This window comes from Platichthys flesus, chromosome 20 (assembly GCF_949316205.1).
Source record: "Platichthys flesus chromosome 20, fPlaFle2.1, whole genome shotgun sequence".
NCBI lineage: Eukaryota > Metazoa > Chordata > Actinopteri > Pleuronectiformes > Pleuronectidae > Platichthys > Platichthys flesus.
In genome coordinates this window covers 9572344-9642861 of record NC_084964.1, presented here as the reverse complement: position 1 = coordinate 9642861, position 70518 = coordinate 9572344, and the positions used below count along the sequence as shown (strand labels likewise).

General features: G+C 43.4%; 6 protein-coding genes and 1 non-coding gene across 10 annotated transcripts in view; 4 read left to right on the top strand and 3 right to left on the bottom strand.

Annotated features, from left to right (window-relative positions):
• Window positions 1–26660: 26660 nt before the first annotated feature.
• On the top strand, window positions 26661–35580 carry fscn2b (fascin actin-bundling protein 2b, retinal). 3 transcript variants are annotated; one of them, XM_062378580.1, is made up of 6 exons: window positions 26661–26753; window positions 26834–27560; window positions 34254–34410; window positions 34856–34977; window positions 35097–35264; window positions 35375–35580. In XM_062378580.1, the coding sequence occupies exons 1-6, from the start codon at window positions 26661–26663 to the stop codon at window positions 35578–35580; spliced, it is 1473 nt and encodes a 490-aa protein (XP_062234564.1). The 3 variants fall into 3 exon arrangements, with proteins under 3 accessions (XP_062234564.1, XP_062234563.1, XP_062234562.1); XM_062378579.1 differs by having other exon boundaries at window positions 35097–35269; window positions 35371–35580; XM_062378578.1 differs by having other exon boundaries at window positions 34856–34983; window positions 35061–35264.
• A 2135-nt stretch (window positions 35581–37715) lies between these two features.
• Window positions 37716–37809, top strand: trnai-uau (transfer RNA isoleucine (anticodon UAU)). The gene is made up of 2 exons: window positions 37716–37753; window positions 37774–37809. It is a non-coding gene; the product is annotated as a tRNA-Ile (tRNA).
• Window positions 37810–38148: 339 nt separating this feature from the next.
• faap100 (FA core complex associated protein 100) lies at window positions 38149–44250 on the bottom strand. The gene is made up of 8 exons (XM_062413628.1): window positions 43937–44250; window positions 43366–43484; window positions 42412–43283; window positions 41879–42035; window positions 40854–41769; window positions 40639–40761; window positions 39938–40024; window positions 38149–39653 (listed from the first exon to the last, which is right to left on the bottom strand). The coding sequence occupies exons 1-8, from the start codon at window positions 44090–44092 to the stop codon at window positions 39522–39524; spliced, it is 2562 nt and encodes an 853-aa protein (XP_062269612.1). The 5' UTR covers window positions 44093–44250; the 3' UTR covers window positions 38149–39521.
• A 257-nt stretch (window positions 44251–44507) lies between these two features.
• Window positions 44508–47628, top strand: birc5a (baculoviral IAP repeat containing 5a). Its single transcript, XM_062414364.1, has 4 exons — window positions 44508–44733; window positions 46203–46312; window positions 47070–47187; window positions 47419–47628. Exons 1-4 carry the CDS (start codon window positions 44626–44628, stop codon window positions 47509–47511), a joined length of 429 nt encoding a protein of 142 aa, XP_062270348.1. The 5' UTR covers window positions 44508–44625; the 3' UTR covers window positions 47512–47628.
• A 567-nt stretch (window positions 47629–48195) lies between these two features.
• tmem235b (transmembrane protein 235b) lies at window positions 48196–54622 on the top strand. The gene is made up of 4 exons (XM_062378461.1): window positions 48196–48624; window positions 48720–48800; window positions 49003–49140; window positions 53539–54622. The coding sequence occupies exons 1-4, from the start codon at window positions 48447–48449 to the stop codon at window positions 53766–53768; spliced, it is 627 nt and encodes a 208-aa protein (XP_062234445.1). The 5' UTR covers window positions 48196–48446; the 3' UTR covers window positions 53769–54622.
• A 592-nt stretch (window positions 54623–55214) lies between these two features.
• LOC133975677 (uncharacterized protein C16orf52 homolog B-like) lies at window positions 55215–61895 on the bottom strand. The gene is made up of 3 exons (XM_062413638.1): window positions 61194–61895; window positions 57240–57452; window positions 55215–56498 (listed from the first exon to the last, which is right to left on the bottom strand). The coding sequence occupies exons 1-3, from the start codon at window positions 61297–61299 to the stop codon at window positions 56314–56316; spliced, it is 504 nt and encodes a 167-aa protein (XP_062269622.1). The 5' UTR covers window positions 61300–61895; the 3' UTR covers window positions 55215–56313.
• An 8142-nt stretch (window positions 61896–70037) lies between these two features.
• The window catches only part of LOC133931566 (cytochrome b-c1 complex subunit 2, mitochondrial), a 5264-nt gene continuing 4783 nt past the window's right edge, over window positions 70038–70518 (bottom strand). For both annotated transcript variants that reach the window (XM_062378471.1, XM_062378470.1), the window contains exon 14: window positions 70038–70380. In XM_062378471.1, the coding sequence (XP_062234455.1) occupies window positions 70297–70380 (84 nt within the window). In that variant the 3' untranslated portion in view covers window positions 70038–70296. The remainder of the gene's footprint in view (window positions 70381–70518) is intronic.

The window sequence follows — 70518 nt, the reverse complement described above, 5'->3', positions numbered from 1 at the left end:
ATTCTATGAGATGGTTAATAAATCATATGTAACTGGTATGCTATGAAGGCTAGATTAGAAAAACCATGTTCTTCACTGTTGAAGTGCAATCATATCAAACTGATTACAATGACATGAGTCATTAAATATTTGCATTTTGTAAACATCAGACACCCATAAAACTATTAATTGCTGATACTCATTTTCATCATGCATTCAATCAATTATTCATCACTCACAGTTATCATCACACTTGTGTCGCACACCGCTACCTGACGAAGGCATGAGATGAAAAATAAAGAGATCATAAAGCTATTACAATTAATCCACGGGGCGGCGTGGTTGTGTGTAGCAAATTTCATGCCAATCCATCCGATAGATGCTGAGTAATTTCACAGAAAATTTCAAATGTCAGCCTCGTTGTTTCCCTACAGGAAAAGTCCTGAGGATACACCCTCCAGGGACCATGAACATCTGTACAATCTGTACAACTTTTGTGCTGTTACATCGAGATTTTGGGATATTGCATTGTCGTGTGAAATTTTGACCTGTTGATGAAGTCAGGGGATCATCATGTCAGCTAGGTTCAGCCTCTGGGGACACTCACTAGTTGTTGAGATATTTCAACCTGGACCAAAATGGTGAACTAACCCCCTTACTGACTCATTGACATCTGAATATTTTCTGTTATATGACCTGCATCCTTTGACAACATTTTCCCTTAGTGACAACTATGCATGGTCTCCCACATGTTATCTCTGTAGTGTATGAAGAGCAGTGTTAGGTTATTACATTTTTTGGGAAAATGCCAGTCGGGGGTTTCAGAGTGAAAGATGTTGACACTGCTATCTGAAGCTGAACTGACAAATTATCCATCAAAACGACAGCTGTTACGTGATCTTTCACCTTTTTTCTTTTTTTGCTCATCTAGAAAAACAAAATGTCCCTTATCTATAAAATCCTCCGGCAGTAACGCAACTGGCTGTTTCCATTGAGCCTCTGTTTTCGTTGCTCAATCACCCAACGACATGCAAAAACACATGATGGTGTAACGCTCGTTCATTTGTCACGTTGAGATCTGGCGCAGGGAATGATGACTCCGAGACGAAGCGGAGCGGAACACTTGTGCAACGGCTGTCTCCAACGTGAAGCGAGGGTGAACGAGGGGGGTGCCCTAAAGGTGATGTGGTAGGTGAAAGACAAAGGAATAGATGAGGAGTGGATGACCTTCCCAAAGAGATACAGTGGAGGTGAGATAGTTGGACATGGCGGACGTTATAGAAAGGTTGTGCAACAACTCCCCTCATCTGGGAATTTCATCACTCTGCGATTGTGCAAACATAACCATCTGTCTCTATCTTTCACTCTTGGACAAATCACAATAGAGACTGATTATTGCTCTTGCACACAAAGTAACAGCGCCGTTGCCAGTTGGGACTATGAGGTCACCAGCGTGAGGGTTTTAACAGGCTCCCGCTCCCCCACAGGAAGTGTTGAAAATCGGATCACAGATGGGAGACGTTGGACGTAATCAGGGAAAAGTCGGGAAAACATCATCCTTATACGACCACTCTCACACCCACCACCCAGTGACCGTCCACCCACACCGCAGGATCCCTAATAAATAAGGCTAACTCCACACTTCACTTTTATTGTGCGCACCGGTTATGTATATCTCGTTCTCTATGTGTGTGTGTTTGTGTGTTTGTGTGTGACCTCCCCGTCCTTCGGCATGTGGAACATTTTGCTCTGCTGTTTTTACAAGCCAGGCGTTAAGCTGTCCATCAAATGCCATGAAAATGCCCTGGATCCTTTTCCTCCTATCGCAGACGCACACTTACACACACACACCCCACTTGCACGCACACACACATCGATCCCCCAGAAACCACAGTCACAGTAGTGGTAGCTGCTCCTCTGCCAAGCTGTTAAACACACTGAAACCATCCTCTCCGCTTCTTTACAGCCTCTCCTCTGCATGAGCCCTCTCTTTTTACATCCGTCCATCCGTCCATCCTCCCTTCCACCCATCACTCTCAATATCGCTCCGTAAATATCCTCTCTGCTTAGATACAGGCCGTGGTAAAAGGCCAGCAACTGCTGACCGGATGGGCAGTGATACAGCCAGGCCTCCTCTGGCCTCGGCGCCTCTGATCGGCTTGTCGGGAGATTTGCTTGTAAATGTAAAACACAACTTGACATATACTATGGATCTCTTTCACGACGTTTTTTTTTTTACAGTCAATAGAGAGGGTGCAGAGGTTGCGTGTGCATTTGAGTGAGTGTGTTTCTCTTTTTATTCAGGCAAGTCAATAAATCAAGTGGAAATTATCTTTATCAAATATTGAATAAACATTGCAGGAAGCGTGTGAGTTGAACCTGAATCACTGCCATGGAAAACCTGTTTAGTTGTGAATTAATCCTCACCTGAAGGCTGCATTGTGTCTCAGATTAACTACCACAAAGCCATTTTGGTCATGTTGTTGCAAGGCGCTTTCACCCATCTGGGTGTTGAGTGTCTGTGTCCCATGATGACCTACAGTAAATACTGCTAAGAGGTTTTATCGATCTGGAAAGAAAGCTCTCTTTTTTTTCTTTTTTTTTTCTTCTCCTTAATTTAAGATTAGTCATTTAGCTTTTAATTGACAGTGAACAGTCCCGGGATATTAAACTTGGACAGATGTGGTTAATGGGGGTGTGGCTTTGTCCTAGGCCACCATAATGCTCAGAATAAACACATTTTTGACATAATAGACAGATCTTGAGAAAATAATACATTTTGTTGTGGTATTTCAACAAAAATAATTACTCAGATTGTCTTCAAAACATGTTAAAGCTTTTCCGTATTTAATATACAATATTCACAATGATGCTGAATTGTTTCTAACAAAACCTTGTGCAGATGCATCAGTTCTAATGCTGTACGTTTCCCCCAGAAGATACAGGGAGAACAAATTTAAAGAATTACTCAAATTAATTCATATCAAATTCAAGTAGCGTAATGCTAAACTTAAGCTAGGATGTCACTCAGTAGAGCGCATACCTCCACCAAGGCCCAACCGACGCCTTAGATTCATTCCGCACCAAATTACAAACACTCATAACTATAAGGCTCCTGAAGGGTGTCTGTATTTTTTCAGAAGTTATTCTCTAAGAAATCCATGAAAATGTGGAAAAACGTCCTATTTCACCGTGTAAGAGAAAGCGAAAATACAGATCTGCACCTAAACTGATACAGTTCTTTCTTGTAATTTTTGCGAAATTCCTGCTTAAAACCAATGGTAGTGATTGTGTTACAGTAGCAAGAGTTTATGTTGTTTTGTCCATTTGTGGTGCCTTTGCTTAGTGAACCCTACAAACAGACAATTATATTTTAAAAAGTCTGTAAAGAGCCTTACTCTAATCAAATTACTAATTATGATGAATAAAGAATCTGGACATCTCAAATGCTTTGGTGTCATTATTATCAACATATCTCACTAGTATTTCCTGGATGTTGCATTTTCAAAAAATATGAACTGATCCGTATCAAACAAAGAAATCATATTGTAACTTCATGGGAGATGGCATCTTCCTTGTTTACTTCAACAGGAAAATGCTAATTTCAATAAATACTGTATATCGAGTTTTCCCAGCAGTTTCAAGAAGAAAAAAAATCAGTATTGGTCTTAGCCTTCACTCTGTCTATACCCCCAGTGTATCTATACATCTGTGTGCATGAGAGTGAGAGTATACCTGGGGAGAGAACACTACAGAGAACCTTTGACAAATAAAAGGTAGGAGACAAAGGGGAGAGCTAAAAGGAGGAAAAGCATCACAGGGACCATGGTGAAGAGAAAAAACATCAATACTGTGTGCATTTAGAGGAAGTGAGTGAGAAAGGGAGAGAAAGACAGAGCCATGGGAGAGAGGCCGGGAGCTCCGCTGAGAGAGAGAAAGGGGCTCGAGAATCAAGAGGGGAAGTCTAAATGAGATTATCTGAAAGAAGTCGAAGACAATGAGAGAAGCATTCAGAGAAATAGACAAAAGGGGGAGAGTGGAAGGCTTTCTACAAACTGAGCAGGAAAAATCCAGCCCTGTCAGTGCCACGAATTCTGCTCAAACACATCTTCAGTTTTGCTTTCAGCGCGGACATATAGACTTCTAGTCTACATTAACGTGTGAACATATAAGAGTTGACATCATTATTTTTACCTGTGTGTACACTTGTTGTATCCAAGGTGATGGGCGCTTAAAGACTAACAAGGAAATAGACTTGTGGAAAATAAAAAAAACAAGGTAGAAAACATAATAAATCAATAAAATCAAACAGATGCAAAGTGGCAGCGGAAATGTAAACGTTAAATGACACATTTAAGCTCCTCTTTACGTTTCTTGTTATCAACAAATCAATGCTTATTTAATCTTTTACACCATCTTCTCGACATTGTTCATTTACTTTTATGGATTTTGGACAGCTGTCATTGTTTCAGTTAGTTGAGGCACAATTGGTTGGGTTTGGGATAGTGAGTAAGATTGAAGGACCGTCACTGTCAAGGTTATGATAATGTGGTTGTTGTTGTGGAACGGTCATGCATGAAAGAAATTGTTTTCCAGCGGCAGTCTCCTCTGCGAAAGTCCCGTGTCAACCCCCACCCTCTTCTCCACCCGGCGTAAACGATAGCTGCGTCTCAATTCATTTGACGGCCGATTGCGGCGCGGCAGTGCAACTGGGCCGTCCCACTTTGAAGTCTCCTTTTAAACGCAGTCAACGAATGCATCCTTCCGTTCCCGAGCAACAAAGGATCCAATAGGTGGATCGTTCTCGGGGCAACCTATCGCAGGATTGATGGTGCAAACCGGTGACTTAGCCAGCGAGCTAGCTAACTGGGTGGTTGAGCTGCAGCAAACATTACAAATGCAAAAGCGGAACAAGCTTCTGATTGCAACAGTAAATTGGTTCAGTATTCACGGTGTCGGAGGTGTACGATGGAGACAATTCGATTCCCATTTAAAACCAGCACACACATGCCCAGTGTATGTTAATTGTGATGTAATATGTGTTTTCAGGTGTTAAGGGACTAAGATTAAGATGCATTTATTAGTCCCAAACATGCAAAGCCACACTCATGCAGGTAGGGAAATTGAACCTCTGCATTTGACCCATCTGGTGCAGGACACACAGAGCAGTGACCGACCATGTACGGCTCTCGGGTAGCAGATGTTGGGGGAGTAAGGTGCCTTGCTCAGGGGCACTAGACAGGGTAGGGAGACCCTTGGATTTTTGGGCAGATCAATCCAGGTTCGTCTTTTGTTGTCTCTCCGTGGAGTCGAACCAGCGAAGAACCAGAGACCTTCTCTGCCCATAGTCCAAGTTTCTGCCACTAGACCACCGCCTCTCCTAGTCAGACCACTGCCTCTCCTTATATTTTAATGGACAGAGATTAAGCACATATGGAGCTAAAGCGCTCATCTGGACTGATCGTATTAGAGGGGATGTTGCTGTATGCTAATAGCATAATTGGTGGAATTGACCAGGTCATAACAAAATCCGATGATGACGTAACCTTCTCAAGAGAATGTAGGTAAAACGTAAACCACCAATAATCACTCACGTCACAAGTGAATCTTCAATTCAGCTCACTCTTATGCAGCCACCTAAAATGATGCCCGCGTTTTTGGTCAGGTCACATCAACAGACAGCCAGCAACATAATTGCACCTCATTAGTCGTACAGATCGGCGCCTTCCCCGCCCGCTCCATTTTCTTCGCTCCGGACAACCCCATAGGACAACTGCCACTCAGAGGAAAGTCATTAACCAATCACAGCGAGGCATTTGTCACTAAGGGAAAAATAATGATAATCGTAATCCTCGGGATCTCCCAGATAATTCATTTATTTCATTTAAAATCCAAATTACAGGGCTCAACTGCAGCAGAGGCCAGAGTGGCACTCAGAGCCGAGCGTCAGAGGGATGAGCGACGTGCCGTGTCTTCATTAACTGTGCGAAAGGGAACTAAAGACTCTGCACGCAATTAATGCAACATCACAGCGCTAACGTTTATCACTCAACCCCATAGGCCCACACACACACACACACGCACACACACACACACACACACACACACACACACACACACACACACACACACACACACACACACAACAGTGCAGTGCTCATTATTTCAGTGCAGGTCCGCTCTCTGTGGTCTAGGTGATGTGATGGGGGCTGTGTGAGCAACCTCCCAGTTGTCTTACACATACACACACACACACACACACACACACACACACACACATCTAGCTTAACCTGCTATAGGGGATCAGGATGAGGGAAACCTCTGATTCACTGACTTTTATCTCAGGTACATACTGACACACACACACACACACACTGTCTGTCTCTCTCTCTTACCCACATACACACGGTGGAGTCATATCTTGATTAGGCAGCTTAGGTGGTCTCGGGGAAATACACTCATCTCGGTCTGTCTCTCTGCCTCCCCTCCTCTGGCATGTTGTTATCTCCAGGGTCCAAATGTTTGGAGATATCTTCACACACACCTGATGGCAAACAACCTCAGTTGTCTCCCCGGCCTGTCCTTCTTCTAACAGTCTCCTGCAGCCTTGACCGGACACACAGGGTCGGCCCCCAACATGCTATTTAGCCTTGTTTATCAGAATGGAGAAACAGAAAGGTAAAGGTAAAGGCAAAGGTAAAGGTAAAGCTGGTGATCTCAGAACCTTTCTCTGGAAAATTGCATTCCGGACCGGTTGAAGAACTCCATTTACATTTAGTTAAAAATTGACAACATATCTTATTGTAGCCTAGAAACACACCGGAAAATAGATAGAGGACATGAATGTGAATCAGCGGAGAGACACTAATCACATAGTGATAATATGATGAAACTATATTTTATTGGAGTTATCTTTCTAGACACACACATACAGACACCTATAGTAGAACATGCGTTTTCAATCCCCTGATCATGAAGTGCACGCTAAAAAATGTCCTCCCCGTATATTCCTCATGTTATTCTTTTAATTTAACATTTCAGTCGAGTTTGTTTTGATTTTATTTTAAGTCAAATCTATATATTGTTGTTACTTTCTGTAAGTACCTCATGGTAAAATGTTCTCTCTGTATTGAATGAAAGATGTGTCATTCTGTTTTGGACAGAAAACTGAACGCATGGCACCTCTGTTCTCCTTTCCTATGTATCCATATTCAAAACTGAATTGACTTATTCCACAGGAGCTAATAAGCTGGAAGTGTTTCATTTTAGCAGTGATGAAATTATTGGTGAACCTCACACAAAGACAGAACATCTTACACTTCTCCTTGTACTCTCACTCAGTCTGCTTTCTCCCTCTTTAAACATATCAAAGACAAAGACGTTGCAAATTCAGGTGCTCAAATTTGTGTTCTGTTCAACATATAAATGATGATCCTACAACGATAAAAACACCCAGATACAGGACAAAGGGAACAGTGAGGCTCAGGGACGCAATCCGGAACCCGGCCAATCCCCTGAGAAAAATAATCCAGCCGAAGCCCAACCCAGCAGGCATTGTGGTTTTTGTCTAAGATGTTTCTTAGATTACAGGCACGTAAACCATAAGAAATTAGCCCAGCAAACCTAACCGGACCCAAACTCAAATATCGTTTAAAGATGTTTGTACAAGCAAGACCACACTCGGCCGGATCCAACATGTCGCTCCTTCTTCAATAGAACTGATAACAAAGCGAGTTACAAATCAGCTTGTCTGCATAGTTCGCAAAACAGTCTGAACTTTTTTGGTTCAACTGACTGACTTAGAGAGAACGGTGTTTGTGAAGGGAGTGGTCTTCGCATGATTAAAGACAATGCTCTCCTCACACTGAATTTTAAAGATCATCAGTAAACAGAGAAGTCTGCATTGTCTTGTGAAGTTGCCGTCCCCTCCAGTTGCAAGTCATCCACAGGTAAAATTTGTTTAGGTAGTCAAATTCAGGGGCGTTGCAGCAGGGCAGGCCAAGCAGGAAGTTGCCTGGGGCCTTGAGCTGAAAGGGAGTTCATGAGATAGGCTGATTACGTTAATCCATTAAGTGAAAACCCCTTTTAAATTTAACAGCCAGTAACTTAAGCAAATTCTTCCTCGTAGTTCTGCTGGCAGGTAGATATAGGTAAACACCAACAGTAGTTATATGCCTGAGACCCTAACTGGTCGGTTGGGAGGCCTCTTCGATGGGAGGTGGGGCGACTTCGGGGGCGCAGAGGCTATTCCAGTCAAGAACTACAAGTCCTAAAGATAGATGAGTTTTTTTCAGTTCCTGATTTTACTGAGTTTTTTATATATTTTCTTTTATTCTTAGTGCTCTATTAAGCCCCTGCTTAGTTTATGTGTGTGTCTGTGTGTGGGTGTGTGCTTGAGGGATGTTTTCATGTGAAGCACTTTGGGTTACATTTTCTTTGTGTGAAAAGTGAATTTTAATAAACTGTAATGGGTTCAAGACTAAAACGTCCAAATGTATGTGTATGATGTGTCTGGGATGGTTTGCACTTAAACTTGAATTGTCTTCTATTATTTATATGTGTGCCAAGTTTGCAATTTGTTCAAAACTTAAAGAATTATTTAAGGACGTACTTTGTTATCATGTGTGATCCCCCAGGATCCCTTTTCCTAGGTCCTTAGACGTGCCCCTGGTCACACTCGTCTCGTCTTTGTCCCATCGACATTGTCCTGTTGAATTTCAGCAGAAATGAGATGATGATCTTCTTTGTTTAGTATTGAAATGGATCATTGTTTTAACAACACAATGTACATGTTATAGCCCTACATTTATTGATGAATTTACAACATTCATATACCTCAAGACTATTTCCCACTCACTATTTTGTTTTCTTATATATCCGCTTGAAAAGTAGTTTGAGATCTTGTATGTATATTTCCAGGGTCAAGTATTCAGTAGAACAGTTCTAACTGGTTTGCTATCTATTCCTATTTATCACATAATTAGGTAATTACAGAGCACAATAACAAGAATATGTTGTTTACAGGTATACAGAGGACACCGTCAGTATTCAACAGTATTCAAGGCTACATGTAAGCTGATATACAGCTTGTATAGTTTCACGGGACACAGGAATTAACCTTGAACATCCAATCGTAATCCTCACTGCAGGGTACAGAGTCATACACACATGTAAGTAAACCGGGGTGAGGACATTCTTGCAGTAACAGGACTATATGATGAGTGACATGAGCACTCACACACACACACACACACAACTTGGACATATTGTCTCTTTGTGTATCCATCACACACACACACACATATCTGATCTGGTTGAATGGGCTCTGTTCTTCACGTAATGACTTTGCTATGTGGTTTTTATTTTTCTAACTCCCACAAACTTGACTTGTGCTCCGCTAACTAGTGCATGCATGGGTGTGTGTGTGTGTGTGTGTGTGTGTGTGACGAAACATTAACAGGGTTCACACTCGTATTCACAATAAGCGATGATGTGGCGTGGTGTGTGACTGTAGCCAAAGCGATTGCAAACATGTTTCAAAATGAGTTTGAGGAGGAGCCGCTCAATTTTTCAACTGACTGGCCGTTGAAAGCCTGAGCTGCCTGTGTAAATACATGAAGGCGCGCAAACACACTCACATGTATCTGCAGGCTCAAATGTACAGATATGCAAAGACACACACACACACATGCACACATAGCAAAATATGAAAATAAATCATGCTACTTCATCCTCGATCTTTTGCTTGCTGGTCTAGCTCACACGCTCAAACAATGAGATGAAGACACACACACAGACACACACACAGGGGGAGGTATATCATACATTCTGGGTCTACAGTGCTGAGGCGTTCAGTAATTGAAAACAGGGCTGAATAATCTGAGAGAATGACAGCCCTGAAAGATTATGTGAACTCAAACATTAACACAATTAAGTGTGTGAGCACTGGAGTATGTCGCAGCCTTAGACACTGTCTTAATAGTCCCCCAGCACAAAGACAGAGGAATGTGTGTGTGTGTGTGTAAGAGAGAGTGCATGCATGACAACCCATATCCCCATGGTGCGATGAGGAAAGACCAGAAGCAAAGCAGTAGCTTTGTTCAAAGTGCCAAATGTTGCAAAACAAAGCAATATGCTGCTAGTTTAATTTGTCAAGTTTGATTACGAAACCAGGAAATTCAAGCAGACGTCCCCTGATCCCCGCGAAAGAGAAAAACAGAGTGATAACATATAGTCTATTTATTTATTTTTATATAGCAGTGATCTGGTTTATAAAGACAAACGCTTTATCAGACAGTGAGCAAATGATTCAATTGTCTCCCACCTTGGCAACAGCGGTCGGGATGGCGTGGCGACGGCCCAGTTCTGATTTATCTGGCGAGCCGCGCTCAGGTGCTGTTTTGTTAACAGGATTGCAGCCATTTATAACTGTGTTTCATTACTGTACTAAGAGCCGATAAGATGATCGCTCACGCACACAAACACACACACACACACATTTACACACATCGAGGCGCTAATTCAATCTGCTGACAGGGAAACATGGCAAACAACATCCATTATGGCCTAAAGCTAATTGGTAATGGGTGGTGGAGGTGGAGGGCTGGGTAACAGGAGCTTGGGCTTGGTTGGGGATTTCAAGAATGAGATGGACCTCTGGAGAATATTTCCTCTAATTTATACCGTTTGCAATTATTCACCACATCTATCTGCACCGCTCTCGCTTTGCACCCCGAAACGGGACGGGTCCTTTCCATGAGCCCAAGAAGAATCTTTCCTTCTCTCCTTCACTGTCCTTCCCTTCTCTATCCACTTTTTCTTCTCACCATAAGGCAACGAAGGAATGACAATACCTGCCATTAAAGCAGAGGCATCCATCTGACCAGCAGCAAACAGTAAGCCCAAGACAAAGATGGCATCTCAGCCCCAGGTGGCATCACACCACTGGTGACATTTAATAATTCCCTCTCTCCCACTAACCCTCCTCCCACCTGACTCACTATTACAATTAGATATAAATTGTCTCCTACAGAGAAACAGGTACGCAGTGACAAGGAGGTGATGAATTACCATCATTCATGCAAAGACAAGATCTTTTAGGAATCCTAGTTTTAGGCTCTGTTTATTTACTTCCCCCATTGCACCACATCAGCATCAGATCGATGGCGGATGAATGGCTGGCGAGGCAGGCGGACCGTCAGACAGATGGGAGTTGCGGGGAGAAATAAATAATGCCACTGGAGGTGTTCGAGGAGAGAGAGAGAGAGAGAGAGAGAGAGAGAGAGAGAGAGAGAGAGAGAGAGAGAGAGAGAGAGAGAGAGAGAGAGAGAGAGAGAGAGAGAGAGAGAGAGAGAGAGAGAGAGAGAGAGAGAGAGAGAGAGAGAGAGAGAGAGAGAGATTTATAATAAAGACAGAGAAGAGGTAAAGGGAGAAGAAAGGATTTGAATGCCCAGGGAGGAGGGACAGATGAAAAGATTGTGGCGAGTGGAGACAGAAGAGGCACGGAGCGATGGATGAGCAGATTTAGAGGGCAGGAGATGAGAGGAGAGATAAAAGCATGGAGGAAGAGAAGGAGGGAGGGAGCGGGCTGCTGCGGTGTACAATGTTTACATGCACCGAAACGTCGTTGAACATGTCTGCCATGTGTCATTATATGTCATTAACTGGCGCTACTGAACATGTACACAAGGCGGATGGTGACACTTGCAGGTACATGATAAAATAATGTTATTTGTTTAAGAAGCTGGATACATGTTGACATCCTAATCCTGTTCTGTGTGTGTGTGTCTATTTGTTTGTACCAAAAGGAACAGACCTGTACACCTCACTACATAAAATCATCGATAAATAAATTGTACAAATTCTCACACATTGTTTGCGTGTGCTTATTTGCCGCACCAAAATCTCACAAAAAAGTTTGCCGTGAGCAGTTGAACACATAATTATTAAAACACACATGAACACACACACAGAGAAAAGGGAGGAGCAAGGAAACTGAACCGAAGAGCTCTTAAACCCGCAGGTTTCATTGTGTTTATAGGTCATACAAATGGTAATTTTCATAAAAACCAAACTTAATAAAAAGATGCAAGGCCTTACTGCTCCCCAAAATTGAAGCCCAAGTGTCTTGATCGCCCCCTAGTGGCTTGTTACATTAAAGGTCACAACCTAAACCTCCTCCATGTAAAGCCATCTCCGTCGGTGTCTTCTATGTGTCTGGCATAATTTTTTCATCCAGAGATTTTTGTGTTCATTTAAGTTTTTCCCTTTTGCGTCCGTCGCGTCTCAGAAATGTCATCACTTGCTTGCGGTGAATCCTGCAGAGGACGTCCTGCTGAGTTTGTACATGAGCTCATTCAGACATTACCTGGAGTTTTCACTGGCCAGAGGAAATCAGGAGATAGTCCAGAGCCTCTCACTCGTGTGTCACATAAACCCCCTCCGGAGAATGTCCAGAGATTATCCGGAGTACAGTTTATATCTGAAAGCAGCTAAACAAACTGACCAAACAACAGACAGACAGGGGTGGAAACATAACTTCCTTGGTGGAGGTGAAAATGGCTAAAAGCATGGATGAGCTCGACAAAGCTGAACAAGCTGTTGAAAGTCAACTTTGGTGACATCATTTAAAACAGTTTGAAACCCATTACTGATCTCAGCCTTCATGTCAGCTAAAAGGGACATCGGTGGTACAGAATTAAACTAAACAGCACTTCAGTCAGATTATCAGCTCTAGCCTAGACTAGGATGATTTATCACAGAGTGTCAGGGCTGGGAAAACTAAATGTGACCTGGCTGTGGCTCATGTTGCCGCCAGATTTGGGGTCAGGGACTTTGGCTGATTCGGACTGAAAATCAGTCGCAGTTAGTGGCACTTTGGTCCAGATTCATCAAGTGAACCTGAGCCAACTCTGTCGTGACATTCATCACCTGCAGACACAAGTCTGGCAACCCAGCGCTCCAGATTTAGCCCGCAGCTGGGAAAAAGCCATTTTGGCTACCTCGCTGATAGAATAAATCGAGTAAAAAAAACAGAAATGTTTTCACGAGTAAATGCCTGAAACGAATGTGAGGTTTAAAAAACATTCCACCTTTATGAAACACCATTAAGCAATTATCATTTGATCACTTTAGGCAAGTAAAGATAGGTAAGTCGTTACACTCATGCAGATGATTATCCTCTGGAGGCCTTCTTACCCACAGCTAACATACATGCCCAGACAGAGGGTCCATCACGAGACAGGACTTGAATATGCTGCTGTGATCTGCGAGCCACATATTTTAAATTTAAAAATAGATAAATGAAATATTGATGAGTCTGCATTGTCACGTTCTACTAACTTTTCCATGTTAAACATCCCTATATAGAGAACAACAATAAGAATATTCTAAATAGTTATTGTGTGGAAGGAAAGTCATGACACTGTCTCTACCTGGTAATTTCAAGTAATCTACTAATTCATCTAAATCTAGTCATTTCTACCGCTACAATATTTCTGCTCACGTCTTCTCAATTGAATCTACTTTGCAGCTCACACAGGATCCTTTTTAGTGTCTTCTCACGTGCAATGTTGAACACCACATTGAAAGTAACTGACCTGGCATTATTTTTCTATATTTTGAATTAATTTGTAGTAAAAGAAAAACCTAATGTTAATGCCTGTTTGACTGAAGGAAAGAAGGGAACTCAATTTAGATAGATAACAAGATAAACACAAATTTAATTACACGTTTAACACCAAAGTAAAGTGAGCGGCTTTTGATTGAAAGATGTTAATCAGAGACATGAACATTAAACTTTTAATTGTCCAATGTTGTTTTATGGTCTAAAACTCCTTTAACTGGTTTGGAATGAAACCAGCAGCAGGATGACAGAAGCTTAGTAACTCTACTATCCAACTGTTTTAACCGGCTCCTCATTTTGTAGAATTCTCATCTAATCCAGACAGTGTGTGTTTTAAGTTTGGACATTTTTGTATCGACAAAGCCTCCGATTCCCTGAGACGCCACACAAATGAACTTCTTCACTTTCCATTTCTTTGGCCGTACCCATGCTGACGTCATCATCTTTCACCATGGAGAAATGATGCAAAAAAATGGCCTCACATTCTTTGAAAATGGCTGTTTAAAAGCTCCCATGTCACCTATAAGGGAAACATGAAGACAGTTGATTAGATCATCTTGCTCCTGTCCGTCGCTCGGGGCACCAGGTTTTTTGTGGCCCGTGCTCTAACTGCATCTTTGTGTGCCGGCCTCGATAATAAGCTGATTGTGAATGGCAGGCCTGGATACCAGCTTTGTGACACTCGCACTGCACAGTGTGGGTTGACACTGTGACACAGGCGGGTTGAGGGGTTGATTAAAATCTGTGGTCAATTTTGACACTGTATTTCCTCTGTTTAGCAGTTTTCCTGTTCCAGTCGATATTTGTCAGTCTCTGTGGCTGAGCTTTGATCTGAAACCACTTCAACTCTTTGCCCTTTCATCCATTAAATCGATGCATGAAAGAATTGTGTTGCTGTCGTATGTGTTGCACAAGTAGCTACTAATAAAAACCACCAACCAACAATCAACTCATTTTTTTGTTTATGATTGACTTATTTTTAAAATAATAATAAAAAAGGAATAAAGACTTATCTATGTTTGTCTACTAGAGGGTAGCATAGAATCAAGAGTTTCCGACAATTACAATCCTGGCAATGGTGAAGGAGTTACTTGCGATAATGAACTTGTGAAGATAGAGGCGAAAGCAGCGGTGGTCCTACTAATGAACTCACAAAGTCTTTCCTCAAAAAGTTAAATCTCTTCCTCGTATCTTAGCATCGACTTGCTTGAACTATTGGCTACACTGCCCCCATACGATTTCCGGTGGTACTGCTCCATTTCGTCTGTTTTACCTGTGTCCGTAAGCTTTCAGAAGACGTCCACGAATTCGGACGAAAGCATGCAGGTATATAAACAGAGGCCTTTCCTTTTCTGTACACTCTGTATAAATAAGCCTTTACATTATTTTTTTCTCATTCAAAAGAAATTAACTTAACCCTTAAATAAAACATAAAACAATAGTATTTAACACGGTTATCAGAATATCTTTTTATGGCTGTCACTGCATTTGAGTGTAAAGTTTAAACCAGTAAGGAGTCATGGTTGAGAGCAGTGAGATTATAGATTGTACTAGATGGTTAGATCCCTGTGTGTCCCTGAAGCTGATCATGGATCGTGGTCGTGGATACTGAACCGTGATGGTAGATCGTGAGCATGGATTGTGGAGGCAGTTGTTCGTGGTGGTGGATCCTGATGGTGGAGGCAGCTGATCCTGGTTTGTGGTGCTGGATCCTGATGGTGAGCTGATCGTGGATTAGGATTACAACAAGACTCCTCCATATATTGTTCATTGCTGCTCCCTTCATCCCTATCCGACATTTTCTTATTTATAAATACTTTAATTATTGACAAGCTGTTTCTTCTAATCAATGTTGTGAACACTGTTATTTTGTTGATGTTTTCAGTCACACGCAGCATCTCTTGCACCTCTGTCCGTCCTGGGAGAGGATTCCTCACATGTGGCTCTCTCTGAGGTTTCTATTTTTTCCCCCTGTTAATAGGTTGTTTTTTTTTTGGTAATTTTTCCTCACTCCTTTTTAGGGTTAAGTACAGAGGGTGTCACACCTTGTAAAGCCACAAATTTTGATTTGTGAATATGGTCTAGACAAATAATATTTGATTGATGGATTGATTGACTTCAGGTTCATTCACACATCCGGTACTTCAGTAACTGTAATCCAATCACTGATTTTAATTCTGGCCCTGTGGAGTGCAATGATGCAGGGCTGGCAGGCGGGCGGGCCGCGGAGGATGTGCAAACAGCTTCCTGTCTTTTACATGGTCGAACCCCAGAGTGATTTTCAATTAATTACTGTGTCAGTGTCCCGCATTAACCCACTGGCCAGAAAACAAAGGTTCCTTCGGAAAACAAACCAAACCAAGAATAAACCGTTGAATTAATTTATTCTTGAGGCGGTGGCAGAGTCAGGCCCGTGAAAACAGAACCAAACACCAGCCGTTATTCAGAGCAGGAGCAAAGCCATCTGGTCTGAGTTTAGATTTCTATGTGCATGTAATTTGTGCTTTAGTTGTTTCGAGGACTGTGTAAACACATTTTAATACACTGGGGGGGTGGATGAACATCAGGACGGAGACAAGAGATGTGTTACTGTTCACTTGTGGGTCTCTCTCGCCTCGTGTTTCCCTTGCCTCGCTCTCCCCTGTCTCGGATACTTTTGTTATATTGATGGATACCGCACACTCAGCAATATTTCAAGGCAAAAAAAAGGCTTTCATGGCAAACCAAACAGGCTTGGAGCTGCTTAGGCTGGTGTTGACAAATGGAGAGGGAGCATTAGGTACAGTCAGAAATGGCAACGTGAATCCCCTGAAGAATAGAAAGAAAAAAAATCAGACTTTTTGGTTAGACCATAACCATAAGGCTAAAAATGAGACACACACACAATCACACACGCGGGCCTAGAGGGAATAATGGTTAGCAACCTGAAAAATGCCCTGATCACAAAAGGCCTCCGACAGTAATAAATGAAAAAGTTGAGCCACATGTATTAATCCATGCTGCTGCTTCTGTGGGTTTGTGTATGTTTGTATACATGTGTGCATGTGTATCCCTCTTTTTTGTGTATTTGCTGCTGTTGTCTGTAATTTTTTTTTGCGCGTGTGCCTGACCAACAGAGAGAAACAGTTGTAGGAGCTGTGAGAGCACTGTAGCATGAGCAAGGGAGAGTTAGTAGCACACTGCCAAAGCGAATTCTCAAGCTGCACTAATTTTATATGGGGAACACTGTTTATGTGTGAGTTTTGTGAAGTTGTCTGACAATACCAACACACGAGTGATGACACCTCCTGAATCAATGTGCTCAATAGAAGATTTGGGCATTGATCCTTCCTCTAAATACTTAAAACAGCTCCTCTGTGTCCAGCCGTTCTCAGGCATGAATTCCGGAAAACGTCCCAAAAAAATCCAAGCATCGACACCAGCGTCGGCCCCTCATCACCAAAAGCTCTTGGACATCTTTGTCTTTCTAAGTTGACTTCCTCATCAGCGTCTTCCACGTGTCGGCCTCGTTTGGTTGTGCTTCCGTCACAATTTGGAATCGTCATCAACGTGCCATCTCGCTCGCAGGGACTTTTCTGGCCATTTTCCTGCTGTATTGTCAGATGGGCTCACTCTGACATTTTACCAGGGGGCTGGCAGAAAAAGTTCCAGAAAATGTCCTGATACTGATATTTTACGTTTACAGCCCCTTACGGAAAACTTCTGATAAATGTCCGCTGCTCAGTGCGTGTCTGAAAGCAGCTTTTGTCTGCCTGACAGGGACTCTTCATGGCTAAAGTAAAACAGATGTGTGTCTATCAGCAACAAAGAAAGAAGTAGCCTGATGTTATAGAGCCACAAAAAAATCGGTGTAAAAATAAATCATTGGAGCACTCCTTTAATATAAATTACTTAAAGGCCAAATCCAGCTTCTTATATTAATCCATCCTGGAGGTGATTTGTGAGGGGCTTAATTTCCAGGTGTCAACTACATGGCCTTACTCCTTTTTAATGTTGAGCTTCTACTTCTTCCTCAACTCTTACTTTTGTCGTGTCCATCTCTTTCTAAACTGTTTACATTTTCTCTCGCTCTTTGTCTCTAAACTGTGTATTTTTAGTCGGCATTTGACTCACCTTGTTCTTCCCCTCGTTCTCCTTACCGTCGCTCTTTCTCCCTCGCTCTCGCGCTCTCTCTCCAAACTGTGTATATTTGGGTCTGTCTGTGGGGAGTCAGGGGTCATTATTAATCTTGCTTGCTCTCCTAGCTTCAGGCATAACAGCAGGGCAGGATCTGTGTGTGTGTGTGTGTGTGTGTGTGTGTGTGTGTGTGTGTGTGTGTGAGTGAGAGTGTGTGTGTATAAATGAGGGGGTAAGGAGTGGTTGCGAATGAGTCAGTTACGCTGTTCGAGTAAAGGTGTGGGAGAACATGTTTTTGTGAGTGCACCGTCTGTAAGCCGTTTAGGTGTGTGTGTGTGTGGTGTGTGTGTGTGTGTGTGTGTGTGTGTGTTTGTGTGTGTGTGTTTGTGTGTGTGTGTGTGTGTGTGTGTGTGTGTGTGAAGAAGAGGGAAAGTGCATTTTGCCATGATGGATCATGAGAGACCCACATTCTTAATGCACACTCGCACAAGACAGACACCCATGAGAAATGAAGGGGAGAGAGAGGGGGTGAGTGAGCAAAGGAGAGGGGGAGGGAGTGAGAGTGGGAGAGAGGTGATGAGGAAACGGAGGGAGAGAGAGTGACAGAGAAAGGAGAGGCAGAGAGCAGGGAGAGACCCTGTTCCTCCTGAACTCATTAACCGTTGTCCTCTCCGCCCTCCCTCCTGCACTCCCACAATGCCGAGCAGCGGCGTGCATCAATAACGCTGGTGACAGCACGAGAGGGACGGGTCAGACAAGCAACCGCCATCTCCCTGGCAACCACCACTATGGCCACCATCGCCACGACAACAATTGGCGAGCACACGCGGGGGGCTCCCCCCTTCCCCGCTGGCCCAGCTCCCCTCCTGCAGCCGCCACACAGCGAGGGCCGCCGCGCCTGCTGCTGCCGGATCAGAAGCAAACTAAATCCACAGCACGGCTCCGGCAAGGGATGAGGCAAAAAAAAAAGAAAGAAGCTGACTGATCTTGATTCTGAGGTTAACTGAATGGACAGGAGATTCAATCTCAGCGGAGGAGGGGTAAGGGATGGAGGGATGGTCTGGACTCACTGTGGCCGGGTCTGTGAGGCACAACGAGAATCACAAGCTGCACGGGAGACGCAACTTTGAATAGTTGCCTTTTATTGCCCAGCACACAATGTAACTCGGGCTCAGGATGCAGTAAGAAAAGTGCATCGGGATTCAAATAATCTGGATGGCTGCTGTGCACAAACCAGGAATACCTGGTGCTTCATCAACCTCGCAAATTGCTGTTGATCGTCAAACCAGCATCAGTTCATATTGTCTAGAATTAGAATGGCAGGATAAAGAGAGCATACATCTGCCAAGGCCTGACAGTCCCCTTAAATTCTACCACGCCTCATAGCTGAGCCGCAGATCATGAAGTCCTAATCTAACAAATGAATGTTGTAGAGCCACAAATTTCCCCTGTTCCATCCTTCCACAAAGTCTCATGGAAAGCCGTTCAGTGCCGACAGACGGGTTAAGACATTGGTGGACTAAAGACGGTGTATTGACAAATAGGTCCCTCAAAACGCTGGAAAAATCCCAACTCTCTGATTTGACCTCTTCTCGCTCTTTGGTTCCAATGACCACTGAAAATAAATATTAAATATTTTTTAAGCAGTCAGTAAAGAGCGGGAAAAAGAGAGGCTATAAGCATTTTCATCATATAGCCAGAAATGCAACTTAAACCCTTTTCTGCTCGATTGTCTCGAGTACACAAACACAAACTGTTGCTGAAGAACTTCTGTCTGTTTGTCTTCTGCCATCTCTTGGAAAAAACATTGATGCCACTCAACATCTTATCTCTGAATAGACGCCAAATGAGCCTCAATAGCGTTTAGTCTATTTTCAATGGAGACTTTTTTAACTATTCAAGAATATTCTGTCCATTTTTGAATTCCTATAGTTTCTAATACGAACTGAATACTTCACCATTTGAACAGTGACATTTTTTTGTTTGCATTGATAAACCCCCAGCCCAACTCCTTCAGGGTGTTGACAGAGCACTAACCTTTTAAACTCTACAGTGCAAACAAACTCACATCTCACAAACTCGCCATACATTTCTTTAAATATGCTGATTGCACACAATAGAACACAATGAACTCCAAGATGGACTTTTGAATTTAGCGTGGTGAGGGCAAAAGGTCAAAAATATACCAGCAGAACAAAACATATATCAAATTGTGCAGAGGACTAAAATCCTCCAAAACTCAGAAGACTCTAAGGTTTGGAGAGCTGCAACTCGATAAAGGGCAATTGTTTGGTAAAAATAAATAAATAGATAAAAGTGGTGGACGACACCAATAAAAAAAAAAAAAATCCAACCGTCCACAGTGTGGTTGAAGAGAGAAACAAACACTCCAATTTAGAGTTTAATTCCCCTATATTTCAATAAATGTGTGGATGCCATATGCAGTCATTACTGGGTTATCAGATGGTCATTCAGACATTGAGCAATGGTCTAATAAGCTCCATATGCAAAGGCATGTAGATAGATAGATAGATAGATAGATAGATAGATAGATAGATAGATAGATAGATAGATAGATAGATAGATAGATAGATAGATAGATAGATTTATAAATAGATAAATAGATAGATTTGATGAAGCTCCCCTGCCAGACAGACAGATGGATGCACGGATCCATGGATAGATGGAAAGACGGATATTAGGTGGATGGATGGACGGACGGATGGCTGAATGGACCGAGACAGATTATAGATATATTGTATGTGTGTGTGCGTGGGTGTTTGTACATATTTACGTGTGTGCGTGTACTTGTCGCAACAGACAGAAGCGAACGTCTCCAGGAGCCTGATGATAAGAGCGGGTTGAAGAGATGAATTAAATATCACGCGCAGTGATGGCGGAGTGTTTTGTCTTCTCCGTGTTTCCAGGAGAGGATTCGCTGCGACATGTCACGCCGGAGCTCGCGCGCCTCCTCTCAGACGCGGAGCCGCTGCCGTCGCGAGCCCACGGAGCTCGCGAGAGGGACAGTTTCCTTTCCTCGCGGACGGAACAAAACACTCGGAGGGGCGGGGCTTAGACGGGCCGGCTCGACCAATAACACAGCGAGACTCTCGTTGGGCGGGCCTTGTGTGTCTCGCCTCCACCAGTGACAGCGCGAACGAGCCTCCGCGGCCCCACGTGGGTGTCGAGCCCCGCGCGACAACCATCGGCGCTCTGGACCAATAGCACAGACGCAGGGTGTTAATCTCGAGGCTGATTGGCTCGCTGCTTTTCACAGAGTTGCCCCCCCCCCAGCTCAGTCATCACGATCAGTCCGCCGCTGTTAACTCTTTCCTACCACACACGCGCGCGCACACATGCACACAGATGCACACACACACACACACACACACAAACACACACTGTAATAGCAAAATGTGAATTAATGAATGATTCAGAGGCGGTTTGTTTTTAGAAACGCGATACATCAGTTAATCGTGACCGTTTCAAAGCCTCGTCTCAGACTATGTTAAAGGAGAGCGAGAAGAGGGCTAATATACTGCTGCACTGTACCGGAGCACGTGGGGCGAGCAGAGCTGCAGCCTTTAAAAATGTGTGTGTGTGTGTGTGTGTGTGTGTGTGTGTGTGTGTGTGTGTGTGATCATAATCAAATCAGCATGCAAGAAAACCCGGAGAGATTAAAAGCACATGATGGATGCACAGTTAACGGTGGAGCTTTAAGCCACATTCACACATCCAGCAGCCTCCGCTTCTGTTCCGTGGCAGCAGCGACTGGGAGGATGGAAGCGGGGGGGACGCGCTCCCTGCCCCCGCCCCTCTCCTGCTTAATTGCGCCCATGTTTTATAGTTGATAACGCTTTACGTGTTGTTGACGCCTTTCAGTTTCTGCAAAGCCAGCCCCGACCCCCCCCCCCCCCCTCCCCTGAAAGCAAAAGGCACATTAAAAAAGCAGCCATTTTAAATAGCACCAAAGAGTCCTTCCCTCCTACGCTATGCAGTCACACAGGCACCAACAGTGACACAGCGAGCATCAATCTTCTGCTTTTTTTAACCTCCGGAAAATATACAGGCAAAGGTCCCATAGAGCAGCCAGAGCAGCGGGCAGACACCGCCCCTCAGCGGTGGCTTTGGGAACTACACCTACCAGTGTGCCAGGGGTTTGCATGTGTCGATCTACAGTTAGGAGGGTCAATACCATTATTGTAAGAACATTTTGGCTGGTCTTCATGAATTCAAAGGGCTGTTAGGGTTAATACTTGGTTTTATGGTTAGAATCAGGTTTATGGTTAGGCATTGAGTTGTAATGGTTAATGTTATGGATAGCTAGGGCGTGCACTAGGCCAATGAGTGTCCTCACAACTATAGAGAGACAAGTGTGTGTCTGTGGTTAGGTTAAGGTTTGGGTTAGTCATGAATTGATCATGGTTAACGTTGGGGATAAGGATTTGCTTAGGTTGTCCACAATGGATGACTTGATGAATGGAAGTCAACACTAAGTCCCGATATTGATAGCAGCGCAAACTGAGAAGTAGTAGTTTGTGTGTGTGTTTGTGTGTGAGGTTGGCTCTGTCTCAATAAGAATGGCACTCAGTAGTGACCATACCTCGCCATCAGGCCCAATGGTCCACTTATGAAGCCTTTTCAATTCACTAGAGCCTGATTTTTATTTAAATCTGCACCATGTTGCAGACACTAACAATATTTCACGTTTCATTCACCAATGAAAATGTGGGGGAAAAAATAAAAATGTATGTTTACTTGGTTAATCAACTTTGCTTGAATAACAGGCTAAAATCTAACCAAGATTCTCATCAGTAATAAGGACAAATTTGTGTTCTGATAAAAGTTGATATTCATTAAGACACAAAGCAACAGAAACAGAGAAGTGAATGAATCAGAAAGAAAAAAAAACTCTGAGCTGGTTTGTGACATGATTTTAAAAGAGCCACAACAGGGACAAGCAGTGGACTCATAGATCCAACTGATCTCTGTTACATTTAGTTCACAACCTCTTGAATTAAACACGAGAGAGAAAAACTAGATGGGAGGAAAAGGGGGGAAGAGGATGACTGGAGGAAGTAATGGGGAAGAGAGACTGTGTGTGTGTGTGTGTGTGTGTGTGTGTGTGTGTGTGTGTGTGTGTATGTGTGTGTGTGAGTGTCTGTGCATGAGGGGGTCTGTGCGGGAAGGGGGGCTATAGGAGTCGGGGGAGGGCACTGTGGGGTACGAGGCAGCACCCTGCAGTCCCAAGTAATGGCAGAATAGAACTTAATAGGGTAGAAAAAGGCTTGAGGCTGTTAACTCAGAAACGGTCATTTTGAATTCCCCATTCTCTCTCTCTCTCTCTGTCTGTCGCTCCCCCTTTCCCTCATCCCTTCTTCCATGCATGTTCTGTATCTTTAACCGGGTTTCCCATCCCTGTCTCCAGTGTCAATTACTGATCCATCTCCCTGCATCCTTCACCTGTCTCCCACATTTCACCTCTCCGCCGTTTCCCTCTCCTTTCACCCGCTCCTCTCCTTCCATCTCGAAACCTTACCTCCTCCCATCAATCCCTCCATCCTTGCCTCATCTCTCCCTTCCCGTGCCTCCCTCCACCCCCTCCTCCCTCTGTGTCTCCTTGGAGGAGGTGTAATGATAGCTATTTGAGTGTCATCAGAGGACCGCTGTAATGGCTTCTAAAGCACCATCCCACGGTTGCCACGGTGAACCTGGCACAGCCACGGTCCCAGAATAAGGGTGGGGGTGAAAAAAAAGGAGAGGAGAGGGAAAAAAAGGAAAAACTAACAAAACATCTGGTTGGCTATCGACAGGCGTCACTGTGCCGACGGCAGCAGGAATGCTGGCACATCAGCAGACGATGACGCGGCCCCCGGGGGCCACAGAGAGCGAGCTAATGATGCGTGGGATAGGATACATTTGAGGAGGAAGTACAGTAATAGTGATAATAGTGCTACTAATGAAAATAATAGCACTGATAACAATAACAGTATATGACTCTTTTTGATTTGTGTCTGTCTGCGCCTCCTTGCCCCCCCCCCTCATATCTCCCAGTCTCTGCAATGCGTTTTGTGCGTGTGTGTTTGTGTAAGTGTGCACAAATGTACGAGTGAAAATATGTGGTTGAATTTAAGCTACAGATAGAGAGATAGAGCGAGATCGGGGATGTATGCAAACGTTCCAATGCTGGCTGTTCAGTTAAAGATAAGGAATGTTAAGAAGGGTCGCACAAGCATTTGAACACACGTATACACACATACACATGCATGTTGCAGCACCTCTAACCATCAGTAGATCAGATGTTTTGTTCGAGGAGAGGAGCAGAGTGACTGTTTATAGAGAAGTGATTTCCTCCACATCATTAAGCATGTGTACGAGGACACTAGAGGGGATTTTAAAATTGCTTTTGTCCCGAAAGGTTTGATGAAGTGGGTGTGACACTGTAAACTTCTTGTTGTCATTCAGTTGTCCTTTAGTTTGAATGGCTGCTGTCGAGTCAGTCGACTGGAGCATGACAGACAGTCTAAACGCCGAAATCACCAAGATGAGTTTGCAGGTTTCATACCAGACTGTCGGGACCTGAGCTGGACCTTAAAGTGTATCCATGCTCATTAGCTCCCTCTCTATATATATATTAGTTTTCAATTGTCAGTGTGATGAAAAGCATCATCTATGAAAAAAAGGGACAACTGACACCAACTAGCTTCTGCATCTGTTAGGCAACCATCGAAATGAGACTTCCTTGTATTTATTAAAAATGATTGTGACAAAAATGACACCAGCCTATAGGTTTGGTTACCATCTAATCTCAGTGTTGGTGTGGTAGGTGATTGTCTCAATTACTCCTAATACAATACTCCAACTTGTTATAAGCTATGTAAGATACAATCTTAAGGAACATCATTTATTAAAGAGGAGTTTCAAACTAGAATCAGAGGCTGATGTGGGGCCATTCCAAGTCATGTGGGATGTCTTGTGTTAGCCTCGCTGCAAGAGGCCCAGGGAACAATTACACCGCTGTCCATGTCCTTCAGTGTGTGTGAGTGTGTGTGTGTGTTTGTGTGTGTTTGTGTGTGTGTGTGAAATTGTGTCAGACACGCATTGTTTATCACATTTTACGTAAAACCCAAGCAGTTCAAGTCTGGGTCAGAAGGAGTAAATCTTTGAATGGTGAGACCCTCAGCTGACCTTTGTGTGTGTGTTTGTGTGCGTGCAGTGACATGTATGTTGCCATGGGTCAGTGAGTCTATGTGTATGTTTATGATCATTGACAAGCAGAAGGGGGGAGGTTGTGTGCGTGTGTGTGTGTGTGTGTGTGTGTAGGGAGGGGTGGTGCCGGTAGATTAGCCAGGTTGGGATGATTGGGTTGAGGATTAGATGGGTTCAGGAACAGACACGTCTGTTTACTCTGCAAAGAAGACTTATAATAGGCTGATTGGCAAGGTTTATTACTCATACACACACACACACACACACACACACACACACACACACACACACACACACACACACACACAAACACACACCGGCCCACTTACTGCCCACACACATTCATTCCAACCCCCATATGTTGATTAGCTTGTTACTGTTGCCTTTACAGCAGCTGCCATCTCCTGTCCCTTTGCTTGTCTTAAAATTCAGATGTGAAGTCCGAGCGCCTCAGCCCCTCAGACACATTTCCCATTAGTATTGACCCCGAGAGCTTGCAATCAGAGAAGGTGTGTAACTAAATCCCCAGCATAGGCACGTAAGCGGAGCTGCACTCAGGCAACTACCCCAAAGGCATGGGGAGCGCTCTGGTTACCCACCGCTGTGTGTGTGTGTGTTTGCGTGTGCATTGTTTCTACTTACCTGTCTTTATGTGTCACAGGAAGAGGTGAAGTGCAGAGCTCAGAATAAAGCGCAGAGGCAGAAAAGGGCAGGATTATATACATGGCAGGTTAGAGAAAGGCACTGTGGAAGAAGGAGAGGATGGGAGGAAAAAGCGACAGGCAGAGGCTTAAGATTACAGAGGCGAGCACTCTTTGTTGCTGAGTTCAGTTGTGATGGACGGCTTGTGGTGAGGGAAAGGGTGAAGGAGTCCTTCAAGGCGCTACCATAACATTTGCAGGACAGCCGAGGATGTTCTTCTCCACTGATCAAACCTTTTTCGGATGAACGAGGAACCCGGAGTTGGGAAGTTGAAGCAGATGGTCAGAGTGTTCGATGTGATCCAAAGAGAGGTGGCAAACAAAACCCCGGAGAAGTCTAGTCTCGGGGGGTGAACAAAGTGATTGAGCCTTCAGGGTGAATAACAAGTCAAGCAAGAGCAGGCGTGAGGCCCGGACAAGTGGGCACTGTTCAACCGGAGAGAGACAGAGAGAGAAGGTCGACTGCAGAAGAGGAGATAAGCAGTCGAAAAAACTAAATTAATCTACGGTACAAGAGAGCCCGACCCTGGACGACTGAAGAGAGATCAAGGTTCCTGCTTCTGGAGGCGATCGGGGGAGCAGCGATCAACAGAACACGAGAGCTGGCAAGAGAGGGAGACGAGAGAGGAAGAATTACAACAGTGCACATGTTGAAAGAAGCTTCTTAAGTCTGGGAGCTGGAATTAGAGCCACAGAGACTGCAGAGGGGGAAGCCACAAAACCACAGTAAGTACATTAAGAGGCTGTGGCTGGAAAAATGTATAATAAAGCCTCAGGCCAGGGAAGGAATTTGTGGTTACGGGAGTGATTTTTACACTGTACCTTAATGAATTGATTTCCTGTCTTTACGACGTTTACATTTCATCATTCTCCATGATGTCACGTTATTCAACACCTTTGTGGAAACCCCTCAACTTACCTTTTTTTGCGCATACACCATTCCTCTGCAATTTCAGGTCTAGATACCCCTCTCCCTCCTATTCTCCCCATCCCTAACTTCTCTTCCCGTGTCCCCTGCTCCACAGGTGAAGATGCCTGCTAATGGGAACCGACCCTTGAAGTTGCAGTTTGGTCTGATCAACCACGACTCTCGCTACCTTACTGCTGAGAGCTTTGGCTTCAAGGTACTCACATGCCATCCAATGTGAAACTGACATATTTGTTGAAAACAGATTGCAGAGCAACACCTATCTTTCTTTCTCAGGTGAATGCATCAGCCCCCAGCCTGAAGAAGAAGCAGATATGGACTCTAGAGCAGGACTCCCAGGAAACCCAGGTTGTCTTCTTGCGCAGCCACCTGGGCCGTTACCTGGCCTCCGACAAGGATGGTAAGGTCACCTGCGAGGCAGACGGGCACAACTCAGACTGCCGTTTCCTCATCGTGGCTCAGTCTGATGGTCGCTGGGCCCTGCAGTCTGAGCAGCACCTGCGCTTCTTCGGTGGCTCTCGGGACTACCTGTCCTGCTTTGCGCAGATTATCACAGATGCTGAGCTGTGGGCAGTGCACCTGGCTCTGCATCCGCAGGCCAACCTGCTGTCTGTGGCCCGCAAGCGTTATGCCCACCTCTCCGCAGACGATGGGGAGATTGCCGTGGATATGAACATTCCCTGGGGCGTGGCAGCACTCCTCACCCTCGTCTACCTGGATGGGAAGTACTGCCTAAAGACCTGCGACAGCCGCTTCCTCAGCAATGATGGAAAGCTCCTGACACAGAGTGGAAGGGCCACTGCGTACACGCTAGAGCTGAAGTGTGGGAAGCTGGCCTTTAAAGACTGTGAGGGGAAGTATTTGTCTCCTATTGGCCCTACGGGCACACTGAGGTCTGGACGCTGCTCCAAGCCGGGCAAAGATGAACTGTTCGACCTGGAGGAGAGCCACCCACAGGTGGTTCTGATGGCAGCCAATGGGCGATATGTCTCCCTCAGACAAGGTAGGCAAACACAGACACATCAACATATAGACCCCATTCAGACCGGGTTTTAACATCCATCCTTGAGTGATCCAATCCCAAGTGGTCAGTGCTAAGTACAGGCCTGAATGTAACTAAATGCATCCAGACATCCGATCACTCAACCCACATTCGGAGGTGGTCTGGGAAACAGGTGGCCACATTATTTTCACTGTGGCAAAGCAAATGCATCCTTAGGACTTATGGAGGGGCCACTTCCTCAGCTGACATCCTATTGCCTTTAAAATTGTATATATATTTTTATGCCTCAGTGTCCAAACGTTGATTTATTTGTGGCCACAGACACAATTTACAATAATGATCACAATATATTGACCGATACATTTTTGTTGTTAAAAATCAGTCTTCTTTGAATTCATTCATCCAGCCCATCTTGACTACTATCTTTCTCTCTCTCGCTCGATCCCGACAACATCCACACACACACAGACACACACACACACACACACGGTCATCCGACACATCTGTCCTGGGTAAATCAACATAGTTTTGTCGCAACAAACACAAATTCAAACTTAACTCTCTCCACTTGTGATATCTCACTGGATGGATGCTAATACCAATTCTGAACAGAGCTATATAGTCCCAAATATGCAGATTTTGCCCCTGAAGCCTTGCATGCATCCACAACCTGTAACTCTGGCAGCTTCCTTGATTCACCAAAGCTTTACACAGCATCTCAAAAGTCTGATTAAATGGACAAACTTTGTCCTCAGGTGCTACTGAGGGTGGTCACATGAGCCTTTAGCTGACAAACACTGACCTACACACATACATAATGAAGCATTAAATACTGCAACTACTACAGCTACTACTACAAGCCTATAAACATACTGTGCACTGATACACCCCCGGAAAACTGAGCTCACAATTCACAGGAAATACATTAACTAGTGGCTACGCTGAATATGCATGCTTAAGAGAATAGGCCACTTTCTAATGATTGACATGTGATAAGGGATGCATTGTAATTATGGGTAATGTATTCTGCCCCTCAGCAAGCGATGACATCACACTGGATAGTTGCGTCTCTCCAGGAAAACAAGATAGATGAGGTTGATATGGGAGAGTATCATTCTCATGTGGGAGACCTGAGACGAGTTGTGTGAGGGCTGCAACTGATTTGGGTTCGTCCACTGTCAGGAAACAATGGATGGTGTGGTTGAATGACATTTTTTTTGTGTTAACACAAACTACAGTTATACACTTTTTTAACAACTTGCAATGTGTTTTTCAGGAACGATTACTGGTATCAAGGTATAGCACGGTAGAATTCCTTTATTCCCTAAAAGTCTTAGCATTTTAGTCTTTAATTACTGTGGCTATGTTTTGTGTGGTGAAAACATGGATCAGCAGGCAGGGACAGCAGGAGAGCTGCTAGTGCTCCGGCCATGACGACAAACTGCTCACATCCACTGTAACCAAAAACCAGCACTTATATCTTGTTCTCACTCTCAGCGTTTTTGGTGGACATCTGCATTTGACATAGTGAGTTATGCCTGTGTCCTCCATTCCTCCTCCAAGAGAAACTTGGCTGGTAATGATGTAAAACCCAGTCGAGACGCTCCCACTGAGCTGAAATGAAACAAGCAGGATTCAACATTATCAAGATGTTATGAATTGACAGTAATATACCAAGAATATGCACAACTTTGCTTATTTGATTTATAAATTTGTGGTTGTGTTAATTTAAAACGGCTTTGTGGGAAATCCAAAAACTTCTTAACAAATGTAGGTTTTTTTGCTTTAATTTTAATGTTGCACTGTTGGCTATAAGTATTTTTAACAATAATAAATATATTAATTAATATAATACTTTGTGAAATTACTTCAGGTTGTGTATCAGTACATTTTTTACATCAACAGTGATAACACTGACATCTGTGATAATTATATTCACTGTTTTACACTGTTTCATCTCCAGAATGTTAAAAATTATGCTAAACATAAATGTTTAATGTGTCTTTCCAGAAATGGTGGAAACACAAAGTCTAAAAAAAGCAGCAAATATATCAGAAAGAATAAAGAGGGTCGTGCATGTTTTTCTGTCTTTTATCAAATATTCAAACTGTGATCTTTTGTGAAAACCCCCTCTCATCACCTCACAGATGTAGCGACTTCCAGGCTTTTTTTAGGGGGAAATGTTGTTCACACTTTATGCTCTCGTCCCCTGGGCTCACTGAAACAGCTGCTTGTAACCCAGATGCTGTACAGTAATACGCTGTTGATACTGTATTATGTATTTACTCTTCGGGCCCTGCGATGGGGGCCAGTGGGGTGTGTTATTTGATCAGCATGCGAGCATGACATCACAATACATACTATACTGATGGATAACACCTGCTCCACACGGGCTTGCCTCTTTTTAAAAAACAAGCCTGAGTTTCTTTGATCAGTTTGAAAAATAGAGGGATTGCAATCATCAGTGTCACGTTGCATTCAACTCTAGAAGTATTCGCCTGGAGTTTCGATTGGTGATGGTGCAGAGGGTCCTCTGGTCTGATTTGAAACTGGATTTGGGTGGATTAGCCGACACCAACAGTGCTTGTCAGGAAACTTGGCCACAGCACCCATCCGCAGGCTGCAGATTCTTGTCTGCAGGGTCGAGTTTCCTCAGCCCTGGGTGCCGTAACTGAATCTCTAACCGCTTTTTGTTCCTGTTTAGCAGTGGGAGCTTCAGGAAACCAAACCACTGGGAGCACTGTAAACTGATTGGTTTAAGAGGAGGAGAGATATGGCAGAGTGTAAAACACACATGAAGGGAGCCATGATGTATACGCGTGTACTCACCAGTGACATGCTTCTTACTTAGCTCTTCCTACACTCACTCTGCACAAACAAAACCTTTCCCCGACACAATCGCCCACACACAACCGCACCGTCCTGCTGCGGCGAGCGCAAAGTGAGGTTCGTTGAATTATTGATGAAGTTGGCCCCCATTCCTGGAAGGCAAGGGGGGGGAGGGAGTCTGCTTTCGGAAACCCAAGCTGCCCCTCACCTGGGGCATAGCTTCTAACCCACTAATCTGACCCGCTAACCCCAGCCCCGGTCTGTGCCCATGACGTCCTGCTGAAAATCGAGGAAACACAGGAGAGTCAATACGTTGTGTTTGGCAACATATATCAATGCACATAACGATCACATCGAGCTGCAACATCCAATTTGGTTTTGTAGGGGATCCTTTTCAGATAACGCAAGAAAACTGACTGAGATTTACTCAGTACATTAAACTCCTGCATTCACCTCAATGACTGACTATTGGTCAGAAACTCACCTGTTTTCTTATCGATTTGGAGAAATCTATATAAGGTAAAAACTTTATTTGAGGTGATGGAGGGGTTCAAGAGAAAAACATCCTTGAATGCAAGTGCCTCAGAATTGTTCACAAATTGTATGAATAAATATACATTATTAACTTCGGCCTCTGGGTTTGAGTTGAAGAAAGGGAGAATGGAAAGCAGAGACGGGAGAATGCAAGTAGAGAAGGACATTCAAAGGGCTTTGGGACAATAGTGGTGGCTGTATGAGGAGACTGGTGAGCTCCTCATCCTCCCTAATGCTGCACACAAATCATCACCTCCGTGTGTTTGTTTGTGTGTGTGCGTGTATGTGTGTGTGTGTGTGCGTCAGTCAGTATTATGTAGACCTGTCATCACATCTCTCATCACCTCCCTGTGTTCTTTGGATTTAAGTGGTCCCCTCTGCCCTAGAAGTGAAGAAGAGATGATATTCCAAAGTCACATGCTTTCCATTACACATGCACACACACTCACCCATTTACATACAAACACAGACACACACAAACAGGGAACAGATTGTTGAAAAAAATGAAGAGACTGAATTGAACAAAACAAAAGAAAGTGCAGTAGCGGGGGAGGAGCATTAAAATAAGGAAGAGGGGGACAGAAGCATCGGTTTACTCTTAATAATAGATGTCAGAGCCATCTATCGCTGATGGATTAGCTAGGCCTGCTCCACTTGCAGGTAGAGGACAACAACAGAAAGTGGAGCAGGATCCGGGGTCCGATCCAAAATGTGGCACCAGTGAAGCTGCAGTATCAGTGTACCTCTGCGCTGCGCTGCATAGTTTATCAGGGACCGTGGCCACGATGACAACATCGTATTCCGTATGCATGGCCAACTGGCGTGTCAAAGATGGTCATCAACACAGCTATTAATACCCTGGGATGGCTGGCTTGGATTTCACTGTGTCTAATCTCTTTCTGCTTTTTCTTTCTCTTCCCTCTCTCCCTCCTCCATCTCCTCTTTTCTCATCCATCAGGGGGCGGCGGCGGGGTCCCAGCTGAGCCTTGTCTTAGGATCATTTCTAGGTTGAATTAGTGTGAAATGGACACATAGAATAGGTAGACAAAGCATGACATTGGGTTGGGATGAGAGAAAACAAGAGTGATGGGCGGCCCAGGCGTCGGTGCAGAGAGGAGGGACTGAAATTTATGCCTCAGATGCATTTAAGATCAATGATGTTTTAACCGGTTGTAAGACCCTGTGATACGTATTTTATTGGGTGTGAATAAGATGTGATTAAAGCATCCCACCTAGCTGGGTAACCATGACATCTTTGCAACATGTCCTCCCCTTTCTCCCTCCTATTGTCTGGATATCTACGGTCAAAGCAAAAAAAACGTTTAAAAAATCGTGAAAATACTGTGATGCAGGGCTTTCAGACTGGGATAAGAATCTGCATCTGTGTTAGGTTACGCAGATGTGAGGATTATGTTATGTTGATTTGGCGATTCAAATTGAACTGAATATATTTTATTTTAGTTAATTTATTGTTTGCCTAGGATTTTGTGAAGAAATTTGTAACATGCTATGCGAATAAGTCATTATCATGATTATTATTATTATTATAGTTGAAAACATGGCAACACATTCATATGAAACACTAAAATGAAAACCCGGGAGTCAAACCCCTCAAGCACTGTTGTGGATTGGTTATGGATATGTGCTGAACCGCTCTTGTTAGCATGTTCGCAGCACTATTTTGAATCAAAATTTTGAATAACCCATTGACAATTACAGAGGCTTCAAATAATTTATCACTCTTGAAGGCAGAAAAAGGGAAAGTAAAAGAATCCCTCTGTACAAGTCACTAAATTAAGATGTATAAAACTATAAAGCCACGTCATGCAGATACATTTTAAATGTGTTCTCTCTGTATTTGATTATTCATGTCGATATCCGTTGCTTGGGGATTGAGAGGGGCTGGCAATTATCCGAACATCCTGCTAAGTGTGGACCATAAAATCCTCTGGTCCTTCCCTGTTTTTCCTTTATTCCTTCATTGAGGGGATTGGACGGGCAGCACTCAAAAACTGATTATATCAGAGCCCCGCAGTGAAGAGGGCAGATAGGCCGGGCCAGAGGTGGGGCAGAGGTGGGAGGTGGCGCTCGGGGATAAGGAGGGGGGGAGGTAAGAGAGAGCGTAGAAAGGGATGACCAGAGATGAGAGCAGGGAGACATGGGAGGGGTGAGGGCCACTCAGATCAGTGTTGTTATAGGATTAAGAAAATGTCATATAGGGATATTCTGGGAGGCATCTAATTTAGGATTTATCCCTCTGCAATCTGTCTGTAAGTGATGAAGCGAGCAGCAACAACACGTGGAGATGGAAGGAAATATTCATCGCTTCTTACATGTGTTGCAAAAATGCATGTATTCGTGTGTGCTCATGTGTTTCTCGCACGTTTGACACCAGTTCTGTTTCATGTGTTTGCAATGAGAAAGCTCAAATAATTGGTTTCTGTAGGGGTTTAATCAAATGTTTGTCAGCAGGGGTGTGATTTTTGCTGAGGTGATAAGTGGTCTCATTATAACTAAAGCTTCCTGAGAGACAGTCACATCTGTGTAGCTGGTACAGAATAAACATTCCGTGTATTTATCGTTTTTATATTTGTATCCTATTGTCCACTCTGTCTATAAAATCCATCCGTAATCATTCAGTAAAAATATTTTCCCCCCTCAGGAAGGTGTAGTGCAGTGTTTGTTTGGCAAATCAGACCAAGGGCACAGTTTAAGACTACACTTTCATGCCGGGGCCAAGTTAAACGCAACAATACAACCTGATTAGCAGGCGGGTGGCTGTCCTTGGGCTGTTGCTTTGGCGTCGGGAATGCAGGGAGTAATAAAATGTTTCTGTGGAGGTTTTCGACATGCATGAATATGAAGGTGCAGTTGGTAATATTAAACTTACTTCTTGTATGAATCAGTCCCTGAAACCTCATCAGTTTCTTACAGTTATTGACAGGGTCATGAATGGACTCAAGGTATGTTTATTATGAGTATTCAATTTAAATACCTACAATTTAGAAGGTTTTCGAGGCTATAAGTTACATATGCGCTGTTGTCAGACATGGACTGAATTCCAGAGATCCTTCAGACATTCTCCAGATGGCTCATGATTGAAAACTGCTGCATTTTATCCAGCACAACCAGATTTCTTTTGCCCATTTTGATCATACCTTCAGTTCTTTGTTATATACCACCTCATGTGTCTGTGTATACGACTGAAATGTTGCTCTAACTTGTACTGTGAGCAGTGGTTGATTGATGGATTCCTCCAGACACTAAATAGTCCTCAAGTTTTCACGCTTTAAGTATTAATGACCGGACGTGCTCCCTGTGCCCCTCCAGGAGTCAGCCTCGCAGCCAATCAGGAAGATGAGACGGACATGGAGACGTTTCAGATGGAGATTGACAAGGAGACCAGGAAGTGCACGTTCCGCTCCAGCCAAGGGAACTACTGGGCCCTGGTGGCCCACGGAGGCATCCAGAGCTCCGCCACTGAAGTGTGAGTGAAAGCTCTTACATTAGCTGTGCACAGTTAAATGAATACCCTGTCCACTGTGATAAGAGAGATTAGGAACTGCTCCATTACAGTATGTCCAAATGTTTAACTTAGTAGAGTGCATACCTCCACAAGTCCAAAAGTCCCCTTATAAAACCACATTCACTTTCACTAGATCCAGATTTTTATTTGGATCTATACCAAATTGCACAAAGTCATAAATATTATCCTTTTAAATATGTTTTATTTTTTTCTTCATTCTTCAAGATCATTGACTTATTCTTTGAGAAATCAACGAAAATGTGGAAAAATCTCACAATGTTAAAAAAGTGAGAAAAAAACAGTCCTGTGTCCGCCACTAGATGCTGATCCGCACAAAAATGTTTACGTTATAACAATATCAAGTCAAATAGAGTCTCATCTTTTCTCTTGTGACGCACAACTGTAGGTCAGCGAACACCATGTTTGCAGTGGAGTGGCTTGACCACAAGGTGGCTCTAAAGGCTAACAATGGAAAATACATCTGCATCAAGAAGAACGGCCAACTCCTTGCTGTGAGTGACTCCATAGGTACGAGTCTTTTTTTGACCTCTGGCTTTCTCATCAGCCCATCTCTCCATTAACGGTTAAACCTCTACTATGAATGGTTCCAGTGCTCCCTCTGACGTGTTTTAACTGTTTGCTGTCAGGCGAGGACGAGCAGCTCACTCTGAAACTGATCAACCGACCCATGCTGATCCTGAGAGGAGAGAACGGCTTCATCTGCCACCACAAGAACTCCAACGCCCTGGACGCCAGCAGATCAGTCTATGACATTTTCACCCTGCAGTTCAGTAACGGGGCGTACAACATTAAAGGTCAGGACACATCTGCCCTAGAGACTTCTGGGGACTGCTGTTTAGGTTTCAAATCAGAAGCATCAGATGTATGCCCTGACTCATATGACTTTGTGTTTTAACTCCTGCAGGTGTGGACGGCCGGTTCTGGTACGTGACCAGCACCGGGCTGGTGTGCTCGGACGGCGAGGCCCCTGAGGACTTCAGTCTGGAGCTCCTGGAGCACGGCCGCCTCGCCATCCGATGCAAGAACGGCAAATACCTGCGTGGGGACCAGGGTGGCACGCTGAAGGGAGACGGACACAGCCTGAGCAGCTCAGCGCTGTGGGAGTATTAACATGATCCAAAACCCTGGCTCCAACCTGAGGCCCCACTCTGAAACCATAAATCACCACTTTAGCATCTGAAGTTAAACCTATTGGCGTTTCATTCCGTGCTTTTTCCTTGTTCCTGTTGGAAAGAGGCTACAGCAGAAAGAAGAGGAGGAACTGAGCCGAGAGGCGTCTTGATGAAGGGATCCATGTTTTGATAAAGGGCTTGATCTCAAAACAAAAAGTGCTGCGCCTGAACATTTGAGTCGTTTTGTCATTTCCTTTGCCAGTGAACCTTTGCTGCAAGATTAAAGAGATTAAATGAATGTCTGAAAAAAAATAATCTAGGACATATAGCGTATAAGCATCAGTGTGACATACGACCATGTTTTCAGAGTTTGTCTCTCCTCCAGTCTAGTCTAACAGGTACAGTGACTCAGGGGACACCTGAGACAGACACACACAGTCCACACTGGGAGAGAGCTCATCTATTTCACGCTGCCTCTAATGTTTATCATCAGACAGGATTTGGTTTTCACCTTTAGTTACTGTAACCAACACTGTAATCAAGACTAATGTACTGTACATGCTATCTGTAGTATTATGATCCTTTCAGTCTGCAAGTAGGTGGATTTTTCTATTTCATTAGTCCCTCTGTTATGTTCTACATTTCCTCTGTCTATTATGAACATGGCGATAAAGAAATAAACTGGTATGACTGAGTATGATTGGTTTGAACTGCTCCTTTTCTTTGATTGCAGGAAAACAACACAACCATAAAACTGAACAAGAAGTGTGGTAGGATCTAAAACAGTACATTTACTTTTTACCGTAATTAAATACATCTTTTATGTATCTGTACTTTAGTAGATTTTTTTTCAGGTGATTTTACTCCACTACATTCCTTTTCATTACATCACATGTTCAAATGTTTAAAAACCTTTTTTTTAATCAATAACGAGAGGGGAACTGGTCGATTGATCCAATCCAAGCAAGCAGATTACATCATACCCCGCCTCTTGTAATGGATTCTGAAGAGGCCTCTGCTGACACTCATTATGACAGAGTAGACTGTTGCATTAGGGAGCAGGCTACATTTGGCAATTGCGTGTACTTTTTAACACTTTAAGTAAATCTAATAGCAAGTACTTACAGTAATTTAATTTAGAAAACTCCCAATTATTTTTACATTTACTTGAGTTCAGGGTTAGAGTATTTCCTCCACCACTGCCCCTTTGGTCCCTACGAGACATTACCAAAATAAAAGGGATAAAGGAAAACTTACATGTACATAATCCAAAATAAAACAAATTTGAGTTGTCCTGTCACTTTTCTTCCATTTCTGCCTCCTTGTCAAACACTTTCACCTCTTTGCTTCCTCTATGAGACATTTAAATAAAAGACTAATTAAATCAAATGACTCTCGTTAATCACGTAAATGTTAGCCACTTATTTCTCTGTTAGTTTCTTGTTCTCTTGCTGAAATCTATCACAGCCGTGCTTCTCCACCTCCTTAATGAAAACAGCGATGTAGTTAATTTGTCAGACAACCACTGTCTCTCCTTCCGCCCTTCTTCTGCTTCTGAATAGTAGAATAAGTCTCCTTGATCTCTTCGTGAAAACTTGTCCTCACTTACACTTGATGATCCAATAACCACTGATTCCTACAACTGGGAACAGGAAGCAGTGTTAGATAAAATACCAGGATTGCATCTCATGGTTGTTTGAGCTCAGTGAAAGAACTATGACAACCACAGTCACCATGATGATGTTGTACCAGACTGAAACACGTGCACTTGGAGAACTCTGTGGAAACCTCACCATACATCTGGTTGAGCTGCAGTTTGGCTGCACTGAGTTGGCACAGAGCTGCACTTTTACCTCCTGCAAGTTCATTTTTTTCTGGTTCCATTCAGATTCATAGCTTTAAGTTTATTTTAGATGCCAAATCACCTAGGCAACACCCTTCACTTGATGATTCTTCTCATCTTTACAAATGCCTTTTGTGACCTCAGGCTTCCAGCGGGGCTGCATTCCAATTTAACCTGAGAGCAAATCTCCTTTCATCAAAGTCATGATCCTATTTCTCCAGCAATATTTAAACTACTACTAATATATCTTCTGTTTGCTCTTAAATAAAAAGAAAACAGGACAATAACAAGCTCCAGTGGCGCAATCGGTCAGCGCGCGGTACTTATAAGACAGTGTCCTGCAGAGTGATGCCGAGGTTGTGAGTTCGACCCTCACCTGGAGCAGTTTTACATGAGGCTGAAGAAGAAGACTATGATAACTGATATCCACAGATTCCAACACTCAGTTCATGAGACAGTATAAACCTGATTGATTGGACGATGGCTTCTGTCTCCATGAAGCTTCTTATTTGACCAAAGCATAGGTGAGTGTGTACTTTTCAAGAAAGTAAACTCAACTTGATTTCTTTAAACTTTCTATTATCATATTACACTAATTGCTAACTAATGTAATCGGTATGGAACATTTGAATCACTTTTTATGACTCCTGCACAAATGCTGAAGTCTTACTGGAAGACATTTTGATTTTCACGTTACTGATAAGTCTCAAAGGTAAATCTCTGCAGCCGCTCATCCTGCAACACCTACGAGGCGTTATTGGTTTGGAATGCATACCGAAACAAAACAGTGCATTAGCTGCAAAGCCTGCTGGGATTGTGGTGTTAATCAGCAGCTCGAACAATGGGAGTGCACAGTTTTCTTTCATTAGACTTTAACACATTGAGCAGGATGTAATAAATTCTCTTGAGGTCCAGTTGTGTAACAGTTTGGTGTCTACTTGTTATACAGTAAAGTACAGCAGGTGACGCAACAACACATACCACCCATGAATCTGTAATAAATCTGTAGTCTATAACAACTCATAGAAACAGATCAAAGGTCAGTGTGACAATTATGGACATGCAGGAATTTAGTCAGATTTACTGTTCATGCATTCTCTATGAAAAGTCACATCACTGCCACTTACTGGATAACAAACATGCTTTCTGTAGGTTTTAGTAGCATGTAACTTAATCCCTTGAAACGTGTGGCTTGGATGCTTCATTCACTTTGTTGCATGTGCCACACAGAGGTTTTTGTCCTTTTCTGTCATCATTGAGAAAAAACTCACATCAACAGTCGCTTTAGTACTTTAGTTTTACCATGTTAACAACTGGTCCCATGCTCTCCCTTCACCCACACAAGCATCTGCGACCCACCTTTTGAGAACCACCATTTTAGATCTCTCTTTCTGGTCTGGGTTTGCAGTTTCTCTGTCATCTAATTTTAATCAAATGTATTAGATGCTTTGCTGAAAACTGATTGAAAGTTCTGAAAGTATTTATTTCCACAGCTGCTTGAATTACTGACAATCTGTCTGTCAGCAAATCCCACAAATAGGACAAGACTGTTGCACGCCAGTTAGTTTGACAGAGTATGCACAACATGCTTACCGGCTTTTTTATGATTTATGATCATAACCCTTCATCTGCCAGACGTCTATATATGTAACCACTTGTCTACAGGGGTGCATTCAATAACAACCACTGTGCCAGACATTAGGTCCCTTGTCACTACTCGTCTGGCTCATGAGGGACTGGAAACCTGAGGTCCCTCACTCAGCTGCAAGACATATGATTGCATGTAATTGGAATTGTAATCTGCCTGAGCTCCTCAAAACATTTTGTATTGAATGCCTTGGTTTGTAATATACAGAGTACAGAGTAATAAATACATGCTAACATGGGTAATGTGAGTACTGAAGCTGCAGCACCTGCACAGCATCACAACAAAATAAATATGAAAAATAATGAGTTGCATGAAGATAGAGAGGAATTTCAGCCATTTTAGTCATACAAAGGTATATTCACAGAAGGAAGTAATATGGACATTAAATCTCAATCTGTTATAAAGAGCAATAACAAAACACTGCGTAGTATCAGTTAAAACAATCATGTTATATTATAAGAAGAGGGTTTTCTCTGAGTTCTTGGTAAATGGCGAGAAGAGATCGGGTCATGTGCCCCGTGGACGTGCCGTCGCCAAACACCCCTGAGATTCGACTTTGCTGGATCTGCGGTAACAGGCGCTGAGAGGAAGAGGAGGGGGACAAAAAAAAAAAGAAAAGATCACAGAGACAAGTTAGATTTAAGAAGAGTAATATTCATTGCCAAAAACTGGGGCATCAATGCGCTCTGATAAAAGTCTTGAGCTGAATGAATTAAAAACATGTTACAATGCATTTGCTTCTCCATTCCGTTTTTGGGCTAATTGTTCTGTTAATGAATGTAACTGCTTCTTAAAAAAGACAGATCGTAAGGTGTTGACAATCGCAGCCCATTGTGAACAAAATGAGGAACATGTAGGTCGTACCTCGGCCCGCTGAAGTGCCCGTCTCAAACCTGAGCTCTGGACCCTCTTTGTGGAAGCAGCGCTCTCAGGAGCTCTCTGCAGCAGAGCCTGTGTTCAGGAACAAAGCAGAGGATGAAAGGGAAGAGATTTCAAATAAAACCCTGCAAGCAAGGACATAAAACAGGATTCTAGTTAAGCCTAGTTAAATGTTACAGCTAGAATCATTACAAAATTGCGTTGTCTGACCGAGCGACAAAGAGCTTTTAAATAAAATGTCATTTGCAACAAAAGGTGGGGGAATAAAACAAGCTCTACTGCCCTAACAAGCATTTTATACAGTTTTTTTCTGTAGAGCACACAAAAAGCTGCAGGGGAGTCATCTCTCAACACACAGCTTGAACCCAACTCTCTGATTTTTATTTCCCTGCTTTCAGTTCAGATCACAGCAGAGCATCAACTAACGCAAGCTGTGTGGTCCATGTTTGTTATGGAATAATGATAATCCAGAAAACGGTGGTGCAATGGGTAGCATTATACCCTCATAGCAAGAGGGTTCTTGGTTTGAATCCCAGTTTGATCACGGTCTTTTTCTGAGTTTGCATGTTCTACAAGTGTCTGCATGGGGTTTTTCCAGGTACTCTGGCTTTCTCAGATTAAGTTTTTCCTCCAGTCTGACCACACAGATTTGTACATTCTCAATGTGTGTGTGTGTTTGTGTTTACCTGTATCCGGTGTAACACAGCATGGTGCAGTCCACACACTGCTGCAATAGATGAACTGTCTACCTGAACTTCAATCGTGCTCAGGGACTCCTCCTTCCCCGAGCTCTCCTCCCCTACGTTCACCTGCAGAACAAAGGAGCCACAATGCAACACTCATAAACATGCACAGTGCATATATACACAGGGTAAACCTTCATCAATCAGATAAACTTTACCTCTTTAGCACTCAGTTTGACCGTTTCTCCATTTGGACCTCTTGCTTGGACAACAGAGCTGCTCAGTGACGACGTGTCTCCTTGTTGTCCCGTCCTCCCTCCTCCTGGACCTTCAGACAACAGCCAGTCCAGAAGAGCAATGCACAGATTTGGAGGATCTGAAGTTTCCACCAGTGCATCCCCAAGAAGCTCTGACGACACCCGAATCCTCGCTGAGTACTGCTCAGCCTTCGCTGCACTCTCTCCTCCTCCTCCTCCACCCCGTCCGATACACCGAGTCCGGTGTGAGCTTAGAAAAGCCTGGACGTTATCTGTTGTGATGTTGCTGGATTGACATGTGGAGTTTTTGTAGATGGGATGTGTTGTGGGACGGCTCCGTTGCAGAGCGTGCAGCCAATCTACCGTCAGTGTGTCCAAGGGCAAACTGATACAACCGCTCTGCAGGTCGGGGAGCTGCGTCCTCTCCTCCTCTGCCAGGAGACTCGAGAGAGAGAAGATCAGCGAGCAGGCCACCCTCAAAGGGAAGCATGTGTCGCCTGCAGCTGCGAGGGGTAGCGACACTTCTAATGTTTCCCCCGGATGGAGATCGTGAAATGGGAATGAGAAATTTGTGGAGGAGCTTTCCCCTCCTGCGCTGGGTGAGTAGGACACAGGAAACACAGTGACGCTCAGTGTCCAGCCCTGCTCCAAAACATAAGGACTGGAATTATCCAGGACACAGGTCAGGTTCAGGGAGTCTTTCTGAAGCAGCCTGCTCCATCTGGTCATGGCTCTGCATCTAATTTGCTTCTCCTGCATGGGTGGATGTTCTTCACCATTCGTCCTGGCTGTCAGCAGGAAGCTGACGTTGAGCACCTGATTCAGGTGCCGCAGAATTTGGTTTTTGGATTTGATGGTAGTTTTCAGCGCCGAAACTCTTCAGGAAAGCAAGGAAAACCACATAGATGTCAAGAGAAAATAAATAACACATCTGAGGAGTGATTCATTTCACAGTTTTATCGTAAAATGAATCATGTTACATGTACCTTTCACACACCCCCCCGATTGCAGACAGGAGATCTCTGACGCTGCGGCCCCCGTGAGAGGAAGTCTGACTGGACACCCCTACGTCCTCTCGCCCCTCAGGTAGGACAATCCTCTGGAGCTGTCCTCTGACAGACAGCCCCAGCAGCTGAACTCCACCTGGTGCGTGAGACACATTTTCAAAGTTAGTCACAGAGCAAACTCAGAGGAATAATTTGGCGTGAATGGAAACACAGACAACGCTCAAGGAACCTTTTAGTTCATGGACAAAAGATTCCTGAGGCAGAGAGTTGTGGGTACTTTACCTTGGTAGAGATATGCACTCTAATTGTTGTATTATTTCTTTACTGACTCATTCAAACAACCCTCTGTGAACAATTTCTGCTTCGTAAAACTGACACAGACCCACGAGATCTCACTTCCCAAAAGGTGCGTATCCAGTCTAACTCTCAATTATCGGCTGTCTGTGAGTTCACTTTTAGACTGTGGAGGTGCATTTGTTAAAATCAACACTTCTATGCTCGGCCTGATTCACCTGCCGTGTTGCGTTCAGGTGCAGCCAAGGTCATGACTCCACACACATTCAAACTGGTGGGGCTTTGGAGGGCAGCAGGTGTCTTAATGGATGTCTCCTCATCCCTTTCCTGTCCTTCTCTCCCAGATGATCCCTCCGACAGATCCAGCAGCAACAGGTCTGAACCAGTGCTGTAGTAAAGATGGTGTTGATCCACAGAGCCACACACCACAGGCCCCGGTACACACCCTTCAATAAAACCCGCTGTGCACCCCGCTCCCTCTGATCCTCCGTTTATAGCCTTCATCAGCACCACTCTCCCTTGTTCCCCCATTGCCACCAAACACTGTGCGTGTCCTGGATCCGTTTCCTTGACAACAGATGCTCCGACAAACACGACGGGCTGCTCGAGGCTATGCAGGACTCGGAGCCGTGATCCTGGGAGACGCAGAGGGAGGAGGCACAGGCGTCCATCTGGAAGGCCGAAAAGGATAACCGGTGATTTGGCGAGGGCGGCATCGATACCGAAGAGAAGTTTGAAAAGGACAGGTTCGAGGTGTAAATGCTTGTCTGACAAGGTGGACGATGGGTCAGAGTGGACACAAGACAGCACAGGCCTCCTTCTCATTCCTGCTCCCTCAGTGTCACCCTGTGCACCAGCTGAGACCAGTGGCAGACTGAAAGAGCTGAGCAGCTCGTGGCTGCTGGACTGGGGTTGTGTTGTTGTTTTGTACAGACTCAGCATCCAGGACGTTTCTCTCTGAGAGAGGATCAGGAGCACAGAGCCGACGAGGAGCAGCGACGACACACCTTCCTCTGCAACAACCAGGGATTCAGAGGAGATCTTCAGCTCAGCTGGACGGGAGGAGGCGTCAGCCGGGGAGGTTTGGGCCCTGCAGAGGTCAAAGGTCACATTACATGCAAGGCATTCTATTTTAACGACTTTGAATGCAGTAAAGTTAGAGTGGTACATACCTGGACAGCAGAAATGGAGGGCTGACACAGTAAACTCCACTCCCGCAGGACACATAGAGGAGCTGTTTGTCATGACTCTCAGACAGGTCACTCACAGGGGCAGGGAACTGGAGGACAGCCTGCAACAGAACCACAGCACAGACAAGAAGAGTAATGTATGCATACATATGTATATATATATATATATATATATATATATATATACACGTAGGTATGCATTCACAAAAGTAAGCAATATGGTGTGAAGATAAAAATGTTGATGAATTTCACAATAAGAGGCATACAGATGGAATAATATAATGTGTTTACGTTGTACTGATAAGTACACTCATGTGCAAAAGGACTTTTTTTTCAAAAATAGAGCCAGTCACGGTGAGTTGTTGAAATAGCAAATAAAGTGCAACATTTATTTTACAATTTTGAAAAATTGTAAAAGAGCCAAGATATGAAAATTGGCTCATTAACTTATATACAGTATTCTATCTACAGTGCTCACTGTGCATATAACATAAACAAATGGGGACTATGATAAAGTGGCTCTGTGTGCAGTCGACAAACAGATGTAACTCACAGTGACTTTTCTCTCCTGAGTGTTGAAGACGTAGACTTCGTCACTGCCTGTGCAGATGAAAACATCTGTCCCCAATCCGAACGTGATCCTCGGTGAGACAGATGCATGTGTGCAGCCGAACTGTGTCCATGTGTCAACAGCACAGCGTCCGTCCATAACCACAGATAGAGGAGGAGGAACAGGAGGAGGAGGAGGAGGAGGAAGAGCAGCGTGTAGTATTCTGAGGTCAGTTTGTTCCTGAGCCGCTTGTTTACAGAGGAAGTTCCTACCAAGTTCCGCGCGTCAAGTTTTGGACCAATAACAGGAAAGAACTACATTACCCATTAGGCTAGGGGGCGGATGTAGAAGCCTTGCACTAAGGGAAATATAATAGGTAATATGCCCTGACGTCCATAAAGTATCATCTAATAACAGTAGTTGTAGTTTGTTGGTATATTGTACGGTAGACGAGATACCTCAAAGCACTACAAATTACGAAAAAACAGACAAGGTGGTAGGTGCCCAGTGTAGTACACTAGGTGGCGCACTTATTCCGGGTTGTTCACCCACCCACGAAGAAGAGTAATCAGTCGATCCTGATTTTTCCGCCAATCAGAACAGTCGGAGCGAAGACTGTACGAAATTTGAAAAAACGGCGTCTGTCGGTGGTTCGGACTCGCGAAAGAGTAAATATATACAAATCCAACAAAATGGACCCGCTCACGGAAGAGGCGACCAAGATGTATTTCTACGAGAACCGACTGAAAAGTTTCGAGGGCTGGCCCTTCGACGAGGACTGTATGTGCACCCCGGAGAACGTGAGTGACCGAGCGGCTAACGACGCTAGCTAACACAACAACGGCAGCTCTCAGGCTAGAAAACACCTATTTCCTCCTGAAATGTAGCGGCTCGAACTGCAGGGCTATCCCGAGCAGAGGCTCACCTTGTGTATTTTTTATCAAATTCACACAGTTGTCACTATAACTTAGACGAAGGCTAACCTAGCATAACGTTGCTCAGGTTGTTTCTAATGTAAAATGTCAAGTGTTGTTACTCGTCTAGAAGTGTTTCCTGTAGTCTGAGGCCAACTAAGAAAGACAGTGCTGTAGCCACACATCGTGTTAAACACGGAGATATCGAGGATTAGTTAAATATATATGCTGGTGTGTGAGGTTTCATGTTTATATTGCTGCTGAAACAAAGCTACTTAAAGTAAATATAAACAAGTAATGGTGAAAACACTGGAAAATAGGCTTGTGGGTGATGACATACAGTCCTATCACAATCCAGCCCTACATATGTTTTCCTCAACTGTAATATTGGCACAGTTTTTTTTAAAGTACTGTCCATTAAATACTTAAAAAGTGTGATGTGTTCATCCAGTCAAGTGTTAATCGTGTCTTAGAGTCACATCCTGATACACTGTGTTACTTTTATTTTCCACAAATGTTTTGTCTGACCAACAATCCTTAAACCCACAGATGCTCAGTTTAAAATGTTATAGAGCAGAACCGATAGGTTACCCTGATAGGTTAAACAGAGATTTTGAATGCCCACCTAACTGTTGGTGTCCCTAGTCTTTAACCTGACATCAATCATGGTCCAGAAACAATGAACATGGCCTCACAATTATCTAGAACTGAATCTAAAATGTTCACAAGGCATCTCAAAACACATAAATATTCAATGTAACTGAATATAAAACAGGGAAAACAATGTATGTATAACTATCTAGCCACTATGTCTGTGTGAAAAGCTGGCACTAGAAGATAGGATAAGAAGATGGGAGAGAGGCGGTGGTCTAGTGGCAGAAACTTGGACTATGGGCAGAGAAGGTCTCTGGTTCGTCTCTGGTTCGACTCCAAGGAGAGACAACAGAAGACTAACCTGGATTGATCTGTCCAAAAATCCAAGAGTCTACCTACCCTGTCTAGTGCCCCTGAGCAAGGCACCTTACTCCCCCAACATCTGCTCCCCGAGCGCCGTACATGGTCGCTCACTGCTCTGTGTGTCCTGCACCAGATGGGTAAAAAGCAGAGATTAAATTTCCCTACCTGCATGAGTGTGCCTTTGCATGTCTGTGCATGTGTTTGGGACTAATAAATGGATCTTAATCTTAATCTTAATATTTTGTCTCTGGAAACAGATGATTATCAAGATAATTTGCTGGTTTTTTTTTCAGTGGTTAGATTTATAGAACAATCAAGTTGATGATTCATTTTGTGTCTTTGAATCAAGCAGTTGGAAAATGCCAGTTTTTTAAAAATTGATCCCTTGTTTTTTCCAGATGGCCAAAGCTGGTTTCATTCACACCCCCTCAGACAACAGCCCAGATATTGCCATGTGTTTCTTCTGCCTCAAAGAGCTGGAGGGCTGGGAGCCAGAGGATGATCCAGAGTAAGATAGTTACCACATTACCAGGCTCATGGGTCAAAAGGCAAATAACGGCACATATCACTTTCAGTTTATATAATTTTTCTAATTAAACTTTATCGAGCAGCTTAAAAACATACTTAGATTAACACATTTGTAGGCGGCAAAATTTAAGTTAAAAGTCATCTCTTTCTCATTATCTCCTCTTTGGCTGGCTGACTAAAATCCTCCTGTGTGGGCTCGACAGGGGCAGAATTGTTTCATGGAGAGTAAAAGCTGTTTACTCCCAACAGAACAGTTTAATGATATTATATTTAATGTAGTAAAGCACATATCCCCTCCCTCTTTATTTGCTGTGAGATAGTTAAATTGTCTTCACTGTTCCAGTGAAATGTTCCACATGTTGTCATGATTCAATCACATTTCTGTGTTACATGAATCTGTTTTTGGCTCAAACAACAACATTACAGACTGAATATTTGTAGCTCTGTAAAAAGGTCTATATTCATGGTAATTGAACAACACAGTTTGAATTACTCTGAAATTGTCACTTTTGTTTAGCTTAACAAAATAGATTGTACTATTATAGTATTTTCTCTATCATGAGCAAATTCTTTGGATTACATTAGGACCCAAGTTAGCATCTCTAATTTTACTGAAACATTCTCTCTAAGTGTTTATTGTTTAACACATCTATGTTTCCAGGCATTCTAATGTCTGTTTTACATGGTAAGAAATACATTCATGGCTTATGGTCCTGAATGTAAATATTTGTTTCCAGAAAGGAGCACAAGTCCCATTCACCCTCCTGCCACTTCATCACCCTGAAGAAGAAAGTAGAGGAGCTGACTGTGGAAGAGTTCTTCAAACTACAGAAGGAGAGGAACAAATTCGTCATTGTAAGTTCTACCGACGGCTCCACTAATTACTGACTTGCATAACACAGGTTGATCAACTGTTTAAGTCACATAGCTAACATATTTTCCTACTCTATTCTTTTATCTTTGATTAGAGGACATGTCAAGTGCTTTAATCGCACAGCAAGACCAAGTTACAGAAAAAACCCACCTTGTCTTTTCCTCTGCCAAAGTTATGTTATCACCTCTGTCCATTTTTTCCTCCAATCACAGAACAAATCCTGCAACGAGGCCATCACCAAGTTCGAAGACACGGCCAAGCTGAGAAGATCCGATATCATCAACACGGCCATGGGAGAGGAGTGATGGACTGGCTGCGGATTTTCCTCACCGAATTGCCTTTCATGTTTCTTTTGTGTGTTTGTCTCTGTGATATTTCTATCTCTTTCATCGTCAGTTACTCAATAAACCTCTTTTAATTTACCGACGTGTAACATTTTGTGTAATCAAATATGTATTATGTGAATGCGTAAGATCAATTTAAGGACAATTTTCAGTTAATTACCATGTTAAAGTTCTGTAGGAGACCAAACTGAAATGCCCAGTAATTGTCTCCTTTACAAAACGTATCCACAGTCAGAAAGCAATTTGGAAGACTTATATAAATTCTATATTTGCGGATTCTTTGTGTACGGGTTCTGTCATGAATAGAAAGATGAATGAAACATGTCCAGACACCAGCTGACATGCAATGCAGAGGTGCTGCAGTAAATGTTTTATGATAATATCACATTCTTATTTATTTAAAGACGGGTTTTGCTCTCAGTCGAAATATTTGTATTTTATTTGCAACGAATATAAAATTGTGGAAGCTCCACACACAGTAACACACAATGAGAGGTCCATATAAAGACTGAAATACATCAGACCGGTGGGAGGAGTTGTCTCCTGTACGATCTGACTTTGTTCCCATGTGTCACTTTATCACTCTCTCCCACCATTTGCTGCGTAAACGTGCGGGTCTCCCTCGGATTCAAGTCCCACCCATGCAGACAGAATCAGTGGCTGTTCCCATCCCTGTGCGTCTCCGTGCCATGATCCACTCAGTCGAGAATGAGTAGATCTCCATCCAGCCACTCTGTACAGCCTCACCTCTGTTTGGAGAGCTAAGCGTGTGGATAACCTCAGCGGTGCATTTGGCACAGGCGCAGCGCGCTACTCCACATCCGGCGATGAGCGCGTAAAGAGAGGATCAAGACCCAGCTGCAGTTGAAGTCTTCGCCGTTCCGCACCCGGTCAGGATGAGGATAACCTTTGGCTCTCTGGTGGTCGTAGCAGGCATCTGTGGTCTTCTCAGCTACGCTTTCCTGGCCACTTCCCTTGGAACAGAGTACTGGTACATTATAGGGATGAACCCCATGAACATGAGCGACCTGGAGCACGTGAGCTTCCACTATGGACTGTGGACTATAAACGAAGGTTGGGCTCTAATTTTACATAATCTTATTTTAAATATAACCCAGTCAGGTTTGAAGTGAAATTGCAAAATGACTTATTTAAATTGTAACATCCAGGTGGGAAGATGGACGAGGACCTTATGGATTCTTTCAAAGCTGACGACTCCAGATACTCTGACACTGAGCTGCTCATGCTGAGTAAGTCTCTCCTCCGGCTTTGATTCAGCTTTATTTGTATAGTTGTCCAATGTTATAGAGACACCCAACAGTTCCCAAATATCAATACTGGCAGTACTAGTTTATAGTAATACTAAGAACCCCTAATGATTTAATTGTCAAGACTTAACTCAACAGGTGTGTGTATGTGTGTGTGTGTGTGTGTGTGTGTGTGCGCGCGCAGACATGCACAGTGCTATAGTGGTGGTGCTCACCCTCAGCCTGGTCCTCCTGCTGTTCGGAGGTATCTGCGCGCTGGTCAGTTCCCTGGCTCGGAGTCCGGTGCTCCTCACCAGCTCGGCTTCCTACTTCTTCATCTGCAGTAAGTCCAGCTTTCATTCCTTCCCTCAGTGGAGTGATCCCTAACACTCCATCCATCCTTAGCCAAGACAAATATGACAAAAGCCCCCCCTGTGTCCCCTGCTGGGTGTGGACTATGAGGTCATTAATGTGAATAAGAAGGGAAACATTATAGAAGTTATTTGGTGATAAATACTTACCTGCCTTCCAAACCGGTCAATACAAACGAAAAATACAATATCAAGTGGCAATAAGATCCACCAGTAGCTTACGACTTGTGTGCCTATTACTACTGGCAATACCTAAAGGTTCACTGTGTAGATTTTAGTGACATCTGGTGGTGAAGTTGAATGTTGCAGCTGAATATCCCTCATCAGGAGGAGTGTGTGTGTTCTATCTCTGTGTATTTACCATAGACTGTACACAGGTGTGTGTGTGTGTGTGTGTGTGTGTGTGTGTGTGTGTGTGTGTGTGTGTGTGTGTGTTTGTGTGTGTGTCATCTGGCGTCTGTATTAATTTCAAAGGATCGACTGTGTGTGTCTTTTAGAAGTTCTGCAGAAATATGAGCATATGGCAACATAACAACAGTAAATGATGTCCAGTGCAATAGATGGTCTGTTTTATTACACACAATTTCTTAAATTTAACAAATACTTTTGTCAATATTTAGTTACAATTTATATTGAATCTCTGTTTTTTGCAACATAAGACTTTAAACAATAACAAGATATTTACTTCCGCCAAGGAGATAATGTTTACGGCTGTTATTAAGCAAGATTACACACCATGAAACTTGATGTAAGGATGTGGTATAGATCAGGAATGAAACCAACACATTTTGGTCCAGATAATTTATCGATTTTGTTGAAAGTAATCAGGCCTATTTCGGGGACTGAGAGTGTGGGAAATTTGGCGCATACTTAAATAAATATCAGAATCTACTGAATCTAATGGTGGTCTCATAAGCGTGGGCGGTACTGCGGGACATTCTAGTTTCATATTGTAACAATGGAGCTGCCCCCACAACCAAATTATCAAATCAAAGCCCTAAGAAATGTGCGCAAAACTGTGACTGTAGAACTGCATTTTCAAATAAAAGCTTGTTCCTGCGGCTGTTTAAAAATGGTTAATTCTCGACAAACACAGATGTTTTCCTCCGAAATCCTCACACAGAAATAATGAATCCGCTCACTATGTTTCATTACAAAAATGGACGAGTTCCCGTCCCTGCACTTACCACGCTGAGATGTTTACCCCATGGTGACGTACTGCTGAGCCAACCAGCATCCATTAGGACACCGCGAACTCAACAGAGCGGACGCAGAATGATGCACTAATCACTAATAAGATGAATCCAAGGTCACACTTTTATATTCCAAACAAGCAGGGACGTCAATGTCAGTCGGATTCAATTTGTATTAAACTCAGTTTTCTTTTCTTCTGGTGAGTGTTTTCCATCATGAATCTCCTACCACACATCCATCTGATAACAATCTGACCATCGGACAAACCATGTCAATTTGGGTCATTGGGGAAAATCACTTTACCCCTGACTTTGTCTGCACCATTATGTTAACCTGGGTATTTACAGTAATCAAGTTATCGGTCCGTGGATTAACGTGACGAGCTCTTCCTTCTGGATCTCCACCTTATGACCTTCATAAAGACAAGCTTTGTGACGGATGAACACTTACCTAAAAAGACCCTTTATACCATCCCCCTAATATGCAGCACATGGTAAAGTGTCGAATCTTATGATCGCTTGAATTAGATTGGAGTCAACTTGTGAACTTGGTGACCGCCCAACTTTTAAGCCATCCGGGGAAAAGCCCTGCTTTCTTTTTGCTGTCGCCTTTGTCCTGTTCGTCGTTCAGCCTTTTATAGTCCCTAAAATTCTATCATCTGCGTCCTCCTTCATTTATTATGTGAATAAACCTCAACACAACCTGGATATGTCACTTTATAGAGGGTATACCTCCTCCAAGGCCCAACAGTCCCTTTATGAAACCTGAAGTTCTGCAATAATCCATCGAGTAGTTTTTGCGTAATCTTGCGGACTATAGCCCAAACCTTGTTGAAGGGGTGAGACTGAAGGTGAGATCGGACCATATTACAACACTTCAACACAGCACAGTGAAAACAGGAATTTTCTGTTTTTTTCTGTCTTTGTTCTGTATTCGTCGTAATGCTCCAACCATTAAACAGCCCAGTGTGAACTAGCCTGAGCTCCCTGCAGGGTGGTTCCGCTGAGTGCTTCATTGTGTAACTCAATTTCTGAGATTTCTTCTGAACAGACGCACATAATGTGAAGTCATTAGTGTTGTATAAATGATAACATGCATTTTTGTTAGGATTATTATTATTACTGCTGTTCTTATCTATACTCTAGTGACTGAAGGTTCAAAGAAATAACATTGGACTAATTACAGTAACAGCACCTGAAGAGAAAGATGTTAGTTTAAGTATTATTTGCTTTAGTAGTAGTTTTTGAAGTAGTAATGGTAGTACAATTAGTAGATTTGATTGAAAGCAATGAAATCATGTGTAAAATGTCCATAAACAAGAATGAGTCTACAGAGACACTAGCAGCTCTAGTAACGTCAATGTGCTCACAATAAATACAGGTTGGAAATACAATAGAATAAAAATAAAATTGGATAAAATAGAGTGAACTGGACTGTATAACAACAACAGTATGTAATATAATATAAGATAATAGCCCTTTTAACAATAACAAAAAAGAGAGGAATCAGATACAAACAAAATAAATATAAATACACAATACACATAATCACACATTGAAATATAATATACACATCATAATCAAAGAGTAAAGGCAGTCCCTGACTTGTTTGAGAACACTTGGACCCAAGTAGCAGTACACCCATGAGCAACGTGTTGTCAAACCATGTTCAAAGTACCAGCAGTTCAGCAAGTAAAGTGAATGTTACATACACTGTTTACCACATCCAAGATGGACCATTTAACACTTTGGCCATGATGCTAAATGAAAAGTCAGGGGAGCGTGAGAAGGTTTTGTGTTCCATGAAAAACTTTGTATCATGTTACCATCCAAATAATGTCTAACACATTTCAATGTAGACCTCAATAAAGTATCGTCCATTTAATTTCCCAAAAAGGCGAGATCACAAACACAGCATTTCTCTCAGCAGTACTTCGTTCAGTAGTACTTCGTTCAGTATAATGGAGCCCCCCCCCCCCCCCCCCCCCCCCCTCAGTCGTCTTCCTCTGCTTCTCTGCTCTCCACAGTCAACTGCATAGAAATGAGACATCAGACGCAGCTTCCTCATCATTCCCCGAACTCACAGCTCCTCGGGGTGCAATCGTAATGAAATGAATATTTTCCCTCTCCCTGGGTCGCCCCTGCGCTGCACTCCCATCCCCTTAAAAACCAATAGCGGGCAGATCAAAATTAAAAGGGTTTCCAATGGCAACACTGTGAATCTTGTGAGGGCCGTGCGGTTGTGCGAGTCAGTGTGGTCCCTGCTGACTGCGGTGTTGTGTATAACGGGACAACACATGCGTCAGTGTTTCCTGTGTCTCACAATATGAGATTTTGGGAAGCTAATGGCTCCCTGTTACTGCTGTTTTATTGATGAGCTCTCGGTGCACAGCTCCGAGTGGTGTGAATTTCCATTTCATAAGTGCTGGAAGACCAACAGGCAGTTTTCTTCCTCAAAATGTGTTTATACCTAAAAAAAACATTAGCTGTATTTAATGTATGTGGTGCAGTGGTTAACCTCACTGGTTTGAATCCCAGTATGGCCAGATTGTTTCTGTTTTTGTCTGTGTGACTTTTCCGCACAAAACGTCACTCTTTACATTCCGAGGAAACAACTGTGATGAAGTTTGTTATCGTATAAAAAAAAACTGTTAAAAAAACTTTGAGCAGCTTTTCTTGATGTGACAAGAATCAAGTCTTGATTATTTGTTTCTGAAACACTTGAAGTCCTGTCTTGAAAAGAAAGGAAAGAAGTGTGGGGTCTGTTGTCCTCGCAGGACTGTGATAAACGATGAACTTAAATAATGGGTCAGTGACCTGTCTGTTACTAACTGATGTCCCTGCACACACCTCGACACTGCACATGGCCTCAGCTGGAGACAAATACAAACCAGAGGTCAACGAGTGAGTAACGGAGAAGTGGGCTTCTAGAGGTTTCGGGTCAGTGAGCGTTTATGTGTTTTGGGGGCATAGACCCTATTTGAGGGGGTGGGATGTATCAGTTTTCAAAGTGTAGCCTTGTCTTGCTAACCTCTCCAGGATTACCAACCCCCGCTTTAAGCCAAAATCATGTCCTCCTTCAAAACATACTAGTGCTTTGTCCCAGAATTCATAAACCCTTTGAGTTTGTAAACCCGGCTCTTCTGTGACGCCTCTGCTGTGTTGCTCTCTCTCCAGGCCTGCTGACCCTGTGCGGCGTCAGCCTCTACATCGTGTACTCGTACGAGGCCCTGGCAGAGATAGAGCGGCAGGTGGGAGCCGAGGGCCTGGCCTACATTCACACCTCCTTCGGCTGGTCTCTGGGCATGGCCTGGCTCTCCTACATCCTGGAGCTCCTCACCGGGGCTCTGCTGCTTGTCGCCGCACAGGTGGTCAAGGTGCAGCACAGCAGTCCCTCAGTGGCCTGACACACGTCTGCACAGGGGAAGCAACACATTCAGGACGGGCACTGAACTGTACCGAGCCGTCAGAGTATGTTGCTGCCATGTGGTTCTATAGCTGGAAAGTATGACAGCTATGACAACATACAAAGACTGAATTTAAATTTGAATTAGTTAAAAAGAGTGTTCTGAGTTATAAATATCAATATCCTCCAATCCACTTGAGACTGTAAACTGAGTTTCAGCCATCTGGCCCGTGGCTCCCTCTTGTGGTTGGAACTTGTATCTGTCCACAAACACACTGTTATAATATTTCTGTGCCAACTACACAAACAAGCTCTCAATTTAAGATAATTTCCTGTTAGGTTAAATGTCTAGAAACATATTAATTGTCACAGCATTCCGCATTGTCTGTATTCCTGTAGATTGATTTGATGGCAGTTGTATTTGTTTTGAATGTTTACAGTGTGAAGGTTAAACCTAAAATGGATTGTACATATCATCGTGCCATGTCAGCAGCATGTTTTTTTCTTTTTAAAAAGAGTATTGACTCCATGTGACAACAACTCTAAAAGCTTCAATACAGCAAATGACTTCTTTCTCCAACTTCTCGTTGTTTTAACATATTCCTTCAGTTCTCTGGGTTTGATGCACAACAGTCTGTTTCGGTATCAGTGTTTTTTCCTGATAAGCAATTTACTTTACGTCTGTTTAATTAGAAAGTGAATAATTGATTCAGTTATACTTGCATGTCAGATTCTGTTATTTGTTTTATGAGATATACTTTGTGCTTCCAGCATGTTCTTACAACATTATGTGTGATTGGGCCAGGATCCTCAGTTATCATTTGTTTGTATGGCTCTATTAAGAAGTGTGACTTCATCAGACATTGTAGAAAAAGGACACTTGTATGATAAAAGTGAAACTGATCCTCCTCGTTGGCTGAATTACATTTTTTATTGTTAAATGTGTTGTTACACTAAAGTGGTGGTGTGCTTGTCAACCTCAAGGCAGGTTTGTGTCCCAGATCAACAGAAGCCCCTGTTACTACGGTAGTTTACCATTTAAAATAAAAGTAATAATCTCTGTCTGTCGATCTGCTGATGAAAACACTCGCTCGCTGGAGTCATCAGCAACACTCACACCAAGCTTGAAGTCGATCAGAGATTTCTCCATTTAAAGTTAGATGTTGTTTATTTTTTGTACTTTTTATCACTAATATTTATTTATTTACATATTTCATTCCTGTTTATTCTTTGTGAATATGTATGAGTCCTGAATACAAATGCAACAATTGAGGTTCACAAAACTTCAGCTCCTTGAAAGATTACAGTATTAAATATATATATATTGTAAAGGGTTAGAAAATGAGAAATTGATTCTGTGGCAAAGTGAGTCATGTTTAATGAGATGAGATGAGATCATCCATGCTCATTCAGAAACACCACAGTGCTTCTAGGAAATGACACAGCCTGGCAGCCAGTTTATTTATTAGGACACAAAGTAGGCACCAAGGTTCCAACTTTATAACAGTGTTTAAACAACAGGAAACGCTCCAATAAAATGAATAATACAATCACTACATCACTAAAGATAAGCTGGAGCAGAAACCTGACTGGAGACGTCCGTCTGCTGCTCAACTCTGATTCTAAGCTTTAGTTTAGCTCAAGAGAAGTCGGACCGTAGACTGTGAATACAGATGGCCGACATGACGGTTAATAATAAGTGAAGCATCTCGATTGCCACCTGCTGGAGGGCTGCAGTATAATACCTCCTCCATGTTAGTGGATGGGATATGGACCAAACTAAAAAGTCGAAATACATGTGAAATACATCTTTCTCAAAGATTGCTTCTGTCATTTTAGGTCGTTCTGTCACACTTGTGTTTGTGAAGTGTAAATTGTTCTGATACGTTTGCTTTTAGTTTGTCAATAGAAGCACCCATGATACTAAAACCTCCAACTACAACTCAACAGCACTGCAGTTACTTTGAGGTTGTCAGCTCTTTAAGGCAAGGTGATCCACCACACACATTCAAAGAAACATCAGGCCTCATTATAAAAGACAACTTTACAAAAAGATGGAACCAAACAGTTCATCAAATAAATAAATGCACCTAGAAAATGTCATTTTCTCATATATACATATTTCAGATTGTTCCACGTGGCTGTGATCAGGGAAGATCCTCCATCATGATATTGGAGGGGAGTGGCTGATGTTTGGCCCAGTGGCCAGTGTCAGTTTGATTTATCCATCTCATCTCAAAATGTACGTATTGGTTGTTGGGATGAGGAGAAAGAAGCAGATTGGTCAGCTGTCATTCATTCTTCTGATGCTGGATATTACCCATTAAAGTCCTGATGTTCTGATCCATTTTAATCAAGTTTCTTTCTACATGGTTCAGAACGGGTGAGGACGACGGCCATTTCTGCGCTTCCTCATTCCCTGATTGCACCGATTTCGGCTCAAGTAACAAGCACAGGGACAAATCATCCAAAAGACGCGCCTGCACGGTACTTCCCACGCAGCCACAGAGAACTAACTTCCAACTGAGCAAGTGGGTCGGCTTGTGTCAGCCAGGTAAGCACACCTTCCCTGCAAACAGCAGGCCCACGATGGTGAAGAATATGGACATAACGAAGAGCACGTAGGAGGAGCCCACCACCGTGTTGTTGGGCAGCTTGTACGGCTGACCTCCAACCTCGTTCATGTAGAAGCCGATGGGGAATATGAGAGCGGCCATACAGAACAGGACCACTGTGACAGGGGAAAAACAGCAGAGAGAGAGAGAGAGAGAGAATAGCAGAGTCAAGATGGGCCGCTGAAGTTGATGTGACATGACTGTGATGTAAGTGACTTGTCTGTCTGATGAAACCATGGCTCTAAACAGCTTTTTACAATATTCAATACTTGGTTTCCTTGTTTTTCAAACATTCAGATTTGAAAATGTGTGTGGACTAAAAGGCTGCCCTCAGTATTGACGGCCTGTGCCTGAGAGCTAGCTGCTCTTCTATATATAGAGCCGTGTGAAGCTCGACCCCAGCTCTCTCGAACACAGACTCATTTAGTCTAATCTAACCCTAAAAATAGCGGCCGGCCCATCAATTAGAACTCCTAAATCACTTTAACCGAATTAGCAGACATAAAAGAAATGCATTAATGTGAAGTCCGGCTAAGTCCTCTTCATATCACAAGAGATTCTTAAGATGCATTTAACTTCCACGGTCATTTCATAAACTGTAACGGAAGGATTTGTCTCAAGGTTATTTCTACCCGTGGTTTTGTACCAGTTAAAATGTTTAAAAGGCGGATCTCAACTCTCAGTTTATCCTGAATCTTTGAGTATCATTTGAAAAAAAAAGGGGGGAAATCAATGATGGCGACATACAGATTGGAATGGATACTGCATGAACGTGGAGGGTGCAATTCAATTTGAAAATCCCGCTTGTCATCACTGGTTATAATGAAAGAAGATGAAAGGTGAGAGGGAACACTTACTCCCCGTGAAGGCGATCCATCGTGCGTATCGGGTGGCCTCGCGGCGCCAGTGAGACATCACCAGCAGGCCGCAGGTGACGGTGAGGGAGATGATGCCGAGTAAGATGAGGAAGAGCGTGGTGATCCACTCCGGGGGCAGCTGCGGAGGGATGCAGGTCCGCTCCCGACCGTGGATGGTCTGGCATTGGCGGACCAGACCCACGGTCAGAGAGCCTGGATGAAGACAGACAAGAGGAGGAGAGGTCAAGTCCTTCAACAGAGCAGCTAAATATGTTTGGGGGTTTATCTCCAATCTTTATTCAAGAGCTTGGTTTTTCATTTTAAGTGCTGGACATGTTTATTTCTTGTTCAAACACTGAGCTTGCACTCAAATAGCCTCAGAAAACTGTGATCAAACTGTGCGCTTGCACTCAGAAATGTTGATCTCCTGTGCTTCAGCTTCAGCTCTTCTCCTTCCTGCGTCTGTGCGCACTTGAACGTCTGCTCCTAAATGTCGTCTTCCACGCTTGGATTTTTTTGTGCAACAAGACTGCAAGGTAGAGTGCAGGAAATCTATCCAAGCAACAAAATATCTGAGTGCAAGCGCAGTTTGAGCACAAGCAGAGCGTATGTAAGTGAGAGAAACCTCATTGTGCATTTCCTCCTGCTTAACATATGTAATTCTTTATATGACAAACTCAATCTAATCCACAGCAGCATGCATGTATGATGTTATGACATAATTTGTCCGTGTGTTGACGGCTCCCAGGAGCCTCTCTGGTTCCCCAAAGTGGCCAGGGGCTGAGGAACTGTTGCATGGTAACAGGCTGGCAGTGCCAGCAGCACCAATGGACCCCCCACCATCACCACCACCACCATCCCCCCTAGTGATTTACACATGACGTCAAACAGCTTCAGGGTCCTGAAGAGATCAATTACCCCACATCATCAAGGCAAGTCACCTGATGGGCTCCCAAAGACACACAAACACTTGGATAGAAACAGCAGCTGCTCGACTCTCCATCCAGACTCCCTGTGCTGGAATCCACCCGGCATCGGGCAAATGAGAGAAATAAATGAAATCCTCCCACTCCTTCATTTTTTCTTTTGTCCGTCGCCCTTCTTTTTCTCGCCTTCCCAGAAATCAGTCAGTGCCCAGCAGGCAGACACAGAAGAAAGGGGAAGTCTTTTCGTTTCATTTATTGAATTGTAGAATTAACAAGTGATGCAGGAACACCACAGGAACTATATGTTATATTATAGACCAACATTTGCATTTAAATGTTAAGGACTTTAATATATCATGTGTGAAAGGCCATAGGAGAACAATTATGGACGGTTGCAAAAATTTACACTTCAACTTTTAAGGTTTTATTTCCTGCTTATTCCACAGATTTCTCATCATGATTACCAGAAAAACATTCTCCACCATTATATATACATATCTCTCTCCTCGTATCCCTCACGAAAATAAAATCTTCATCTAAATATTTGATGCTGGCATGGAAATGCTACGGCTCCTCTCCACGGATCACGGATAGTGCTGCCGGGTGATGATACCAGGACCAGACTAATGGAAACAACAACAGGCCCAAACCACATCCTCCTCCAAACTGACCTACTCCCCCTGCACGCAGGATATCCTGCTCCCTCTCAACACATCCTTTCATACCACAGGGTGGGGGACAATGTAAATAGTGCGATCACATCCCTTCATCCAGGACTCCACACCAAACCAAAGATAGTTACAGACTACAAACAGAATGTGTTTTTGCTTCATGTTATTATGGAAAGTTTAACCATCAGACTGAAGCAGGAAACACTGAATGGGAACGCATAAGAATATTATCAAGAAATGAATTGGCCTATACAGATTATGGACACAGCGTACACAGGATTTTTTTGATAGATTTTGTTATAGATGAGGACCAGGCATAAGAAAAAGAATGAGTAAGGGGAGTTCTTTTCATTTTGCATTTCAAGAACAGCAAATGTCAAGAAAAGCTGCATCTGTTCAAAAGGAGAAAACACTGAAGCTTGGAAGAGGTGGCAGCATTCCTGCAAACTCAAATAAATGGTCATGGGTAAATTGTAAATATATTGAAGGGTGCAGCAAAAAAGGATGTAGCACACTGGTAGCTCCCATAGCTGCCAGTCACTCCTCTAACTTGTGGAGCAGAGGAGTCGACCTGTGCGTGCGTGAGTGCTACATTTTTGTGTTGAGGGGAACATGTGTGAGTTTTTAGAGGAGTTCACCAAACACAGGTTTAAGTCAGCCACTTGAACACACAAACACACACACAAACACACAACACTGAGCACCAGTACGTCCACACTGGTGCTCAGTCTCCCACTGACCCACACACAGTGCACACGTGGAATGAACGAGCAGCACAGTCAAACAAGGTTACCTGTGTGTTTGACCAGCAACTGCAGCAAACTCTCACCAATGGGGTGATTCTGAAAGATCCTAAAAACTTATACAGAAGCTCACTCGGAGGGAACTTTGCCACAGTCATGTTATAAGTTGATATTTTTCCTCCACTTGTATGAGTTTAAAAAAGCGTAGAGAGCAAACTATACAGATTTAGCAACTGATTCCGGCTCCGTGCAGAGGCACAGATTGAGAGAAAATCCCCCTGCGTAAACACCGAGCACTCGCTGTCAAAATACAGTACGTCATGCCTGCAGAGCCTGAATTCTCCAGGTGGAAAACAGTTCCCTCCCAGGGGTCCTCATTAAAAGTCACACGTCTTCATTCCCCAACAACACTTCCTGCCTTTAGGTAATTACCACTCGGCTAATTAAACAGGAAGAAAGGTTCCTTTAGTGCATTAAGTACAGTCATGTCACACCATTGTTTAACATGAGGAACAGCAGCTCGGGGGAGAGTTCTGAACTTCAGTCCATTCCTGGAATGTGATTATAGAGGAAAAAAAAAAATCAAAAACAGTCGCTGCGTAATAACTAAAACCAGCTTTTTTACAACAAATGAAATCCTGTAATAACCACTGTAGCGTACGGATGGAGGCTAACAAGGGCCTCTAACTGTACATGTACTGTACTGGTGCTGTTTGTCTGTTGCATCAGTTTTAGTCAATGTTTGGCTTTGGACTTTGCATCTGAATATTTCTCTTTTGGAAATTTCTCCTGAAACCATGTACTGAAAATTATAACTATTAATATTGTTAAATATCTATAACTCAAAATCAAACCGTGAAACTTAAAGTTCACAAATTAAACATTAAACATCCTTTTTGACACACTAAAGTCTGTTTGATGTGGGTTGGGGGAGAACTAGATGTTTGAAGTTGCTTCTTAGGACAGATGATAGACAGTTTATAAAGATGGAGGGCACGTCTGCACATACTCCCACTATCCAGAACGGAAGCCCAAATATCCAGGATATGAACATTGCCATCTTGCATATTTGGAGTCTTTAGTGATCGAGAGAAGGAGCCACGGTAGCGAGAACCAGTCGATACATACACTCGACCAATCGTGGGGGGATATTGCTTTATGGTTTCCAAAGCTGAATGTGTTGGGGAAATATCCCCAAAAAATCCTTGACTTCCTCTCATTTCTGAATTCTTCTTCTTAAATACTCAATACATTCACCCTCACTGGAGACCTCTGATCACACATACCCTGTGATGACAGGGATTAATTTCCCAAGGGTCACTAACTAAACAGGTTGACAGTAACTCTCTGATGACTGACTTCTGACATCATGTGAAGTTTCTGATGTCTCATCGGCCTCAGGACTACTGTGTGTGATCAGGGCTTTTCACACACTGGCTTAACACAACTTTTGAAACTTCGTCCAATGGAAAAAACATCAAGGTTAACCTAATAATATATATGTTATGTTTAGCTCTCCATGCTCAGAGCAGTGACCTCCTCCTCCTCTATGTGGAGAAGGAGGTCAGAGGTCAGTGCAGGAGTGTGGACCAATCAGCAACAACCAGCACCTACCAGCTGATTCTCCGGTGTTGATCCAGTCCGGGTTGACGAGGCTGGCGATGGCGAAGATGTCGGCAGCGAGGAAGAGGCACCCGGAGATCACGGTGAGTTTATCCATGTCGGTGCGCTCAGGTGCGGGTCACAGTGTTCGTGCGCCTCGGTCTCTCCTCCCGGGGACATGGACACGTCAGTGACCTACAGCCCCGGCACAGGTCTCCTCGTCCCGGTGACGATGATCATGATGATGATGATGACGATGATAATGATGATGATGAGGGGGTCGGTCCACTACTCGTCCTCGCATCTCGCTTGAGCCCGTGCGGGGAGACTCCCTTCTCCAGCCCGGAGGGTGAGGACCGCTGCCCGGGTTCGAGGATCCCCTATCCCCGCAGGATCCGCCACTGCATCCCCGTGATAAATCCAACAAACAACAAGAACTCTAAATTCTGCTCAAATGTCCACATGAGAGATTTTGCTTCACGCATGCACGCGACTTATTTTCTGCAGAGATCGAGCCCCCGGTCCTCTGCACGCACACAGACAGCAACCAGCAGCCATGTCCACACTTCAACTCAATCTGAGACTATAATCCTGTCACCCATGATCAGAGTTTCAGTCGGTTTGCTCCTTTAAACCGAAAAACTCAAAAGAGTCTGTGATCCACAGACGATGCTGTCCTCTCACTGCAAACTCACGTCCACTCAGCTCACGTCTGTAGCAGCCAACTCTCGCGAGAATATCCGCAACTCCTGCCACCTCTGGCATCTCCATAAATTATGCAATCATTTCAGTGAGCTGCAGGGAAGAGCACAGATTGTGCAGTAACATCTTCATGCTCATTCAAATTGACACCTTTCTTTTCTGTGAGCTTCTTCTACACTCAACTGTCCACTTACTTGTTGTTCTGGAGCTTTCAGCCACATCACGGCTCTTTCGCCACTAGCTTTGAAAATCATTAGTGTTGAAAGAGATGATTTTAAAACTGATCCTCGACTTCATAGCATTTCTTGGACTTCTCCTAAACATTTCCTTGATTGCATGTTCTTACCTAAATAAGGCTGAAAGCTCCAGAGCCAGCAAGTCAATGGACCTTTGATTGACACAATTTAGTCGGCTGCCTCCACGTTCTCTGTTCCTCTTTCAAAATTAATGCTCTGTCGATGTCTTCTAAAACAGACTCAATGGCAGCATCTACACATCTCAGCTCTCCAGCGGCAGGCATGTTTGTTGAAAACGAATTCAACCCAAGGGCACTTTGATGACGTGGTTGATTACGTTACCGTTGATCATCTGTCCATCATCTATAAAGCCCGCCCTGACAATCTGATTGGCCCGGTCGGGCATAACTTCTCCCCAACGGAGCGACTCCAGACCGAACTTCCCGACCTCAAATGTTGTGGGCAGGGCTAAGTTCGTCTGGCATCCAGGCTACGAAATAAGAACAGAGGATGATAAACTGAAATATTCTGATTAGGGCCCGAGCCCCGAACGGTGGGAGGCCCCATTGAAATTTAAAGATTTTTCTAGAAATGCTCAAAAAGGAAATTCAAGGTCTACGGATATTTTTGTATTCTGGAGTAATTTGAATTGGGCGCGGAAAAAGGGCTCAACAGCGCCCCCTGGAAATAGCCTCTAGGTTTCCCTTTGACCGATCTTCACCAAAAGCGGAACATAGGTGTATCGCGACCAGTCAGAAATAAAAGTCTCAAAGGGCATTATGAAAAACACCACGGGAGCCGGCCATTTTCCATATAGTAGCCATCTTGACCATTTTCACCATTTATACTTTGACATACTTGTCCCAGGGCTTTCATCATATCAACTTCAAATTAAGATGAGTGTCATCCCAACAAGATGGAGATAAAAATTGATTTAAAGATCTATTTGTCGTCACACCGTGTGACAGTGGCGTGGCGTCAAAGTTTGATTAAACGCCATCAAAACACGAGGTTCTGTATCTCGGACCCTCACGGCCCAATCAAGTCCAAACTAGACATGTAAGACAAGTGTCCCGGCCTGATGACATCTACACAGAAATTAAGACTTGAAAACAAAGCGCCCCCTGGTGAATACAGGAAGTGACATGTTTTATACTTTGATGAACTGCTCCTGGCTGCTTTACGAAATACAGCTCAAAGGAGCTCAGTCAAGTCATTGGATCAAGGTCAGAATTGTGACATTTCCTCTAACCGTGTAAACATTGATTTGTGGCGAAGGATGGTCCTTCGCCAAAGGAGACGGTGTTGTTATAACTCCACTCTGCATTGTCCTATCACTACCAAACTTCTGTCTCCTGATTAGAGTCCAAGCCTGAACAGCTCTATGTTTCAATATGGAGCCCCAAAGTAAACAACAGACTAAAGTAAACAACAGGCTTTGATCTGTTTGTGATGACGACTCTGAGAGGACGAGCAGATCAAAGAGCAGCTGAGATTCACTGTGTCGTCTCACGTTAGTCCGTTCTGGAAACTCGAGGACAACGCATCAGGAGAAGTTTGAAGTCGTTTACAAATATCAAAGTAACACTTCAGAGTGATATTCACACAATAAAAGACGACATTCGCAGCAGCGGTGAACACTCTTCACATTAAGAGTCCGAGTGGAGGCGGATTTCATCTGTCAAATAAATGAGAGAGGACATTTTAATGGAGTTTCCACTAAAACGCTCATCATCCAAATTTCAAGTTTATCATAAACCACCTGGCAGCATTAAAAACTACACAAAACCCAGAACTCTTAAGTGCTACCTGTGTGTGTGTGTGTGTGTGTGTGAGACAGTGCCTCACTTTTTTTAATTAATCAGACCAAAAACATATTAGCTCATTGTATGTGTCCTCGGCATTAAACACACAAATAATCGAATTCTATCCAACTGTGCCTCACAATCCATTAACGTGCACAGCCTGTGATTTCATCTCCTGGAGCTGCATCCTCCATTTCATTTGTGAATGCTCACAGCCGCAGCTTAAAACCACAGCGCCACCTACTGGCTACAGGAAGTGAAGCGTTTATCCTTTACCGACCACAACAGAAATTGCCTGGGCTCGGCCCCGTTAGTGCTACAACGAAGCCCTAGTTTGTGTAGACGGCAAAACTGCGATAGATGGTGTTCGATGGGCCACGCATTCACACTCTGCGTGTCAATATATTTGGCCAATCAGATGAAGCCCTGCTACTCTATATGATACATTAAAGAAATTCATATCATTGACGGGTTTTTCTGTCAATTAAATATTGTCAAAAGAATTGAGAAAACAGATTATTTGAAAAACAGAGATATGATGGAGCCTCAAATCTCGCTCTGCCTCCTCCATCGTGGAGATTTAAAGGGCTCTCGTTTGTCCCGGGTCAGATTCATCATTTTGAAAAACGTGTGCATGTCTATCTATAGTTATGAGGCCAAATTTTGGTCCAATACCATAATTATGAGGACATTTTGTCTGCTCCTCACAAATTCAAAGGACTGTTTGAAGGTTAAGAATTGGTTTTAAGGTTAGGGCTAGACCCGAACTGACTCATTTACCTGCTCTGTCCGCAAAAACTAAAACCTGAGAGCCCGTCCTGTGTGGACTCGTGGTGTAGATGGCAATGTTGATAGTGGGGAGTAAAAATTAAATATACCAATATATTGGCAAATATATATATGAACATTAGAATAGATAGCTAAATATAAATAAGACTTTGTATGTAATATTTTTGAATATTTAAGACTTTTCTAACCAGCAGTAATTGTGGATTCACAGTTTTATTTCATTGTCTTAAACAATGTGAGACAAAAGATTTATTTTACATTTTCACTGATTTCACAGAGAGTTATTCATGGCTCTTTTTGAGAATAATAAAACATTTAGGGGACTTGTGGAATCCATGATTATTAATCTAGATTTTTGCATTTTGTGATGAAATATGACTATTGAAAGGAAACATGTAAAAATAAAGAAATCAAGGAATAAATGGAATGTTCCGGCACCTTCAACCCGCAGACGCCCTTTAGACTCCAACCCGCAGCCATTAATGCACGTCCTACCCCCTTCTCTCTGTTCCCTTTTCACAACTAAGCCTATGTCCTATAAAAAAAAACAGTAAAGGTTATAAAAAGACCCAAAAATACATGTAAAGTAAAAGGACTCACTAAGATCACAAACAGATTAAAGATAAATTCAATGTTCTATATATTGAAGGCTCATGCCCTTGATCTAAAAGGTTCCATTGATGGTTCCTTCATAGCAAAATAAGATGAAAGGGATAAACTTCTACTTAATCAGAAATCTGTCCAGAATAATTATAACTTTCTATTTCAAGCTAGTACATTAAAACCAGTCATGAGCGGCTTTTTTCACCAAAACATGGCGACTATTCAAGACCCAGCTACGATTCTGCAGAACTCCTATTGTATGTCTGGTCAAATAAGCTACCTCATAGACCTGCTGGCCAAGGAGAATGCAAACCTCAGAACAGAGTACCACTGGAGGATCCAACTGGGCCAAGAGTTGGAGGAGCTCAAACGAGAGCTGTTTCAACAAAAAAAGCTGAAGGAAATGTCCATGAACCGAGAAAGGACAACAGGGCAAGAGCTGGAGCTGTTACAAAAGTACAGCAATCCAGAAGAACTCAAAGCCACAAAGATCGCCTCTCAGGTAAATAACACCATCAAGAGGAAGAACATGAAAGATCTTCAGAAAGATTACCAGGAGCTGAAGGTGGCATACATCATGAACCAGGAGAAGTTCAACACTGAGTTCCAGGAGGAGAAGACTAAAAATAACATTCTCCAAGAAGAGTTGGAGGATCTCAAAGCTTCTAATCACATTGCCTGCAAAAGTCACTCAACAAACCAGGTGAAGTTCAACACCAAACTCCAGGAGGAGATGAAGAAGAAGAATATTCTCCAAGAAGAGCTGGATAAGCTCAAAACTTCTCATCACAAGGTCTGTCAAAGTCATACAACCAACCTGGAGAAGTTGAAAACCGTGCTCCAGGATGTGAAGAAGAAGAAGAACGATCTCATAGAAGAGCTGGAGAAGCTAGAAGCTTCTTTTCATGAGGTCTGTCAAAACCATGCAAACAACCAGGAGGTGTTCAACAGCGATCTCCAAGAGGAGAAGATGAAAAAGAACATTGTCCAAAAAGAGCTGGAGAACCTTAAAGCTTCTTATAACGAGGTCTGTCAAAGTCATACAATCAACCTGGAGAAGTTGAAAACCGAGCTCCAGGAGGAGAAGAAGATGAAGAACGATCTCCAAGAAGAGCTGGAAAAGCTCAAAGCTTCTCATCACGAGGTCTGCCTAAGTCATGCAACCAATCAGGAGAAGTTGAAAACCGAGCTCAAGGAGGAGAAGAAGAAAAATAACGATTTCCAGGAAGAGCTGGAGAAGCTTGAAGCTTCTTTTCACGAGGTTTATGAAATTCATACAACCAACCAGGAGGAGGTCAACAGTGAGCTCAAGGAGGAGAAGAAGAAGAATAACGATTTCCAGGAAGAGCTGGAGAAGCTTGAAGCTTCTTTTCGTGAGGTTTTCGAAAGTCATACAACCAACCAGGAGGAGGTCAACAGTGAGCTCCAGGAGGAGAAGAGGATGAAGAGCTCTCTCCAAGAAGAGCTGGATAATCTAGAAGCTTCTTGTCACAAGGTCTGCAAAAGCCATGCAACCAACATGAAGGAGTTCTACACCGAGCTCCAGGACGAGAAGATGAAGAAGAACGGTCTCCAAGAAGAGCTTGAGAATCTTGAAGCTTGTCATGAGGTCTGCCATAGTGATGCAACCAATCAGGAGAAGTTGAAAACCGAGCTCAAGGAGGAAAAGAAGAAGAATAACGATTTCCAGGAAGAGCTGGAGAAGCTTGAAGCTTCTTTTCACGAGGTTTTCCAAAGTCATACCACCAACCAGGAGGAGGTAAACAGTGAGCTCCAGGAGGAGAAGAGGATGAAGAGCTCTCTCCAAGAAGAGCCGGAGAATCTCGCCGATTCTTGTCACGAGGTCTGCCATAGTCATGCAACCAATCAGGAGAAGTGGAAAATCGAGCTCCAGGAGGAGAAGAAGAAGAAGAACATTCTCCAAGAAGAGCTGGAGAAACTCAAAGCTTCTCATCACGAGGTCTGCCAAAGTCATGCAACCAACCAGCAGAAGTTGAAAACCGAGCTCCAGGAGGAAAAGAAGAAGAAGAAAGATCTCCAAGAAGAGCTGGAGAAGTTCAGGGTTACTTGTGATGAGGTCTTCCAATGCTATAAACCTTATGTTTCCCAGAACTGAGCTCACTCTCCAATGGTCTCCATGATCCCAAACCCAAGGAGACGGGGCTGCATGAAAAGACAGAGTCTGCAACGTTGTGTGGTTGTCAAGGAGGCAGAAGAAGTCAGTTGCGCCAACATCCTCCAGCAACTGAGCTGACTTTACCTTCTTCACCTTCTGTGAGGACTGTCAAGGTTAATGGAGGGATTTACAATTTGATTTCAAACCATCATAAAAAATAATAATGTCCTCACAATGAAAGTATCGCACCAAATAAAACGATAAAAAACAAAATGTCTTGCTCATGTTGATGTATTTAAGATAAGGTAAGATAAGATGTACCTTAATTTATCCTCTGTAGAGGAAATTCACAAATGACACAGCAGCACAAGAAAGTGTCTTAGATACGTCCTCCTGCAGAGCCGGAGAACGGTTCCAGATGTTCACATGCAAGAGTCATGGAACCACAGTTTATGCCGGTGCATGCACCACCAGTTTGGTTCGCTTGGTTTTCCAGGTATGCAAATGTCAGACTCTATATATATCACATTTTATTCTCTTCTATTATATGTTTGTGGGTATAGATTTGTTTACATTGATTACGTTTAAACATATCCCTACATAAAATATATGAATCACCTGTATGCCTGCACACATGCAAATACAAATATACAGACACTGATATCTATATCTACATAGATATAGATAGCGTTTTAAATTTTTATTTATACCGATTTTGTTTGTTTTTCAAGGAAACATAAACTTGAAGAATTTTTGTTGACCTTTGTTTGGGCACAGCCATGGAAATCTGAGTGGAGATATAGAGTGCTACTTAAAGCTGCTCACTATAACACCAATATTCTGCCTTGATGAGGATAGAATGAATACTAGATGTTCAGTTCACTTCTCTTAGTGGGTTTGGAACTCGTGCATGCATAGGTCTAAAATGGTGGAGAACAGGGGCTCTCCATCGCTGCAGGTCGATGTTAATAAAGAAAGTAGCAGCTCAAGTGGAAAATATAGTGAGACAAAAATATGAGTAAATATAGAAATATAAACAAAAGTAGGGATAATTCTATATAAACACAAGGCTATTTAAAAAAAATAAAAAGGCAATATGGAGCTGGGATGAGAGTTGTGTTCATGTGCAATTTGTCCATTCTTTGGGCCCGAGGTGCGGGGGGGGGGGGACGATCCTCTTAAAGGTGACATTAAAAACACCGGGCCCAAGACGTCTGCAGCACTGGGACGTTCCGTCTTGGGCACAGGGACAATGCGAGATGTCTTCCAGATCCTGGGCATCCTCAGCGAGAGGTTGTGTAGATGTATAAACACACCTGACAGCTATAAACACACTTGACAGCTGCTCCACACACACCTTGTTGTCCGGACCTCTAGTCTTATTCATCCTGGTTTTGGTGAGCTGTCATCTCACCTGGCTGGTCTCGAGTTTCGGGGTAGTTTGGGGGTGGTGGGGGACAGACTGGGGGAGGTGACAGTAACTACAATGGCGGCTGTAAACTACAGATATTGTTTGTCCATCTTGTTTTTGAGTCATACCCCATGAGTACTGAAAGGAGACGGGACTTGTATCTCCATCTTATCTCTATCCTCAGATTTCTCACCATCCTTGCTGCTAGTGATCCTTGTCTCCTAACTGCCCCCGATAGCAGATTCGACGCAAAAAGGGCCGGCACGGAAATCAAGACTCGCACTTTCTACACAAATTAACCGAAATAAGTAGCCTGACGTTGGCAGACTCACAATTCTAGTCAGAATGTGAGTCTGAGACCGCTCCATTGGGCTGTGATTATGGGGCGTTTCAACTGACCAGGAAATAAAATTCCTCTTCGCTCAAGTGGATAGACCTACAACCAATCAGAGCAACGTAGTATGTGACGTATGTTAAGCAACGCATTGTGAGTTATTTACTAACGCCGGGTTCAAACCGGAGGCTGAAGCACCGCGCTGCGTCAAGGCTGCCTCGCGCCGTGCAGAGATCGTTTCGGTGTCGATTCTATTTTTCGCACTTGACGCGAGTGTATCGCACCAGGAAACACACTGATAAACAAATTTAAACTATATTGATGACATATTGTATATGATATAAATGATCAAATATGCATCCCATACTTTGAAGTCCCCTTCTGTTGTCCTGGAGTTTTAATTTGACCAATGACATTATTAAATGTCCCCCTCTGCCCATCCACTACAGCCACACAAGCAGTGATACAGATAAAAAGAGAGAGGGGGGGGGGGGGGGCCTACGTATTCTCCACATAGGCTTGAGTGGAGAATACGTAATTTACCCTGGACACCCGACATTTAACGGAGCAAACAGCGAAGTTCTTCAACATGGATGACATGAAATTAATAATTGAAGTGGAGAAGTACAGTGTTGTATGATCCTCGGAACATGTTGTATAAAGACAACTCCAAGGAGGACACATGTTGGGACGCTGTTGCTTAATGTTGGAGCAACAAGTAAGTATATGATTTTAATCTACTGGATCAACGGGTGATATTATTATCGCTGCCCGGCGGTCCAGCGTCGCTTCAGTGTCCGGTGTGAACAGCCAAGCACCGGCGCGATAGGGATTTAATCAATAGAATTCATACCACTGTGAATGGTAGATAGAATTTATTTATTATTTTACATCAGCTGTACAGTAAATGTGGACAGATGAGTGGAGCACGACATTGTGATGCGCCAGGGCAGCATCGACTTTATACTGTGACAACACCAATGAACAACCAGTGCTGTTACGGCATTATAGCGCTCAATACAACAGCAATGTAAAGAGTGGAGAAGACTTCCTGGCGGAATATGGAGGGGACAAAATTTGCTTTGTCCTCATAGATGGGTGAGGTACGAGGTGACAGCTTTAGATCTCGTCCACGAAGGGTGTGTTTATGAGGTTGCCGCTGGACGCCATAGTCTTCTTTCCAGACACAAATTTGCTGGCAGCCTTGAAATGAAACACAGAAAATATAATAAATACAGTTAAAATGGTCATCTTGGGGCCAAATTATCTCTTTATACAACACCCTACATTGAATCCTGGTTAACATGCAACTGCCTGCAAATGTGAGAAAACGTGTAAAAA

Coding starts and splice junctions, on each gene's coding strand:
- fscn2b (XM_062378578.1), top strand. CDS start 26,661: ATGCCTGCTAATGGGAACCGACCCTTGAAGTTGCAGTTTGGTCTGATC. Junction 26,754..26,833: donor CTGAGAGCTTTGGCTTCAAG/GTACTCACATGC, acceptor TTTCTTTCTCAG/GTGAATGCATCAGCCCCCAG. Junction 34,984..35,060: donor GAGTGACTCCATAGGTACGA/GTCTTTTTTTGA, acceptor GAATGGTTCCAG/TGCTCCCTCTGACGTGTTTT.
- faap100 (XM_062413628.1), bottom strand. CDS start 44,092: ATGGACGGACGCTGTGCTGTTGACACATGGACACAGTTCGGCTGCACA. Junction 43,284..43,365: donor CCTCCATTTCTGCTGTCCAG/GTATGTACCACT, acceptor TGACCTCTGCAG/GGCCCAAACCTCCCCGGCTG. Junction 41,770..41,878: donor ATCGGGGGGGTGTGTGAAAG/GTACATGTAACA, acceptor GCTTTCCTGAAG/AGTTTCGGCGCTGAAAACTA.
- birc5a (XM_062414364.1), top strand. CDS start 44,626: ATGGACCCGCTCACGGAAGAGGCGACCAAGATGTATTTCTACGAGAAC. Junction 46,313..47,069: donor GAGCCAGAGGATGATCCAGA/GTAAGATAGTTA, acceptor ATTTGTTTCCAG/AAAGGAGCACAAGTCCCATT. Junction 47,188..47,418: donor AGAGGAACAAATTCGTCATT/GTAAGTTCTACC, acceptor CTCCAATCACAG/AACAAATCCTGCAACGAGGC.
- tmem235b (XM_062378461.1), top strand. CDS start 48,447: ATGAGGATAACCTTTGGCTCTCTGGTGGTCGTAGCAGGCATCTGTGGT. Junction 48,801..49,002: donor CACTGAGCTGCTCATGCTGA/GTAAGTCTCTCC, acceptor GTGCGCGCGCAG/ACATGCACAGTGCTATAGTG. Junction 49,141..53,538: donor TTCCTACTTCTTCATCTGCA/GTAAGTCCAGCT, acceptor CTCTCTCTCCAG/GCCTGCTGACCCTGTGCGGC.
- LOC133975677 (XM_062413638.1), bottom strand. CDS start 61,299: ATGGATAAACTCACCGTGATCTCCGGGTGCCTCTTCCTCGCTGCCGAC. Junction 57,453..61,193: donor CAACACCGGAGAATCAGCTG/GTAGGTGCTGGT, acceptor GTCTTCATCCAG/GCTCTCTGACCGTGGGTCTG. Junction 56,499..57,239: donor ATGGATCGCCTTCACGGGGA/GTAAGTGTTCCC, acceptor CCCCTGTCACAG/TGGTCCTGTTCTGTATGGCC.